The 72,089-nt window shown below is 45.5% G+C and overlaps 2 protein-coding genes across 2 annotated transcripts; both read right to left on the minus strand.

Annotated features, from left to right (window-relative positions):
• Positions 1 to 24,262: 24,262 nt before the first annotated feature.
• Positions 24,263 to 29,737, minus strand: LOC136536478 (uncharacterized). Its single transcript, XM_066528760.1, has 2 exons — positions 29,210 to 29,737; positions 24,263 to 24,331 (listed from the first exon to the last, which is right to left on the minus strand). The coding sequence occupies exons 1-2, from the start codon at positions 29,735 to 29,737 to the stop codon at positions 24,263 to 24,265; spliced, it is 597 nt and encodes a 198-aa protein (XP_066384857.1).
• Positions 29,738 to 34,022: 4,285 nt separating this feature from the next.
• On the minus strand, positions 34,023 to 38,856 carry LOC136523309 (probable beta-1,3-galactosyltransferase 2). The gene is made up of 11 exons (XM_066517032.1): positions 38,091 to 38,856; positions 36,890 to 36,986; positions 36,725 to 36,780; positions 36,396 to 36,589; positions 36,252 to 36,315; positions 35,982 to 36,054; positions 35,763 to 35,883; positions 35,564 to 35,651; positions 35,359 to 35,484; positions 35,143 to 35,252; positions 34,023 to 34,611 (listed from the first exon to the last, which is right to left on the minus strand). Exons 1-11 carry the CDS (start codon positions 38,225 to 38,227, stop codon positions 34,463 to 34,465), a joined length of 1,215 nt encoding a protein of 404 aa, XP_066373129.1. The 5' UTR covers positions 38,228 to 38,856; the 3' UTR covers positions 34,023 to 34,462.
• Between the last annotated feature and the right edge of the window lie 33,233 nt (positions 38,857 to 72,089).

Raw genomic sequence — 72,089 nt, forward strand, 5'->3', positions numbered from 1 at the left:
GGGCTCTAGCTACCACTGCAGCCCTGTCCATGCACGCCAACGAACCCACACCGCCGTTCACCGTGGCCGGAACCCTAGGAAGCCCTAGCCGCCACCTTGACCCCACCACTGCACTCGCCAAGGCTTGGCGACGCTTTTGCCTACCTTAATCGCGCACCAGTACCGCCCGAGAGGCTCACCGGTGAGCTCACCGCCGGTGGGAGCGTCGAGGACGATGGGGAATTCTCCCCGCCTAGTTCACGTATGCGTGCACCCGGTCTTGGTGAACTAAACGGAGGAGAAGGATCGGTGGACCCGGACTACGTAGACCGTGTTTGCGGTCCATGAACCAACACCGCGTAGTCCACCATGCACCGGATCGGTGGACCAGCGCCTAGTAGAGGCCCAGGGTCGTGACGTGGCCGCACCAACGCGTGCCACGTGGTGGGCCAAGCCTGGCCCAAATCTAGGCCCAACCAGCCCAGTCGAGGCCCAGTCTGTATTGACCATTGATCGGTCAACATTGACCGTTGACCAGGGCCACATGTCAGTGACACCACCATGCGGGACCCACTTGTCAGAGGATGAAACAGCTGAGATGACGTCATGCTGATCTCATGATGACGTCAGCGGGACCCCACCTATTAGTACCAGAACCGAGACAATGATGTCATGCTGACGTCAGCATGCCATGTGGACCAATAGGAGCATGACATGTGTCAGCACGATATTAATTCAGCCTTTTCCCATTTTCAGAAAATGATTTAAACTTTAGAAATTCATAACTAATTCATATGAACTCGGAAAAAATATGAAACCAGGACCAAAATTCATCTAAAATCGAGCTCTACGCAATGAACCCATGTTTGAGTGCATTTGGCTCCTTTGAATTTTCATTGCTTTTTGTGCTATTCTATAGACGTCGCTAACGCGACTATAATGCGATCGTTTGTAGACTCGGAGGAGAACCAGACGGACGAGGACCGAGAGTACCATGAGGAGTACGGAGACTGACTACACTGAAGGTGCCACATCCCACCCAATCTCGTAGCACCTATTACGCATGGCTAATATAGAACTGCTATTGCCTTACTTTATCGTTATTTTCACACTATGATAGGACTTGCATGGTAGTATGCTTTCTTGATGGCCTTTACCTTGACGCAACCTTACCCCTGCTCACCCTGCTGTTAGGCTAGTCACATGCTCACGCTGCTATATTTCACTGCTTATTATTTCTACTATGCTTATATATACTATATTGATGCGTGGTGGAAACTGGAGTTATCTGGACTTTGGGGAGAGTGCTGCGTGTGTGACTTGGGTGTGTGGAGGGTGAGGGTTGTGTCGACCAAGTTGGAGTATACGACAAGCCTAGGGCAAGTCTTGCCATGAGGTGCTACCTGGGCACCCCTGGAATGAATACCTATGGTGGGTAAATGGTGATATGAGGTGGCCCTAGGTGTGAACCTGTGATGGGAGGAGCCCAGGGTGGAGGTGCTGTGGTGGCACGGTAAATGGAAACTTGTTGAAGACATTCTGGCTTGGTCATCCCTAAGGACTTACTAGTACTCAGATTCACCGGGAAGCCTTACGTACCACTCGCCCTATATGGTGCGGGACGGCCGGACTACTTGGTAGGATATTGCCACTACTGCTAGGCTGATAGCGGACAGTGCAAGGAGGTATGGGGCATCGGAGGATTTCCCCCACACCCTTCCGAGACTTCATGGAGACCTTGTGGACCTGGCTCATGACTCACAGTTTTCAGCCACCCCAGACTAGACTTGGGGTGTACCAGGGCTGAATGGTAGAGTGGCATTATCCTAGGCTAGCAAGCGGCCGGAATCAGCCCAGTTGACGACGGTCAGCGAAGAAGGCAGATCTTGTGGTTATGTAAAACCTCTGCAGAGTGTATGGTTGATCGATCGATACATATGCCGACTTGTCGGCTATGGACCTTTCCTGGGTTTCGCTTAAACTAGATAGCGAGATGAGTCCTTCTCTTCTTCCCCCTGTGAGAGAGTGTCGGTCATAGCCAGGGGCTACGGGCCATGAGACAGTGCCGAGAGGGAGTTGGCCTGTCGACTGAGCGATGGTATGGTGATGATATGGAGATGGTGGTATATCGATCCCAGGATCGAAACCTGGCTCTGGACGGAAATGGGGTGGAATGTGTGTGGGAATGGTGTTAAAACTTGACCTACTACTATTATATACTTGATATGCTAATACATAGGAAACCCCAGCCTTATAGGTTCCTTTTGATTATATCCAACTTGCATCCAATTTCCACAAAGCATTGCTCATAGGGTGGGAGTGGCCAGTACAAATCGTACTGATAAACTTTGGCACACAGGTTCTGCTGAGGAGTATAGCTCTGAGGAGTTTGACTGGTTGAGGGGTTCGTTCCTACGCTCGAGTTTTGGTGATCTTATCTCCAAGCTGTTCTAGATGAATGCTACTTTTGATTCCGCCGATGCGGCGATGTAATAATTTATGTAATTCCGCACTTTATGTACTCTGATATTATCGTTGTATGGATGTGGTATTCGACTGGAATTTGGGTAATATGATCTACAACGGTCATAATACACTTCGACTCTGTGGATTTCCCTTCGCGGAAATCAGGTCATTTCAGTTGGTATCAGAGCCATACTTGACCCTAGGACGAAACCCTCAGAAATGGACGATAGAATAGGACGTGAACAACCCTTCTTTCGGTTATATACCGACCCTGCATTTACTTTTATGCAAGGCTTATCTATTTATTGACCTGCTAACACCTATTTCCTTAAAACATGTAGATGGCAACGAACGTCGAATGGCCGCCTCTAGGACCGCTACCTCTGGACCACGCCAAGCTTACCTTCGACCTATGTGAGCTCGGGGGTTTTGCACAGACCCTCTGCCGAGTTCTCATCACGTTAGGAGTCCCTGACGAGCTTGTCAAGGTCACCTGCACCAGGAAGTCAGCTCAAGGAAGGAGGAATCGAAGGACCGGTTGTCACCTCAGTCGAGTTCCCAGCTAGCACTACCTTACCTTCTGTCCCAGCTTTCACCGAGTTGACTATAGAGGACACAGTTGAGGAGGGACTGCGAGCTATCTCACACAAGGCACTTCGTAGAGTGATGAGGGACCACTATGAGCACCTGAAGACGACAGAGTTCCGTCTACTTCCCTAGGCCCTCGACCTCAGCCTTACCCCTAGTGAGCAGAGTTTCGCTAGCCGGCTAGAGTTATCTTTGCCGAGGAGGACAGATGCCTTCGCTGTCTCGGCTATCCACCTACTAGAGCAGGACAGGTACGTGACCCAGCTTGAGCAGAGGAGACGTCAGGACCAGGCCCTTCTGTGGGAGTACCAGGAGCGAGACTCGCAGGGAGCATAGGAGCGAGCTAGTCTGCTTGAGACAGTTGCCAAGCTACAGGACGAGCTCAACCGTCGTGAAGAAGTCCACAGAGCCGAGGTCGCTGACTTATAGGACAAAGCCGCCTGACCTAGGCAACAGGAACTGCTACCTCGATAGCAAGGTCTTGGAGTTGCAGAGAGAGTTGGACGACAAGAAGGCCGAGTTCAACCATAGAGGAGACAGAGAGAGGTCCAAGGGGATTGATATGCTGAAAATCCAATCTCAGAACAAGACCATGACTCAGGAGCTAGAGGAGTTCAGGAAGAAGGCCGTTCGCAACCTAGGGTCACCTGATCGAGGCACTCAGGCAGAACGAGTACCTACAGGACAAGTGTGAGAGGACTTGGCAGGCTTGGCAGAAGTCTGACAAGAAGCGCCTCAGGGAGATGAAGGGTATGTGGGATCAGCTACCCAAGGAGATTCGCAGCAAGACGAAGCCTAGGATAGAGGAGTTTGAGTTAGCCCCGACTCGCCTCAACCTAGACGCCTACCCTACCCTACCTAGAGCCAAGCCTACTGAGGAGCTCGCCGAGGCCTTGAAGTACGTGTCCCGACTTCACAAGTCTGACGAGGAGATCGAGATCGAGAACAGTCGTATCCCAGCTGCGGTGTACGAGTTAGAGTAGATGACCCTGCGTGGTCATGAGTCATGTCAGTGGCTTCCATAAGTTGTACCCCATGATGTACCCCTTATGAGATGTAATATGAGACACTATGCGTAGTACGATTCTCGCGAGTCTCCAAGTGTAGCTACTGGAGATGATGCTATGTAATAAAACCCATGTAATGAATGTTTTGGATCTTATTGCATCTTATGGATCTTATTGCTTCTTTGTAATGAGTGTTGGATAGTATAAATGTTTTTCTTTAAATCGTCAAAATCATGTAATCATACTGAATTATAAGCACTTATGGCACAAACACTAAAATTCCTATGATCCGTGTTGCAGATGCCGAACCGCCGATCTGCTCGCCTAATGAACCGTGGACGTGCGCCCACCCCCGAACCAGTCGAACCAAACGGGGGGCGTGGTGGCAACAACCGTGGCCGTGGCCGTGGACATGGAGGGATACCCTTCAACCTAGAGAATACCCCGCCGCTTGTTGAGGAGAACATTCCGCCACCACCACCACCGAACCTGGCAGAGGTGATGGCGCAATAGACCCAGCTTCTTGCTAGCTCTTGTAGACGGAGCAAACCATCGCCAGGGAGGTCAGCAGAATGACTTCCAAAGGAAGCTAGGAGGGATTTCTGAAGCTGAGGCCACCTACCTATGATGGCACCGACCCTGACCCGCTTGTAGCCGATGACTGGCTCAAGGAGGTGGAAAAGAAGCTCGACCTCACCACCTTCACCGACGATGAGTGTGTTGGAGCTGCCACACACTAGCTCACAGGTGCAGCACGCGCCTGGTGGGACAGTTTCAGTGATTCCCATGAGGACCCTAGCCAACATCTCATGGGATGAGTTCACCGAAGCATTCACTGAGTATCACATTCCCAAGGGTATCATGGAGGCCAAAGCCGAGGAGTTCCGCAACATCAAGATGGGAAAGGACAGGGTGACTGAGTACACCACTCGCTTCACCAACCTTCTACGCTATGCACCTTCCTATGTTGTGAACTCTGAGAAGGAGAAGCTGTACTATTACCGCAAGGGACTTAACCCGCACATCAAGCTGAAGTTTGGCGGTATTGAGAGTAGCACGCTGCGTGCTCTGGTGGATCGCTGCATCTAGATCAAGAAGGACCGTGCTGAAGCTAGAGAGGAGTACAGGGAGAGGAAGCGTAAGCCTGAGGAGTCCTTCCATGGCCGTGATCGCAAGAGGTTCCACAGAGATGCACCATCCAGGGAATGCTCTCGCCACAACAGGGATGACAACCCTAGATCGAGTTGGGGTGGTGGAGGCTACACCACCAAATACTCCCACCCTGCTCAGGATCGTTACACCCGGGACCGTTATGCTCAGGAACGCAACACTCAGGACCGTTCCAACCATCCCCGCTCAGCGAATGAATGCCCAGCACAGAACCGCTCTGCACCAAGCACTAGAAACTGGAAGGCACCCGCGCCAACCCCTACAGGCGGTGCGCCTTTCACCTGCTTCGCTTGTGGCCAACCAGGTCACAAAGCCGCTGAGTGCCCTCAGAACTCAGCCGCTCATAAGTCTTCAGTTCAAGGGATCTGCTACTCGTGGACATCTCAACCATCTGGACGCCGAGGAAGCACAGGCTGCCCCTGACGTTGTGTATGGTATGTTTTTAGTTAATGGCAATACTGCATCAGTTCTATTTGACTCTGGAGCAACTTGTTCTTACATATCATCCAAGTTTGCACGAGAGCATGACCTGCCTATAACCCCACGTGGAAAGCCTATCATCACCAGCTCACCTTTAGGAGACCTAAAGTGCACCCACATCTGTAAGGGAGTGAGTCTTACCATTGAGGGTCTTATCTTTGAAGCCGACCTAACCCTGTTACCTTCCACGAGCCTAGATGTCATCTTAGGTATGGATTGGCTAACCATTCACCGAGGTATCATATCATGTTCACCTAGATACGTCCAAGTGACCCACCCATCAGGCCAAGTTATTAGGTGTGAACCTCAGTCCGGAAAGTCCACTTCTATCCTATGTGCCCTTAAAGCCAGTTCAGAATCACAAAAAGAGGAGAAGACAGTTCATGATGTGCCTATGGTCAGAGACTATCCCGATGTATTCCCTGAAGAATTACCGGGTATGCCACCAGACCATGATGTAGAGTTCATCATTGATCTTTTGCCGGGAACAGGACCCATTGCCAAGAGACCCTATCGCATGTCAGTTGACGAACTAGCCGAGCTCAAGAAACTAGCTTGATGAGCTCATCTCGAAGGGGATATATCAGACCCAGTGCTTCACCCTGGGGATCCCCTGTTCTGTTTGTTAAGAAGAAGGATGGCTCAATGAGAATGTGCATTGATTACCAGAACTTGAACGCAGTCACCATCAAGAACAAGTACCCCCTACCAAGGATTGATGATTTGCTTGATCAGCTTCGAGGTGCCAAGTATTTCTCTAAGATTGATCTCAGATTGGCTATCATCAGATGAAGATTCGAGAGAGTGACATCCCGAAGACAGCTTTCGTGACTAGGTATGGGTAGTTTGAGTTCACTATGGTGTCCTTTGGACTCATGAATGCTCCCGCATACTTCATGAACATGATGAATAAGGTTTTCATGGATGAACTGGATAAGTTCATGGTAGTATTCATTGATGACATCCTTGTCTATTCACCCACCACTGAAGAACATGAACATCATCTGAGAACTATGCTTGAGAAACTAGCCCAACATCAGCTCTACGCAAAGTTCAGCAAATACGAATTTTGGCTACAGAAAGTTGCCTTCCTAGGCCATGTACTATCAGCTGAAGGTGTCACAGTTGACCCAGCCAAGATTGAAGCTGTGAAAGAGTGGGATCAACCCCAGTAATGTGACTAGAAGTCAGAAGTTTCTTAGGATTGGCTGGATATTATCGCCGATTCATTGAAAACTTCTCCAAGATAGCCCGTCGATGACCAACCTTCTGAAGAAGACTCAAGGAGTTTGAATGGACGCCCGAGTGCGAGCGAAAGCTTCCAGGAATTGAAATAGAAGCTTACCACAACTCCTGTGCTAGCATTGCCTGATATCAGCAAAGATTTCGTGGTCTATTGTGATGCATCCCGTCAAGGACTTGGCTGTGTATTGATGCAAGGTGGAAGAGTGATAGCTTATGCTTCTCGACAGTTGAAAGAACACGAGAACCGTTACCCTACTCATGATCTTGAGTTAGCAGCAGTTGTGCATGCTTTGAAGATCTAGAGGCACTACTTGATAGGCAACAAGTGTGATATCTATACCGATCACAAGAGCTTGAAGTACTTTTTCACTCAGGAAGATCTGAATATGAGGCAACGCCGATGGCTAGAGTTGATCAAGGACTATGACCTAGAAATTCACTATCATCCAGGAAAAGCTAATGTAGTCGTAGATGCTCTCAGTCGCAAGAGTTACTATCACACTTTGATCACTGAATCCGTACCACCTGAACTCAAGGAAGAGATTGATGATTTCCAACTTGAGATACTACCGCATGGCTTGTTGAATGAGCTCCGCATATAGTATGATCTCACAGATCGCATCCGTCAAGCTCAGAAAAATTGTGAAGAGATCGAATATCTCCAGTGGTCTGATGAAACTAGGCTACAAGACCAACCACCATGAAGATGAACAAGGAACCATCTGGTTCAAGGATAGAATCTGTGTACCTTCTGATCCAGCACTACGAGAGGAAATTCTGTCAGAAGCTCATGATTCTAAGTACTGTATTCACCCTGGAGGTTCAAAGATGTATCAAGACTTGAAGAAACACTTTTGGTGGAAAAGCATGAAGACAGACATTGCGGGACATGTGGCACGATGTGACACCTATAATAGAGTCAAGGCTGAACATCAAAGGCCTGCAGGATTGTTAAAGCCTCTTGACGTTCCCGAGTGGAAATGGGAGAGCATATCCATGGATTTCATAGTTGGATTGCCCCGTTCATAGAAAGGCAATGATTCCATTTGGGTGATTGTAGATCGTTTGACCAAGGTTGCTCACTTTGTACCCGTTAAGACCAAGACCGATGCCGAAAAGTTAGCAGATCTATATGTTGAGCATATCCTCAGACTGCATGGAGCTCCCTCTAATATTGTATCTGATCGTGGTCCTCAGTTTATGTCCTAATTCTAGGAAGCTCTGCACAAGTCCATTGGAACCAAACTTGATTTCAGTACCGCTTATCACCCACAGACAGATGGACAGACTGAACGAGTAAATCAGATCTTAGAAGACATGCTTCGCGCTAGTGTACTGAATTATGGCTCTGATTGGGAGAAATGCCTATCCCTATGCAGAGTTCTCTTACAACAACAGCTACCAAGCTCAGCATCAAGATGTCACCGTTCGAAGCTCTATATGGCAGACCTTGTAAGACACCTTTGATGTGGTCTCAACCTGGGGAAAGATCGTTCTTTGACTCCTGCTAAGATTCAAGATGCCTAAGAAGGAGTTGCTCAAGTAAAGGAGAATTTGAGAATTGCTCAAAGTCGATACAAGAGCTATGCTGACAAAAGAAGAAGAGAACTTGAGTTCAATGTGGGAGACTTTGTCTATCTCAAGGTATCCCCGCTACGTGGAACTATCAGATTCCATGTGAAAGGCAAGCTTGCCCCTAGATTTGTTGGGCCATACAAGATTAGCAAGAGGATTGGAAAACTCGCCTACAAACTTGAGCTACCTGAGGAATTGGCGGGTGTACATCCCGTATTCCATGTCTCACAGCTACGCAAGTGTTTGAGAGTGCCCGATGAAGTAGTTCCAACTGATACACTTGACATTCAAGATACTCTTGAGTATAAAGAACATCCTATCCGAATTCTGGGTAGAGATACCAAAGAGACCCGAAGCAAAACTATTCCTATGTGCAAGATCCAATGGAGCAATCACACTGAGAGGGAAGCAACATGGGAGAAAGAGTCTGACCTCCGGCTACAATATCCTTATCTCTTCGAAGGGTACGTTCCGCTTTAATCTCGGGGACGAGATTCTGATTAAGGGGGTAGGACTGTAACAACCCAAAAATCCACACACCAAAAATTCCAACTGAAAATTTTTTGTTTAAAAACCTATGTATTGTTAAGTGACATGTGTGGAACCCAAACCCTAGTTTTGCATTAGGTGCAACCCAACTAGGTTATATCATAAGCAGAGCATGATGCATTGTCACATGTGTATTTGAAACTCCCATGAAATAGAATCTTGCATGCATCTTAATTCAATATGTGATTTGGATTTTATTGATTTATGTGATGAGTAAATAAACCCTCATAACAATTGTTAAATTCCTTGAATTAAATCAATATCCAGATTTTGAAAAAAATGCCTTAATAAAAACCACAACTATTTTTGTATAACAAAAATAGTCAATAATATCCCTAATATATGGGAAAGGTAAAAACCACCATGTATGACCCTTGTAAACCACCATCAAGCTAATAAAACCTAAGACACTTTGACTAAACCTTGACTTAGTAACTAATTGCTGAAAATAGAAAATAGAAAAGCCTTCAAGAAATACCAGAAAATGGCAAAGGCCATTTCGGCCCAAACGGCCTGCCCAGCCCAGCCGAGGGCCCCTCCCTCTCACTCCCCCGCGCACCAGCCAGAGCGGGCCGGCCCAACACCGTGGCCCAGTAGCACAGCGCAGCAGCTGCAGCCTTCCCCGCTCCAGGACAAACTGATGGGTGGGCCCTCGTCGTCAGTCACACAGCAACAGGGTCTTCTTCCTCCCCATGCCGACCTCTCCCTCGACCGGGAACCGACCAGAGCAGCAAGCACAGGCCCAGGGTCACGCAAAGAGCATGACCCTGTCCCCTTGGCGTAGCGCTCATGTGACCCCCACAACAACTGCCCCGCGCCCATGAGCCGTCTGATGCGCATCGTGCATCACCACCGCCCGATCAACCGCCATTGGAGAAGCCTGGAGCTTCACCTATAAAAGGAGGAGCCCGGAACCCTAGCACCTCACCACACCTTGCCGCCGCCGTGCGGTTCGCACCAACACACTAAGGCGAGGGACGAGAGGAGAAGGAGAGGCGCGGAGAAGGACGCCGCTACTAGAGCAAGAAGGGAGGAGCCGCCTGGCGTGGAAGACAGCGAGTACCTCTGTCCCGGCTCGGCTCTGCTACACCATCGACACCGCACCACCACCATCGCCTTCAAGCTCCCCGCGGTGAGCCATCTTGCTGAGACCACCTCCCTAGCCAAATGGAACGTGCACCACCATGATCGAAACCTTGCTGAAGCTTCGAGCTCTGGCCTAGCCCAACTGATTAGCTAGGGAGACCACCATGGCCATGCTTGCCGAGACCCAGGACGCGCCGTGCGCACTGCCATCAGCCAAAAGGAGGACCCCAGCCATGACGTTGTACATCAGAGCAGGAGCGCACATACATGGGCATGCTCACCATGGCCGAGAGCACAACCATGGTGAGACCACCACGTCTTCTACGTCGTGGTAAAGGCGATGTTGACACCCCGACTGGCTCCGCCATGACGAGAGACACACCACGCTCACCTTAGCCAAGGAAGAAGCCCACCAGAGCCCTGCGTTGCCGCACCGCACCTCATCGGAGCGCCACCGCCTCCACTTTGCCCCCACCATCGTGGCCAAAGACACTGGGAGCACCAGGAGCTCCTTCAACATGCCCACCATGGCCGTAGAAGCACCGTGGAGCTCACACGCTCCTCCAACTAGGCTCTCGCTACCACTATAGCCCTATCCATGCACGCCGACGAACCCACGCCGCCGTTCACCGTGGCTAGAACCCTAGGAAGCCCCAGCCGCCACCTTGACCCCACCACTACACTCACTGAGGCTTGGCGATGCTTTTGCCTACCTTAATCGCACACCAGTACTGCCCGAGAGGCTCACCGGTGAGCTCACCGCCGGCAGGAGCGTCGGGGACGATGGGGAATTCTCCCCGCCTGGTTCACGTACGCGTGCACCCGGTCCTGGTGAACCAAATGGAGGAGAAGGATCGGTGGACCCAGACTACGTAGACCATGTCTGCGGTCCATGAACCACACCGCGCAGTCCACCATGCATCGGATTGGTGGACCAGAGCCCAGTAGAGGCCCAAGGTCGTGATGTGGCCTGCACCAACGCGTGCCACGTGGCAGGCCAAGCTTGGCCCAATCCAAGCCCAACCAGCCCAGTCGAGGCCCGGCTTGTATTGACCATTGGACCGTTCAATGTTGACCGTTGATCAGGCCCACAAGTCAGCGACACAGAGCCGCAGGACCCACTTGTCAGTGGGTGGATGTCATGCTGACATCAATGCGGGTCCCACCCGTCAGTGACAAACACAGCCGAGGTGATGTCATGATGATGTCACGATGACGTCAGCAGCTCTGGACCCCACCTGTCAGTATTAGAACTGAGACGATGATGTCATGCTGATGTCATACTAATGTCAGCATGCCACGTGGACCAACAGGAGCGTGACACATGTCAGCACGATATTAATTCAGCCTTTTCCCATTTTTAGAAATGATTCTAACTTCGGAAATTCATAACTAATTCATACGAACTCAGAAAAATACAAGACCAGGACCAAAATTCATCTAAAATCGAGCTCTACGCAATGAACCCATGTTTGAGTGCATTTGGCTCTTTTAAATTTTCATTGCTTTTTGTGCTATTCTATAGACATCGCTAACGCGACTATAATGCGATCGTTTGTAGACTCGGAGGAGAACCAAACGGACAAGGACCGAGAGTACCGTGAGGATTACGGAGATGACTACACTGAAGGTGCCACATCCCACCCAATCTCATAGCACCTATTACGCATGGCTAATATAGAACTGCTATTGCCTTACTTTATCGTTATTTTCACACTATGATAGGACTTGCATGGTAGTATGCTTTCTTGATGGCCTTTACCTTGACGCAACCTTACCCCTGCTCACCCTGCTGTTAGGCTAGTCACACGCACACTACTATATTTCACTGCTTATTATTTCTACTATGCTTATATATACTATATTGATGCATGGTGGAAACTGGAGTTATCTTGACTTTGGGGAGAGTGCTGCATGGGTGACTTGGGTGTGTGGAGGGTGAGGGTTGTGTCGACCAAGTTGGAGTATACAATAAGCCTGGGGCAAGTCTTGCCATGAGGTGCTACCTGGGCACCCCTGGAATGAATACCTATGGTGGGTAAATGGTGATATGAGGTGGCCCTAGGTGTGAACCTGTGATGGGAGGAGCCCAGGGTGGAGGTGCTGTGGTGGCACGGTAAAACCCTGATGAAGACATTCTGACTTGGTCATCTCTAAGGACTTACTAGTACTCAGACTCACCGGGAAGCCTTACATACCACTCGCCCTATATGGTGTGGGACGGCCGGACTACTTGGTAGGATATTGCCACTACTGCTAGGTTGATAGCGGACAGTGCAAGGAGGTACGGGGCACGGAGGATTTCCCCCACACCCTTCCGAGACTTCATGGATACCTTATGGACCTTGGCTCATGACTCACAGTTTCAGCCACCCCAGACTAGACTTGAGGTGTACCAGGGCTGAATGGTAGAGTGGTATTATCCTAGGCTAGCAAGCGGCCGGAATCAGCCCAGTTGACGACGGTCAGTGAAGAAGGCAGATCTTGTGGTTATGTAAAACCTCTGCAGAGTGTATGGTTGATCGATCGATACATATGCCGACTAGTCTTCTATGGACCTTTCCTGGGTTTCGCTTAAACTAGATAGCGAGATGAGTCCTTCTCTTCTTTCGTCATGAGAGAGTGTCGGTCATAGCCAGGGGCTACAGGCCATGAGACAGTGCTGAGAGGGAGTTGGCCTGTCGACTGAGTGATGGTATGGTGGTGGTATGGTGATGATATGGAGATGGTGGTATATCGATCCTAGGATCGAAACCTGGCTCTAGACGGAAAAAAGGGGGTGGAATGTGTGTGAGAATGGTGTTAAAAACTTGACCAACTACTATTATATACTTGATATGGTAATACATAGGAAACCCCAGCCTTATAGGTTCCTTTTGATTATATCCAACTTGCATCCAATTTCCACAAAGCATTGCTCATAGGGTGGGAGTGGCCAGTACAAATCGTACTGATAAACTTTGGCACACAGGTTCTGCTGAGGAGTATAGCTCTGAGGAGTTTGACGGTTGCAGGGTTCATTCCTACGCTCGAGTTTTGGCTATCTTATCTCCAAGCTGTTCTGGATGAATGCTACTTTTGATTCCACCGATGCGGCGATGTAATAATTTATGTAATTCCGCACTTTATGTACTCTGATATTATCGTTGTATGGATGTGGTATTCGACTGGAATTTGGGCAATATGATCTACAACGGTCATAATACACTTCGACGCTGTGGATTTCCCTTCACGAAAATTAGGTCGTTTCACATTGGTCCAAGGGAACATCGACAGTTTGCGTAGGTTCTACATTTAAAATTTAAAAAGTGGTCTCCATGGAACTATAAGCGAAGGTCACCGCACCTCTCCTAGTTTCTATATTTCCTTTACATTTCATGCAAAAGGGCATGTACTCTTTTCCTCACAAAGGGGCTCCTACCGGAGGTGAGGTTTTTAATGAGGCAGGACCCATGTAAAAACCTCTAAAAATATAAAGAGGATTTCCCCCAAGAATACCATGAAAAGCGAAGGTTGAAAGTGGCTAGCAACGGAGCCACAACATTCGACAACAACATCATGACAAAGAGGACCTTCCACTGCTTTAGTCGAAGGCTCTAAAAGCATGGAACGACCTCCATGGCTAAATTCACCAGTAACCTTGACAAAGCCCTATCCACATTCAGGCATCAAGGATTCATCAAAACGGCCAAAAGGCCAAAAAACCTGACAAAGACCTACCTTCGTCGTAGGCATCGAGCAAGAAAATGTGTGGCGAAGACCTATCCTTATCAGGCTCCACATGACTATTAGGGATTAATAACCCAAGTACAACAAAAATAAAGAACAAAGATACGCCAGGTACAAAGAAATCCACCGGTCTTATTGCAACCTCAAAACATATCTAAGCAATAAACATCAGCCAACCACCAAGATTTATTAAGTCACACAAGTAGTAGGCTATAAAATCCAATGCCTTACCCTAGCGCTAGCCCCAGTCAGTGCATTTTCATATCCCTTCCCCCAAAAGAGTGCTATGGAGGAAGCCAAACCAACCAAGAGCCAGTATACTATAGAGCAAAGCAAGAGAAACATGGAAGCCGGAGTTTCTTAGAAATGAGAGAGCAAAAGGTACCATGCGAAGACTCGTAAACCCAGCAGCTCGCGTAGCCCGGCGAAGGCCACGTTGAGGTTGTACGCGTCTTTCACTTGGTATCGTATAGCCTACGTAGGGCATCATATGACCATAGTTTGACAGCAAGAAGTCAGTGTCAGAGATTGTGGGAGGGTATCGCACGAAGGCTTGTAATGTCCCCCGCAACCAAAGACACCATCTGGTGCAACCTGGCATCAACCATGTTCGACGGGAGTGCAGCTACTCCAGCATAGCCGAAGGCAAAGACAAAACAATCTAGGCTCAAGAGGAGGCAATGTCTGAGAAATGCTCCTTCAACCTCTGTTGCTTGCTCAAATTGCTCTATGGCCTCTAGAGAAGCATCAAGATTAAAGACCAGCACCTCTGATGGATGCTCAAATTGTACCAAAGCCTTCGCAACAACTGCAAGATCGAACATGAGCACTCCAGTTTCTCTGCGGCGATGTACTAGAGAATTCATGTCAACCCCAAGCAAGCACAAAGACGGAGGCTAGAGTGATAAAACAGACACTAAAGCCTTCGCAAGGTATGCAAGGTCAAAGACCAATACCTCACCTATTTGGCGCGAGCACACAGACTCATACTCAATGTCGACCAGAGAAGAGAGAAGCGGAGGCAAGAGAGAGAAAGTAAGCCACAGAAAATGTAACCCTTCAGCCTAGCTAAAACTTATATTAAGAATCTTTTATAAAAACAAGACAAAAGCAGATATGATTACAACAACGGCGCATTAGAAGCACAATAGTACAAAAGCCCGAAGACAATAACAGAGCAAAGCACAAAAGGTGTTAAAGCCCTCCAAGCAATAGCTACAAGGGCGCAAAGGCTAGTCAAACAAATCAACATAAAACTAAGGGCAAGGCCCTCGCTAGGCTAGTGACCTAAGTAAACTCCGCACGTTGATCATCAATATCGTACTTCACGAAACCAAACATGTCACAAACAGAACGCTAGGGAAAAGCTTCCCGCCAATATTGTCAAAGCTCACCACTAACATAAATCCCATCTTGATACATAGTGATAGGGAGTACGTCCTACATAGGCCCTAGAGAAGGAGACCTACACAGGACAAATTCACAACTCATACCTAGATATACACAAAAGGGCGGGCGTTTGCAGCACATCACCTTCGACCAAGCCTAAAAAACTAGCTAAAACCTAGACATTACACCTCCGGGTCAGCAGGCGCAGGTGTAGGTTCCCTAGACTTCGGAACCTCAGTAGTAAGGGAAGGAGCCTTCAGAGCCGGTGTCTCCATAGCTCAAGAAGACTGCGCCCTAGCAGTAACACCTGCAACCTCCGTCCTCTGCGACTCCTGCAAAAACAGTACAAAGATGTAAAACAACAAACAAGCAATAGAAAGCTTAAGCAAAAAACTATAAACAACAAAGAAAAAACCAACCTTAGCTCATCATGCCTCCGCCATCGAGCGAGCCTCCGCCCAGCCAAACTTTACCTAGAATGATTTCATAAAGTGGCGGACCGATCTCCTGATATCGCGCGAAGTCACTCCAAGATCAGTCGGGCCCTCAAGGTATCTTTCCTACACATCTTTGGCGTGCGGGCAGCCATCCTGCGCTAGCATCTTGGAAAGGTTGGTGGCGGATGCCAGGGCTCCAAAATCGACAACACCACCAACAAACTCAAGGAGCTTCAGGAAGTTGGCCTTCATTCAGAAAAAGATATTGAATGACGAAGGCTCAGAAGGCAGCGACGATGTAGAGCCCCCAAATTGTTCGAGGGCACCCACATAGAGCTCAGTTATGGCCAATCCAATAGCCTTGGCATCCTCAAGGCGCTTAGTCAACATATCCACTTGCGCCTTTAAGGCAGCACTGGACTCTCTCTCGACGTCCACCTCCTTACAAAGGTTATCAGACATCTCAATAGCTTTTAGGGCGCGTTCAGCAGCCAATTGCTTGGCAGCCTTTGCGCCATCCACCTCCTTCTTTAGTGAATCAACATTCTTCTGTAGCTCCTCCAATTTAGCTTGGACAGTCTAGAGGCCACCAACCTCCCCTGCAAGCCAGGTCTTCTCGCCCTCAAGAGTGTCCACCTCTTTCTTCAGGGCCTTGATAGCCAGACTACGGTCCACCACCTCCTGCGTGCCACGTTCCTCAATAGCCTCTGAAAGATAATGGCTTTGTCAAGACAAAGGTCAGCCATGGCATAGCAGAACAATGGTAGGAAAAACAAACAAGAAACATACCACACATTGCTGCTCTAAATTCATCCGCAGCAACTTGAAGTAATCAACATTCTTCAAGTGGTGGCGAAGGCGGCCTAATAGAAAATCAAGCATAAGAGACGTAATACCAAAAGTAAGAAAACAAAAAATACAAATAACAACCTTCGATATCAATATAAACAGCTTGAAGGACATCCACCCACCCACTTATTGTGCTATTGGAGGCACCCTGAATCAGCAACTAAGCATTCAGCAAAACTCAAATAAAATGGAGATAGCGCAGAAACAAAAAACAAGCAAAACCAACCTTCGCCACCATCAAGGGCCAGAGCAGATGGACAAGGAGTCGCGCCCACAAGCGGAGGCCTCGAAGCTCCTCCCAAGCTAATCCAAGTGAGGTCCATGCCAATAGGATCATTAGGGTTTGCATCAGGGTTCCCAAGAGCCTTTGTCAAACCCTGCTGAAACAATCAAAATAAGTCAAGTGCTAGTAAAACTAAAAACACAAACAACAAGGAAAAACAAAGTTAAAAGGCAACTCACCCAAATGCAAAGGGTCTGGAATGGCATCCACGGCACTAGCGTCCCCACTACGTAACGCCGAGGCTCGATACACCACGCTATGGAACAGAGCAGCCAGAGGACGAGCCTCCACCTCACCCTCGGACACCTCCACGGTAGCACCAATAGCAGGGTGGCAGCGCTCCATACCACCGACCTCCGCATTCTTTGGTGTCGAGGCAGTCGCCTCCACCAATTTCCTCTTCAGAGCCAGAAGAATCATCATCCAAAACACCAGGCATAGGAACTATAGCGGAGGGTTCAATAGTAGCACCACCACCCATTCCTTGGAGGGCAGTCTCGACAAAGTCTTCGCCTCCAACATCCAAATCAGTGGCGGAGCCTTCGCCTTCCGTCCTAAAGTCCACGGAGGCTGAGCCTCTACCAACATTCTTCGCAACCTCCTCATCAGCATCAGCGGAGGCAGCGACGGAGGCGGGCACGGTCTTCCGCCTCTTGCTAACAACCTTAGAAGTGCCAGCCCCCTCCTCTTCTTCGTATCTGCCATAGCAGTTGTATTCTTTGCGGTGGCCTTCCTTGCCTTATCCTCTAGGGATTTCAACACCTTCGTAGGAACCTTGTGTTCCATGTGGTGTATCCCCCAACTCTTTGAACATGTGATTTAGCCAGGGCATAGTGCCTGCAATAGCCCTCCGCACAAGAAATTCCTTGTCGGTTATATCACCAACAATCTCTCATGCGTCTTGTTCCACTAGCAACAACAAAATCCTCAGAAGTCTCCTCCCCTAATAAAGCTATCTCGAAATAGGGAAAAGGAACCCTCTTTAGCTTCGCCATAAATAGGCAGATTCACCATCTCTATCTTAAATGAAGGCATATACTTCCTAAGGGACCTAGAACTTAGCAGCAACTATTTCTTCCATAAGGTCACAGCCTCTGGAATACTGGCAAGCCAAAGCGAAGGCCTTATTGCATGCCTCCCTATGAGGCTGTCATCTCTTCACTAGGAGTCACCTTAGCCAATGGTTTCATTTTGGTCATCACGGAGGCAAGGGGATAACGAGTAATCTTCTTCCCGTCTTCATGGGTAGAAGTAACATCGAAGGTTTGAACGTAAAACCAATAGCGCATCCAGTCCTTGTCCCACTTGTTCTTCTAACAATACGAGATCTCTAGCCAGGATTTTCCCTGCTGCCTCTTCGCCATAAATGCGCAACTGCCATACTGAGCTATGAGTTCGTCATCACCCACCTTTCTAGGCTGGTGCTGAATCTCATAATAAGTACAAAAGGTATCCAGATCCGGCTTAGCTACCAGAAGACTCGCAGGCCCAAGCAAAAACTTACTGAAAGTAAGAAATCCATTGGGGGTGAGGTGGTGAATTTGAACATCAAACTCCTCAAGTACTTCATGCAGGAACTTAACAGAGGGAAGGCTGAAGGCCACATGCAAAGAAGTCCTTGAAAACGACAGCATAATCCTTACCAGGCTCAGGTACCGTCTCGCCCTACAGAAGTTTAGTCCGGCCTTGGGGGATGCACTCATCCTTCTTGAGTTGAAGGATCATCCTCTTGGTCCATCAGTGAAGGCCCAAAGTCCTAGGTCTTTTCGGACCATGGCCTCCGCTTCCTCAAGCTCCAATCAAATTACCAACGGAAGCTTCAAACCTAGCAAGATCCTCAAGCTCCTAAGCCTCCAGCACTAGCAATCATGCACCTGCTCAAAATGGCGTAGACCACCCACTCGCTCTAACACCGAGAAGATGGCGATACGGATCGAAGAAAGCAGCCCGACGGGGAGAAGGGCTAACAGGCGTAAGCCACTTCCAAAATCAAGCAACAGCAATAGGAAGCGAAGGCAAGCGACAACTAAGCGAAGGTCAAGCAAAGAAGAAAGAACCTAGAAAGCTGACTGTGACTGAAAGCGATGGCTCAGATGGGGATGGGGAGGCCTTCACCTACCACCCCCCTTATATAGCCCCCGCCTCAGTCGCTTCAACTTTCAGATCCAACAGCCACGTCCGCTCGGCAGTGCATCGGTTGCAGAGCCACCATAGCCAATCAAATAGTGACTTGTCAACAACACAACGATCTGATGCGGGCGACCCAGGGGGAAGGAGGGGAAGCCTCCGCATACACAAAAGTATCCGTGCCTCTGAACTTGAAGACCTAACTTTGAGGACAAGGCCCGCCAGCATCAGACCATGCCCTCATAGGGGGGAAATGTTGGGACACGGTTACGAGCAGTGGAGGCTAGAGTTCATAACGACGGCAAAGAACTAATAGCTTTCCAAGTATCATGGGCAACTTGTGGGGAAAGGAGACGGAGACATCCGCTCGGCTAGTAGCTCCAGGTGAAGGCATCAAAGGAGACCTCCGCTCGGCCAGTCGCTCCAGGCGAAGGCCTGGAGGTTGCAGCTAAGGCTCCACCAACATGAGCGGAGACCACAGTCCAGGCGACTGACAGCAGAGGTCCTGGCGAAGGCACCCCGGGCGGAGGACCCAGAACTTGCTCGGCAGTAGCAGTGGCCCATGGGCCGATGGTGGGCCATCGGCAGTGGCCCAACGCATAAGGGCAGTTGAAGAAGAAGGCACCCATCGTACCCCTAGTGGCTTGTATTGGCATAAGAATATTCTGAGAATTTACCGTCGGCCGACAATGGGTAGAATGACCGACAATGGGTAGAATTGTAAAGAGTAGCCTTAGTAAAACAGGGCCCTATAAAAGGGGACTCAAACTCTGTACAAAAAGAGGTGGTTGAATACATCTATGAAACCCTCATCAGGCTTAGGCCCACTTTCCACCTTTCATGCCTTCGCCCAGGGCACTCAGGCCGGGCGAAGGCCTCTGTTAGTCCTTCCTTGTCCCACCTGTTGGAAATTCCTTTTTCCACCAAAATATGTTTGAGTTAAGACAAAGTGAAAACAAGTTAGTACACAATTTACGTAATCAAGCATACTATATACACCACTATAAAATTTGAATAAGGACATCAAGATATTGCGCATGATGAGAATGTGGACACATAGTAGAGTCGAATATTACACGGGAATATATATGTGTGTACGGTTTGCTGGCTGCTTGAACATACATATAACCTATGGCCTATGAGCCAATCGGCACGGCACGCCACGCCACGCACGATTTTTGTTAGACTTGGTGTCGGTTATTAGTTTAACATATCTTGACCGCATGAGATATATATGTCCAACATATGACGAATCCAGAGAGGCCGTCGATACATGCTGAACATGCATGCATATAGCGAAGCGAAGTCCATGTAAAATGATGCACGGTCGAGGAAAGCACTGCAGGGGAGTGATCAGCGCTAGCGGATAATTAACACGACGACGCCGGCAACTGTGCATGCAAGCAGGCATCCACCGATCTCCAACTTGCATTTACAGTCCGGGCGGACCACAATGCAAGTATGGTCCAGTCCGGCCTGTAAATGCACGATGTATCATGCAAAACTGATGAACTTTGCTCATGCAGTGACTGTGTATGCTGAAAAGCCAGGACCGCCGAGATAATTTTTCTTCTATGACTTGTCTTCTACTTCCTTTGTTTCTAAGTTATTATTATTTTTCTTGAGTCAAACCGCTCTAATTTTAATCAAATTAAAAATAATAATCCAATAGCATTTACAAAACTAAATAAATGTATTATCAATGCATATTTCAGTATGATTTAAGATGTTGATCTATTCTCCTATAAACTTGATAAAAATTAGACTATTTTGACTTAGGATTAAACTAAATAACATATAATATGAAACAGAGGAAATACTTTCTTATGACTAGGTTGCAGAAGAATAAGAATACCAAATAGGATGGAACCTCACTACTACTAAAAAGATTTTGGCAGACTGGACCCCAACATTAGCCGAGGTGGGCGCAACGGGGCCCGCCTCCGTTAATACAGGAGGCACCTGGGGGAGAAGCATATGCCTCTGTTAACAGTATAACGGAGGCAGTCGCCTTAAGCAGACCCTCTCTATTAATCCTCCATCAATGTAGGCGGACTGTTTGAGGCGGATGCCTCTATTAAACGATTAACTGGAAGTGGGGCCGCTTTAGAAGATCACCTGCATTAATAATGCTCCATTAACGGTGACGATCGGCTTTAGAAGGCCGCCGCTGTTAAAGAATTAGTGGAGGCGGACTTCCTAGGCTGCCCACCTCCATTAATGGATCTGCCACATCTTAACCGCGGGAAAGGCTATGTACCGGAAGAGAAAACAATGATAAAGAGGAGGAACCAAACGAAGAAGATGGCAATACCAACACCAAGTTCAAGGGAACACTACTAGAGGCGCCCTCTTTGCCGAGGGCCCAGGGCACTCGGCAAAGGCCCAAAAGCCCTCGGCAAAGGCTTTGCCGAGCGCCGCCCTCGGCAAAGAGCCCTCGGAAAAAAATTTAACGGCAAAGAGGCTCTTTGCCGAGGGCCATTTGTCGGGCACTCGGCAAAGCCTTTTCCGAGGGCCAACGGCGACACTCGGCAAAGAAAAGCAGCCGTCAACGGCGCTGCTCCGTTGACGGCGCCTTTGCCGAGTGCCGACAGTTAAGGCACTCGGCAAAGACATTTTTTATTTTTTTTTCAAAAACTCGATTTTTTGCTTTTTAAAAAAAATATTTGCCGAGTGCAATGTCCTGGCACTCGGCAAAGTTTCCCAGCTTTGCCGAGTGCCATGACCATTGCACTCGGCAAATCAACCGAAATTGCAATTTTTTTTGTTTTTTGCATTCCACTGACACAAACAGTTCAAATATATAGCACATGTCACATATATATCACAAACATCACAATAATCACATATATATTACAATGAAACCATTTTCACACATTATATCACAACCACAACTCAAATAACAACATATCGCAACCACAAGTCAAATATCACAACCACAAGTCACAAATTCACAACCACAGTCCATCAAGTCCAAGCACAAGTCACAACCACAAGTGAAGCTCAAGTCCAAGCACATGACGAAGCACAACTCCTCAAAAAAGCGGCATATGACACGATGGTGAAGCAAAGGCTCCATCATTCGGTGACGCATGAGCGGGGTTATTCGAGCCCGCCGACGGAAGATGCAAAAAGGATAAGAGGTTGCATGTGTGAGATTCATCTAGTAAGTTTCTATGTGAAGCATTGGTGTATGTCATAGCTAGTGCAAGCATCTAGTAAGTTTCTATGTCAAGCATCTAGTAAATTGAGAATGTCAAGCATGGTTGTATGTCATAGCTAGTGCAAGCATGTAGTAAGTTTCTATGTCAAGCATCTAGTAAGTTTCTATGTCAAGCATCTAGTAAGTTTGTATGTCAACCATGGTTGTATGTCAAGGAAGCATCTAGTAAGAGTGAACTTTCATACTTACAGGAGTGGCTGTAGGAGTAGGCGGTGGAGGAGCTGCCAACGGCAAAGGTACACCCCCTTGCTGGACACTCCGCATGAAGGCCTCCATTTCTTGCATCCTCCTCTCCTGGGCCGCGAACGCTTCCCTCTGGGCCTGCAGCTACGCGCTCTGAGCCTCGACCATGAGCTTCTAGGCCTACAGCTCGGCCTGCAATACAAACTTTAATGTTTCTGTAATGCAAATGTAACTTAGGTGTGCAAAGATGAACGTACGACGAGTAAAACAGGACATACCTCGAGAGCGTCGACCTGCTGCAGTGACGGAGTAGGCCGTGGGCATATGGGCTGGCTGGAGCTCGTGCTCCGTGATCGAAGCACGTCGAGAGAGGGAACAGTGGTGGAGTTGATGGTGCCGTCTACAATCCACAGCCGCCCATGCTTCTTGCCTCCTCCTAGCCTCATGATGGTCTCTGCATCAATGGGCTCAGTGCGCACATCATAATCTTCCCCATGGACCTCCCTCATCTTTGAGGTGTACTCTTGGACCTTAGTGTGCACGGTCGGGTCGGAGTACACCTCACACGGGGCAGACGGGTCGAAGGAGACAGAGGAAGACGCCCTGCCCATGTGGGACATAGCCCACACAAAGAACTCTAAGACCTCCACGCCCGGGTGTGCAGCCTCCTACGAGTAAGATGGCAAGATGGTGAGAAATAAGGCAGAACTCAGCGTCAAATAAGATAAAAGAAATCACTTACATATGCTTGTTTGTAGGCGGGGAGGCTGTGGCTGCCTTGATGGTGAGTAGCACCTCGCCTCAGCAGACGCTGGTCCCGCTGCCTCGCGTGGTTCTCAGCGAAGTCGTTGGACAACCACCTGTCCACGATCATCTCCCAGCACACGGAGTGGGATCGGCACCACCAGGGAATCACCTACAAGTCATCGATTATTTGACATAGAAAAAGATAAAATTAAACCGACTTAATCTCAAAACGAATCATTATTAATGTTTTTCGTCTACCTCAAGGTACTGGGCCCGGGACAGCTCCACCTGTCTTGCATCAGGCTTGCTGATGGACTGCTTCAACACCACGGCGTAGTAGTCTCTGTGGGCCTGCACGTGCGCCTCGTGGTGCATGTCAGTGACAGTACTTCCTATAGGCGGCGGCAGCCGCCTGATCCGCCCGGGCCTCAAGTCCTTCTTCCAGGCTTGAAATACCTCTGCATACAAAACTGATGTATCCATTCATTATTTCAATAAAAGACTTGCCCAATGAAAATGTTGTGCGAGAGAGACTTACCCAAAACTCCGCCAGTACCCGCTCCTGCTTGTTGCGGTACCTGTCGTCAGGGGCCAACTGGTACCTGTCCCACATGTAGGCCGGCTCCCGCACGTCCTTGGACACGTTCACAAGGCTGGGGTACCATTTCCTACACAAAACACCAAGGATGCTCGCGGGGGAGCGTGTAGGAGTACCCGACAAAACCAACCAGGCCCTGCACAAGTGATTAAGAAAATTTATCAGTTCCACTTTTGATTTCCAACATTATCATATGAAGTAGTTGTGATAACATCTATAGTTACTTACCTCTTTGCCATAGGGTGAATCAATGACCGGTTGCGAGGAAGCGGAGGCTGAGGGAGGCTCGCGGGACCTCGCTGATAGACAGTCGGGGTAGCGGAACTGTCGCCCTTGGCGGCCTCGCCCTCGGCCGCCTCATCCTCGGCCGCCTTGTCCTCGGTCTATCGGACGTCCTCGTCCTCGACCTCGTCCTCGAGCAGTGGCCTATCATGTGCTCCTCCTCCATCACCTCGTCTGAAGGTGGCGGGGAAGGAGTCCGCTGCCTCCTACTGACCCTGGTCCTCCTCCTCTGACCTCCTGTGGACGCTACCCCTAACCCCGACCCCTCGTCTAAATGGGAGGGCGTGGTCTCCCGTAAAGGGAGGCCGTCTCACATCGTGGACGGCTGCTCGCCATCACCTGCAATCACAAAGAATGAACAGACTTATTAGTATATATATTAGAAATAGATTCAAAATAAATAAAGAAAACACAAACTAAAACAAACATAGTATTACATGTATTAGGAATAATCTTCATGATTAGGATCATAGGTGTCGTCATCACTGTCAAAATTGTCCAAATGGGCAACACTATCTGAAGGTTCTATGTTGTCTTCGTCGTCATTGCCTAGCCTTAATCGGTCAAGCATTTCTATGTCCTTGGCATTTTGCACCACATCTCCATCAACCTCATCATCCTTCGTTTCATTGTCTACTTCCATTTCGATCGCTTCGGGTAAGACTATCTCAAACGTGCCTGGTAGCCCATCTTCTTGATAGAACTGTCCATCATATGTGTTTGCGTTGAAGTTGTAATCGTCATCGTTTGGGGCAGGTAGTTTACCGTGTGGAGACACCTAGTGCACAATAGCCCAACCCTTAAGATCCGCTTTGTCTTGGTTGGCATATCACGTATAGTACACCTGCACAGCCTGTTGAGCCACAATGTAGACATCTTTTCCTAGATAGACGGAATCTTCTCGAATCTCGACTAGCCCAAGATGAGGGGTTCGTCTTGTTTCTCGAGGATTAAACCAGTGGCATTTGAACACGATAGGTTTATGTTTGTGACCATGAAATGAGAGTTCATAGATTTCCTCAACTCTACCATGATAGTCGAGGCCATCAGTGCTGGGCGTGCAAACTCCGCTATTTGTGGTTTTCCGTTTGGGCCGAGTCTGCTCATATCTTGTTGTGTGGAAGCGATATCCAGTTCACAGTCATAACCGGTAAATGACTGCACCCTAACGTCATAGCCGCCTGCAACCTTGTCTCAACTCCTCACTCATGGATGAGTCAGTCTGGGCCTGTAAGCTCAAGCATGATAGGTCGTTATATTAATCGAACTGAACGAGAAACTTGGAATATGGAATGTGGGAGCTAAATTGGACATTACCTTTTGTTTGAACCAAGAAATGAAATCAGGCCTCCCCGCACCCGCACCCCGAGAAAGAAGGGTGTCATGTTCCTACGAGGTAGGATCCCTTGATTGATGTCCAGGACTCACGAACAAATTCCCTATCCGAACGAGAATCAGTGGGGTTGCATGAAGAATATTCAGGGCGTATTGAAACAAGTTCGTTGAGAACTTACTCGACGAACGGCTGCACCTCGGGAAGGTTGGTCAACACATATAGCATGACACTTTGCCACTCTTCATTTCCCAATATCTTATTGGTCGATCCACTTGCGCTGCCGAGTTGGCCTTGGAACAGGCTGTGGGTCCATTCATTTTCGCCAACATTGTAACGAGGGAGTGGATTATGATTGCTAGGAAGTTTTCGGCTTGTAGTATAGTGTTGTGAAGTTTGCCACCTCCTCCCTTAGACTTGCCTCTGCAATGGAAGCCTCAATTCTAGCTTTATTTGTACATTTCTTGCGAAGAGTCTTTAGACATCTCTTGATTGGATAGCACCACCTGGGCTTGCATGGGCCCCCCCAAACATGCCTCGGATGGGAGGTGCACAATCAGATGCTACATGGGCAAGAAGAAGCTGGGTGGAAAGATCTTCTCTAGCTTACAGAGCAACATAGGTGCCGCTTTTTCCAAGTCCTGAGCGACGGTCCGAGATATCTCCTTGGCACAAAGCTGACGTAAGAAAAAAGCTCAACTCTACCAGCACTTGCCAGACATGGTTAGGGACATAGCCTCGGACCATCGCCGGAAGAAGCCGCTCAATCCATATGTGGTAGTCATGACTCTTCATCCCGTTGACTCGTAAAGTGCCTAAGTTCACTCCCCTGCTCAGATTCACTGCATATCCATCTAGGAACATTAACGTCTTGATCCATTTTAGTACTTCCCTCCTTTGATCGGGTTCCAAGATGAAATCGACCTTAGGTCTTTTCCATTGTTTGTTTCGGCCACTAGGAGGCCGCATCTCTTGCTTCGGTCTATCACACAACGTCGCTAGGTCCACTCTAGCCTTAATGTTGTCCTTAGACTTGTTAGTGTTTATGAGAGTTCCCCAAAGTGCCTCAGCGATATTCTTTTCGGTGTACATTACATCAATGTTATGTGGCAGAAGAAGGTCATCGAAATAGGGGAGCCTCATCAAGCTGGACTTATGAGTCCACATATGTTCCTCACCATATCCCACAAAACCACCTCCTTCATTGGGCATGAGAGCATCTATCTAAGCACGCACCTCAGCACCACTCTTCATGCACGGTTTAGGGTCTATCACTACAACACCTTTCGTAAAGTTCTTGATGTCTTGTCTGAATGGATGGTTAGAAGGGAGGAATTGACGATGCCTATCGAACAACGAATACTTGCCACCCTTCTTCAACCAAATGAACCTCACAGCTTCCTTACATATTGGGCATGGGAACTTCCCGTGGACACACCAGGCGGCGAATAACCCATACGCTAGGAAGTCATGCAGGGAGTAGTGGTACCAAACATGCATCTTGAAGGATGATTTTGTAGCTCTGTCGTATGTCCATACCCCCTTCTCCCAAGCGTCGATCAATTCATCAATCATAGGCTCCATGTACACACCCATATTACTCCCCGGGTGTCCAGGAATTATCAACGACAAGAAGACGTTATGCCGTTGAAAGGAGATGCCGAGGGGGAGATTCAGGGGGATAACAAACACGGGCCAACATGTGTATGGGGCAGACAACTGTCCATAAGGATTGAACCCATCTGTTGCCAGCGCGACACATACATTACGAGCCTCAGCTGCTTTGTCAGGATGTTTGTCATTAAAGTACGTCCATGCTTTGGCATCGGACGGATGCACCATCGTCCATGGCTTGTACCGTACACCTTTATGCCATGTCATCTATTTCGTGGATTCCTCGGTCATGAAAAGCCATTGGATCCTCGGCACAAATGGAAGGTTCCATAGGACTTTCACGGGGATCGTAAGCTGCCTCTTCTAGCCATCTCCAGAGTCTACCTCTAGATACCTTGAGGATTTACACTTCGGACAGTACTTTGCATCCTTGTGATCTTTCCTAAATAAGACGCACCCTTTCGGACAAACATGTATCTTGTCATATGGCATCTTAAGCATATGAAGTAGTTTCTGTGACTCATGCAAGTTCTTCGGCAGAATGTGCTTCTCCGGTAGCATGCTGCCAAACACGGCCAACATCTTATCAAAGCCTTCGCGACTCAGATTTAACTTGGCCTTCAACCCCATAACACATCCAATGGCATCCAGCTGAGAAACCGTTGTACTCTCATGAAGGGGTTTCTGTGCTGAGTCCAACATTTCATAGAAGGCCTTAGCGGCTTCCTCCATCTCCTCCTTCTCACGTCCTTCTACGAAGTGAGCTTGGTGAGTGTCATCTAGTATGTCTGCTACTCCGGCATCATCATCAAAAGCCTCGAGGCGTGGTCTCACCACCTCCGCTCTTATACAATCTGCTTCACCATGGTGGATCCACCGGTGGTAGCCAGCCGTATAACCATTGTACACAAGATGTTTACCCATGGTCACCTTGTCTACCCTTCTATTGTTGTCACATTTGCTATAGGGACACCAAAGTTTAGAATGTCCTTTAGCTACACCCGAGCTCCATGCATGTTCCAAGAAAGCATCTGTCCCATTCACCCACTCAATGTCAAAGTCACTCCTGCTTCTCTAGCCCGTGTACATCCACTGACGGTCTTCCATCCTTCCACATATACAGCACATAGTAATGTAACCATCAATTGCATCTACGCGGTGTTCCTACTCTCTAATAGGTGAGGATAGGTCCTAATCCCACCCACGGATACGTAGATGAGGTTAGTTTCCATGCTCCGCTCCCTATCCGAGATAGAATTTCGGTAGCACCTCCCCGCTGTTCTTCCGATGCACGTCCTGCAAGGGAGAGTGTGTATCCAGAGAACAACAGGGGGTGATGCCAAAACACCATCTCGGCCCGGAGCGGACCATGGAAACTAACCCATCTATGCATCTGCGGGCTGTCCAAAAAACGTGGACAATCCGAAACAGATACGGTCGCATATATACAAAGATCTGTATACCTCCAACCGTATCTCTTTCGGATGGGAGACACCTAACTAGGTTACGTGACCAAAGACCACATACGGATAGAGGGGTTATACCTAGGGTGCCGATGAGGTTAGGGTAGCAGGGCGGTGGAGAGTTGGTGCAGTGGCGAGTCGACGCGGTGCAGGAAGACCCGCAGCGCCGACGAAGACGATCGGGGTCGCCGAGTCCCTCCCACAGGTCCTCCTGCAAAAAGGGCAAAAATGGTTAGTGTTGACTCAAAATTTCGGCAGCACCTCCTCTGCATGGGGAGGTTCCCAAAACCTGCAAAAAACATGCCACAAAGGCCAACAACCACATATATACCAAACATGGGCACGAAGGCCAACAACCACCAATATATCAAGAGGAGCCATGTACTTTAGTTCTCTTTCCACGCAGATGAAAGTATTGAAGTAGTACAACAACAATTACTACTAACCCTACAACTACTACTAACAACTACTTAACTACTAACAGTACTAATACTAAGAACTACTTAACTATTAACAACTACTACTACTAACCACTACTACTTACTAACTACTACTATTTACTAACTACTACTACTACTAAGCCTACAACTAACACTACTAACTACTACTAACAACCACTACTACTTACTAACTACTACTATTTACTAACTACTACTACTACTAACCCTACAACTAACACTACTACTACTACTACAACACACTTAACACTACAACTAACACTACTAACTACTACTACTAACACTACAACTAACTACTACTAACACTACTAACTACTACTACTACTAACACTACAAGGGTAGGGCTTACCTTGGCGGCAAGAACGGCAAGAGCGAGGGCTGGTGATGACGGCGGGGATGACTGCAGCAGCGTGAGGATCAACGGGCGGTCGGAACGGCGCGAGGATCGATGGGCGGTCGGGTCGGCACCTTCCTCTTCTTCCTCCTCCCTCTTCTCTTTCTTCCTCTTGCTCCTCTCCTTCTCCCTTTGCTGGCCGACCGCAGGGCACGGCGGGACCGGTGGAGCTCGGGGCCGGTGGGGGAGCTCGGGGCCAGCCGGGTCGCTGTCCCCTGGGAGCTCGGAGCCCGGGGCGCCGGCGAGCTCGGGGCGGCGGCCAGGGACCCGGGGCGCGGGCGCGGGGCCGTCGGGGCGTGGGCGCGGGAGCGCCGGGGCTGGGCGGGAGCGCCGGCCGGGACGGGGGCGGGGGGCGCGGGACGGGGGCGTCGGGGCGGGCCCGGCAGGACCTCGCTGGAGGGGGACGACGGCGGGGTCGGCGGCACGGCGATGCGGGGGCGGGTGGGGGACAAGTGAGGAGGGGGTGGGGTTGGGCCGGCCCATTCTGCGCCTTTAGGCTAAAAGATTTGCCGAGTGCCAGGCCCAGCGGCACTTGGCAAAGGTTTTTTTTTATTTTTTTTAAAAAAATTCTTTGCCGAGCGCCCTGTGACCTAGCGCTCGGCAAAGGCTTCTTTGCCGAGTGCCAAGGTTGGCACTCGGCAAATTAATTTTTTTTTCGCCCCATTTTTTTCTGGGGCCTTGCTACAGTAATTAAAAACTCCATTTCAAAATTTGGGACAATTTTTAGTTTTTTTTACTTTATTTCCTTAATTAGTTTTGTTTCGTTGAATTTTTCCGACTATTTCAAATTTGAACTGCATGTACATGAAATAATGGAATTTGGTCATTCAAAAAATGGTATTCATGATGTTTGGCGTATGTTGAGGCCGTATCCAGGAACTCGCATGAAATTACGAGCATCTTGTTGTCGTAACATGACGATGTACTTGCGAGAAAAGTGTATTTAAATTATATAAAATCCAAACGAAGTCCGAAAATCACGAAACTTGTCGAGGTATCTTGTTATCGCATGTGGAGGCCGTGGTAAAAACTTGAGAAAGCTTGGAGCAAGTTGTGACGTCGGATGCCTAAAAACCACACATCTGACGTCGGATTCCTAAAAGCCACATGTGGAGATGTCTAGGTTTTATGCATCTGACATCGTAACTTGCTCGAAACATTCTCAAATTTTTACCACAGCCTACACATGCGATAACATGACACCTCGATAAGTTTCATGATTTTCGAACTTCGTATGGACTTTATATAATTTTAAAACACTTTTCCGGCAAGTGGCTCGTCATGTTACGTGAAGAAGATGCGCGAAATTTGATGCGAGTTCATGGATAGAGACTCAACATACACCAAATACCATGAATAACATTTTTCGAAGCACTAGATTATAATATTCCATACACTTCCCGTTCAAATTTGAATTATATATAAAAATTCAACATAATCAAATTAATCAACCAAATATAACAAAAAAAACTAGAAAACGCACCAAATTTGAACATGAAGTTGTAAACAATGTAGGCGGGCCCAACAAAAAAATTGGAGTCAAAAAAACAAAAAAAAATTGAAAATTTGCCAAGTGCCAGCTTGGCACTCGGCAAAGACTGTCTTTGCCGAGTGCTGGTCCAGGGACACTCGGCAAAGAATTTTTTAAAAGAAAAAAATTCAAAAACAGTTAAAGAGTCTTTGCCGAGGGCCTAACGGTGATGCCCTCGGTAAAGATTGACGGCAGGGGATGGATGTCGTGTCAGGCGGTGTTGCCGAGGGCCGGCCCTTTATCGAAGGCTTAGCCCTCGGCAAATAATTATTGTTGCTGTGTGCTTGTCTTTGTCGAGGGTCTGGCCCTCGGCAAAGAGTCTTTACCGAGTGCCCGAGCATTTTCTCTCGGCAAATCATCATGCTCTCGACAAAGATGCTCTGTCCGGTAGTGGAAGTAGACATGACGTACCATGTGACGACGACGCTGGTGTTCCCAAAAGCGACTGACAGAAAACAACGACGAAGATGGCACTACCAACGCCAAGTTCAAGGGAAGTAGACATGACGTAGCATGTGACAACGGCGCTGGTGTTCCCAGAAGCGACGCACAGGGCCTCGATACTTGAGTTCCACAAGGTCCAAATAGGGCATTCCAAATGGTCTTCAGTCTGTTCGGTTGGCTGGTCTGTATCATTGCTGGATCATGAAGAAGTACTGCTGGCTGATTTATGTGAGAGAAAAATACTGTTTCGGCTGAAAATTTACGATCGTTTACGACAAGCCATAGCCAAATGAACATGCTGCTTATCTTTCACCTTGTGTATGCGGATTCGCCCCTATAGGGGCTGAAAATGAGTTTGTTTTTCGACCGCCGAATGACTGTTTTGGCTTCCTAATAAATGACCTTTATTAGCATTTTTTTACTGCACCATGCATAGCCATTTGGTTCAGCGAGACAAGGTGAGTCGATTACGCTTTGCTCAGTAAGTTTGAGCATCATGATCGGCGAAATTGGTTGTGGTTCAGTCCAGTGGTGCCCAAGTATTTGTCTGATTTACTCCCTCCGTCCCAATTTAACTGCACCTTTGCAGTTCAAAAAAAATCCCAAAATAAAGGGATTCGATGAGGAGCAGTGCTGGTCTCCGTACGTACAATCTGTGCTAGCGTAAATGCCACTCTGGAACCATTGATGGAGAAAATAAAAAAAAAATCGTGAATGCTCAATTACGTGGAATGCTCTCCACCACTTGTTTGCTGGCTCCAGGCGGTAGCCGCACCAACTGCACTACCAATCTTCATACGGCAAGAAATGACAGCTACACTTTCCAGGAGCAGAAATATAATTTCACATCTACAGTATTTTTTCATTTGAATCCTAAACGTGCTTTTATCGTTGGATGGAGGGAGTAGTATAAAAGATGTTACAGCAAATGTTACATTCACTAAGGTTAAAAGACCAAGCTACCCCTATAAACTTATCATTATGTTACTGTGCATTTGAGTTGACATGCTCATTTAATGGGGCACTTGCTCTCACGCCACACACAAACAGCAAATCATAGACCAACTTTTCACATTTCGCGATGCATCTCAGAGGACAACGATTTGACAGATGACTGATGGAGTAGGCTGTGTGGCCTATGAGCAGAGCTATAACGTCAAATATTTCGAGGCATCATTTGATTGCTAGAACGTCATGTTCTATGGGATGGAGGGAGTAATGGTTATAAGGTCCAGTTTAGTTACAAAAAATTTTATAAATTTTTTTAAGATTTCTCGTCACATCGAATCTTTGGACGTATGCATGAAGCATTAAATATAAATAAAAAATAAAACTAATTACACAGTTTAGACGAAATCAACGAGACGAATCTTTTAAGCCTAATTAGACTATGATGGGACACTAATTGCCAAATAACAACGAAAACCGCTACAGTAGCAGTTTGCTAAATTTTTTGGCATCTAAACAAGGCCTAAGTAACACCATGATTTATCATATTTGTTTTTTGCAAAAAAAAAATCAAATTTGCTTGAATCTCTCTAGAAAGCTTTAATTTTAGTTGAGGAAAAAATATTTTCTAAAGCAACATCAATGAATCATAGGTGCACAACATGTTTGATGCATTCATGCCTATGCATTTAATTATTTTCTTGGAATGTTTAGTTTGAGGGGTTTTAGTGAAAAGGAAAAGGTTTTATAAAATTTTATCAGGTTTTCTAAATAGAAAAGGGTGTTTTTTTTTTCTTTTCCGCAGCCTAACCTCTTTTTTTGGCCCGCTCTTGCAACCGGAGTGCGTGCTAAGGCTCGAATTCGCGCCTCACCTTCCCGGCCCGCACCCGCAGCCCAGATCGCTTGCAGCCGCCGTGCCTCCCTCAACCGCCCGCGGCCCAGCTTCCCGCAGTCCACCCCGCTCCCTTTTCCACTCGTGGGCCGGCCGGTTTATTCTGGCCCATCAGGGCAGACCAGCGCCAGCCCAACAGCGAAGCTGCCGCCGGCCCTTATCTCTAAGGCGCACGGCAAAGAGCAGGGCCGGAGCGTCCTCCGCGCGCTTCCAGGACTAGGAGCGCCGCATGCACGCACGCCGAGGAGAAGCTGGACCTGAAGCCTTCACCTGTGCGCCGCCCAGATCAGGGCTGCAGGCTCTCCTTCGCGTTCGCTGGGCTCGGCCAAAGAAGCGCCTCCGCCCTTCGATCTCCGACACCACCGCGAATGAATCAACCAATCTGCCGCCTCTCGTTGTTGCTTCTTTTGATTAGGGAAAATAGCAGACGCACAACGAAGCACAAGTTCTATTAGCTAGCTATGCATGGCGCCGGATGGTAGCTGGGGCAACGGGCAAGTGCCCCACCCTGCCGTATGGGGTGGGGTGGTCCGCCTGTGTAACCGAGCTCTGTCTTTGGAGTCTACCAAATTGATAGCCAATTTTCTCCTTTCTTTTATAAATTTTATGATTCATATTTTTTCTACGTGTCTCATGAGTAATATTTAAGTAAAGACAAGCTGCGTTAGACTTAGACCATTCTTCGTGAAAGTTTCATGTCTCAGTTTTCAAGCCATCGTGTGTTAGAAACAGTATAGACAAATTTCATTCCCATGAAAATTTTATTATCTCTGTCTTCATCTATTATATTGTCAACTTATTTAATGCACATACCCGCTCCACTGAGACTGGCTTTAGAGATCTCTAGTTAGCAGTTATGAAGATGACAGGATGTGCCATACAAAGTAACCGAGAATTCAATTTGAAAAAAAAACTGAGAATTCAGCGCATAAAGTGAAATGGACTACTAACTTGGAGAAGAAACTTATTGTGTTATTTGAAATCAACCAGTAACATCGATGAGGATCTTTCCAAGAGTGGTGGGGGGAGATGCCCTGTCTCCCTCTCCTTTCACTCTCTTCCTCATCACGATCCTCTCCTATCTTCTCTTTATGAGTAAAAACCTGGGATCTTTTCGAGCACCAAAAAAGAAAAGTCCCCTTACAATAATCCAATTCCTAAGCCAAAAACACCCAAAAAAAAAGCAATCCCTCCTGTTTACCATAATGCATGTACACTTGAGTGTACATTGCGCTCTCAATCTCATGCTCTTCAGTCTGGTTCTGCACTTGCAGAGCAGAGTGAACCACCATATGCCTTCGGTGCCACACACTGTTGAGCCATGTTTTTTTTTTTTGTATACGTACGTATGTATGTGCTTTCCTTGTATTATCTGGGCTTGGCGATCTTGGGTTTAAAACTTTGCATTCCAAATTGCATTCTCACTCTCACCGCAGCGCTGATGGACTTCCTTGATCCGATCAGCAGATTTGCAGATGCCACTGCAGCTCCAGTCGAACGACGCAGCGCACACGTTCCCCGCCTGCGCCTTCCATTCGCAATCTGCACAAGTTTGCCAAGCATAATTAGCTCAAACGCACCACAAAATCTGACTGGGGTTACTCTGTTCCATCAAATTCAAGTCAGTGCAAGTTCGGTGTGCATGTTAGGCAGAAAACCATTTCAGCTGACAGCTCTGCTCTTACGCTTGAACAGACATGACATGATGCGTCTTTGCCACTACGGTTCTAAGGTAAAACGTTTCTTCATTTTGCAGCTTCAGATTCAATCATACCAGAAGTGTAACCCTCAAAAGGAAAGTTCAGACGTCTCATGTCATGACAGACTACTAAGATGGTTAACACAAACAATGTTGGCAAAGCACATGCTTGTGACAGCTGATGGCGCACCTACTCTCTGAAGTTGACCATCAACTACCCCAAACGGCCTGTTTCCCCCAAATAATCCATACATAGATCACGCATTCTGTGTATGCAAAAGACCAACCACCGATACGGTTGGAAGTCCACTTACATCACATGTTGACACCAACTGGTTATGCTAAACAAACCGATGGGAAAGCATCAGGTATACCTGGTGGCGTGCCGCAGCAAAGACGACGGTCATCGACGTGTTCGACGTCCAATCCGATGAACCAGGATCCCAGGGATACATCCTCATTAGCATATTTGTGCAGAACATGCCTGAAATGTCACCATCCAATCATCATGGTCAATGGCTTGCATCTCTTGTATTCGTAAAAGAAAACAGAAAGGAAGAACAGGGGAATATTAGAGTGGAACTGCTTACTGGTTGAGTGCTATGTAGGAGGCCAGATCTTTGGAGATGGCGTACAGCTGACCGGTCGCGTGTCGGAAGTATTTGTTTCCCCATTCGCCGAATTTCCAGTATTCAGGCTCGTGGTACCTTACGCCCCTAAAACAAGAACAAGAACATTTTATACTGCTGCTGCAACAACAGGCAGAGCTAATGGCAGCACTGAGACGAGACTTACTTCTGAGCTAGCACTGGGCCAGATTTCATGCAGCCAACGTAAGCTCTAGGCTTGGAGCGATGCCTTGCTAGCGTGTTTCCAAGAGTTGCTGTAGTGCAGCAAAATCTTGTTAGTTTACTAGAGTATTTGCCGAGACCTGAATATGGAACGACACTACTGCACTGAAGAGTGAGATCAGAGGGTAATATTTTGCACACACCTATATTTACATGTACATCGTCGTCGACCTTGATGTAGTACTCTGCATCCCACATGGACACAGCTGCGACGAAGTACGCTTTGGTCTTTGCTGCCAGTTCCAGGTACCCTTCAACATGGTCCTGAATGATTGGGAACCATGGCATTCCAAGGATACTTCAGTTGAGCACGTGGGTATACACAGACAGCTAACATCCTACTGAATCCAACGGAAATTTACCAGCCTCATTAAGTCCTCATGTTTCCTGTCCTCTGCATCAATTGCTCGATCAAGTATGCCGCCAGGAGTCGCACTAAGTGTATGACAAAACAGAAGTTTCTGAATTAGTAATAGTAAGTCATTGTCCGACAACGTATAGTTACTACCTACTCTACTAGCAGTACATTTCAAGAAAATGTCACTGTGCTCATAACTGCATGAAGAAGAAGAAAAATGCCCTTCTCTTCCTCATTTCAAGAAAAAAAGATGTCCCACATGAATTGAACTCACCTATGACCGATGACGAAGCGAATGATAATGCCCTTCTCTTCCTCCATCTTTCTCCTCTTCTCACCTGTTGTGGAAACCAAAAGTCAGAAAAATTACACTACAAGGAAGTGGATTTATTGGACGCACAAGATCCTGCAAATTAACCTTGAGGCATCCATGTAGCACGGACTGAGTCTCTTCTTTTCCGGCTGCTGAAGGCAGTGTTTATGCCAATGACCATGAAGTATTTCCGTTTCCTTGTGGATTCGGACATCGGGGCACCATTGAGCATGGATTCCTGTGACGCCTTTGCAGACGCTAGCTCCATTTCGAGGTTTGATATTGTTTTGTCCAGTGTCCTGGTTGATCACAGAAAAGAGTTTACTAAGCCTCAAGCTAAACAAATATGGCATGCTGTCAAGAGTGAACTGTTTTTTTTTTCTTTTCTGAAGAAACCGAGTAAACTGAATTTTGCACCGTGGCTAGCTACTTACTGTATAACATCTTGCGTTCTTGGAACCTCTCCAGGAACGTATTTTGCGTCACCGATCTGTACAACGAGGAGAAAGTTTACAAACCTGTTCATGGTTCAGAGCAGAAGTCCAGTTCTACTTCTACCAAGAACACTGAAAAGCAAAACTGCAGTATACAATACATACGCTTTTCGGAGCACAGTCGCCATCGACAAGGTTCATCTTTTCCACCTCGAGTGTCGACCTCCTGATGATCTCTTTCGGCTCCGGCAACGTCCACATCCTGCATCAATCAGTCGTTCAGCACTTGCGTACTCAGTCGTTTAGCAGTTCTTTTTCAAAGTGCTGAAGAGTGGCACACTTTCAGGAGCCTGAACTTCTGGTGCCTGATAATAAAGATTCGAGTACTCGGACAGTTTTCTTATGGGGTAATGCAATCCGTCCAAGTACATTATAAACCTCTGACGGACAAACCAAAAATACTGCTGCATTCAACAGCAAGCTCCTCAAGAAACGGAAGCGCGAAAACCAATTGCAGGATCAACTTAAAGATGATCGATCAGCAGGAATGGTCAACAAGATTAGACCTTCCGGTCTGTGGCGTCTGTTCCTTTTTACCATCATCAACAGGCAAAAAAAAAAAGATTTACCGCCCTCTGCTGGTGGGCCCGGGGCCGGAGCAACCTCGGTGAAAGCAGAGGCCGCTGTGACTGTGCTGTCGGCGGGCCGGCGTCGACAGGTAGCGCTCGCCTTTCACGGAGGCGGACCGCAGTCCGCAGTGCGCACGGGATACATGGTCCGTCCGCCTTACCTTACCTGCCGGCGATGCAAGTGCAACCGCAGCACGGCCGCAACCCCGAATCTTTGGCCAGGAAATAAAGGCGCTCGAAATTTCCACGTCCACCACGGGCGCCAGCCATCATTCGGGGCCCTCATGGTTTGGTTCCCCTGGTTTACTGTTGCTTTGGTTGAGTGGAGAGAGTACTAGAATACGGGAGACGGAAGTACAGCAGCCGCAAATAGTTGCAGGGAGGTACCCCCATTGAGCAGGGAAGAAGAGCGGACATGGACACTCTGGAGTCTGGACAGGCTGCAAGAGAAGTTGGAATTGTGGGACGACGGCGAGGCAGGATCGGGAATTCGTGCTGTGACTTTGTGCCAGCTAATTAAATGATGAGGCCTACTAGTACTAGGCGAAGAGCCACGGGGGAGGTCGTGTGCTAGTTTGGGAAACAAGAAAAGAGGAAACAACAACGAATTTGTGGTGTCAACGAATTTGCGCGTAGGATCATGGTTCATGGGTTATGAGATTCTTGTAAGAATGAACAAAACGCGGAGACGAATTGAAAACACCAACTCAAGAGCACAGGGAGGAGGAGGAGCGTACCTGTTGGTGAAGAGCAGGCCGATGCAGAAGCTGCCGAGGCAGAGGAGGAAGGTCCATTTCTTGGAGGTGGAGCCTCGCAGCACCAGCTCGTCTCCTCCTGCTCCCAATCCCCCACCCCTGCTCTTGTTGAAGCTCATCTTCCTCAATCTCGTTCCCAATCACTCTCTGCTCCTCTCTCTTTCTCTCTCGACGACCCCAGGGCCAGGGCTCTCCCTCTCTCTCAGTCTCAGCTCTGTAGGAGGCTCGTCAGGGCCCAACTGCTCCTCCCTCTCCGAGACCTCATGATCGCAGCCCAGGAACCGGAGGCACCAAGAAATGGTCCCTCTCCTCCTCCTCCTGCTCCTGCTGCTGCGGCAGTCGCTCTAGCTTTTGTCAAGAGCAAGTCTCTCTAGCTACTACCTTTCTTTCCTCGCCCACAGTCTCTCTAGATTCCCCGGCTCCAGATGCCCAGGTCCTCCTCGCCTCCTGCGGGCTGCGGCTGCCACCACCAGCACCACTGGTTGGTGCCTTTGGGGTGAAGGGGAAGCTAGCTATCAGGCCAGCAGGCCAAGGAAGAAGAAAGGCAGGCAGAGGCAGCCACGGACACGACGCACCAACTGCGCGTGCGCGGGAAGAGGGAGGAGTGGAGTCCGGAGGCGAGGGAAGGGATCTCGATCGGCTTTGCTACGGAGTAGTCTCTTCTGAGCATCCTCCCTTGCCTTGTGGAGCCGAGCGCGCGGGCGGCCTCACTCTCGCTCGGAGATTTATTCGGCACAGTGCCCGGCAACTTGATCCGGTCTGGTCTCGCAGTCGCAGCCTCGCACTGGGTGGTTAAGTGGGCACCATTAATAGTATAAACTTATTAATTTTTTCATGTTGAGGGGTTTATGTGCTGTATATATGCACCCTGTTCATCGATGCTGAAATTTAACTTATGTTGATACTTATGTTGAAATATTGTGAGAGAAAAATATTGTTCCATAACTGAAAAGTAGTTCTGAATAAGCTCAAACTAACCGGGCCACAGTGTGTATAATAAGGGTCAAGTGGCACCATTAATGGGGTTTGTGCTGTGGCCTGCACCAGAGTGTAGTTAGGGGAGTTTGAACTGCCGCGAGGAAATGTCGGTTTTGCCCCCTCTGCCCTCCCCGGTGGTCAAGTCAATGGCGCCATCCTCCCTGCCCCTGTTTGCAAGTAGGCCCTCCCATGCCGGCCATGATCCTATCCCGTGTGTCCCGGGGGGTCGGGAACTGTGCGAGCGCTTAGTCTCTGACGAGATTCAGAATGTAGTTACGGTGTGTGTGCAAGTCAATTCTGTTGCGGTTTCTTTGAAAGAGCCCAAGAGTGGAATTCTCGCTTCAGTTAGCTTGTGGTGAGTTTTAACTGCATCGACACACACAGCAGAATAAAATTCCCGTATATGGTGCACTTGTAGTCTTGTACAATTCAAATGGGGCAGGCGCTGTTGCCATGTGGCGGTAGTACTACGAGGAAGTTTAGTGTTTTCTTTTTCCAAAGACAAAGATACTTCAAGGTTTCCCTCGTGATTTTGTGCTTGTGCTAGCTCCACTCCAACTTGATGATCATTTTACTTTTGTTTTAAGTCAAGCTTCTTAGCATTAAATAAGTCGTAATTATTTTTATTGAACTCTCCATCAAGTATATCTTGAGATAGTGCATTTGCTATAGAGTTTTCTTTAGTCAAATTTCCTTAGATTTGACCTCATTTTTATAGAAATGAGAACATAAATTTATGATACTAAATTAGTATCTAGTAATACGACTTGAAATATATTTTTATAACGTATGTATTTGGTGTCACAGATGTTGTACTATTCAATATTTGATTCAAATTTAAATAGGCTTAACATAGGGTACAAATAGACATTAATTTATTTTCAAGCGTTGGGGGTATTTTTTTGTAAAAATAGTTAAAGTCAAAAAAGTTTGACTTCGGATAAAACCCTATATATAGTTTGGACCAGATCAAGTATGCTTCAAAACAAGTACGATTATATTGAATAATAATAACCCTGCAACCAAAGGTAATAAAATATAAAAGGAACTGATCCCAGGTACCAAGAGCTGAGTATGCTCCTGACCTTCTTTACCACCCTTTGTGAAGAGGCAAAGGATCTAGTTCCCTTCTCCACTACTACACTACTGAATACCGACGAATAGTGCCGTGCGCTTTACATTGTTCTCGATCGATCACTTTTGTCTCTAGACATATATAATCAAAGCTTTAAGCTTATTATATTGATTGATTCCGATCCCCAGCCCCAAGCAAGCACACAATCTGACGAATTGAATCTCGCGCGCGTAGTGATAGATTTCCCCCAATCTTCGACGACACTGGAAACTCACCTCATGCATGGAGCATGGTCCAAAGCTTTGGATCTGCTGCATCCTCCAGCTCCAGCAGGCACGTTATGATGGCCTACGTACGTACGTATGGCCACAGTCGTATACAGCCACCAGGTGGCTAACGTGCACAAGAATATACGTACTTGTTTAGCTCCAAAATCACCGGGCGACACGTACGTACAACGTACGCAGACGGACGAGGGACTGAACTGAATGCATGCTGGATCGGAACGGAAGGGTGGCCGGCCGGCCGGCCAGCATGCATGCAATGAGTTGCGGCGGCAGGCAGGGGAGGGGTGGGCATGCGTGGCGCATGTGAGCAAAGGGCAGGTACAGGGTGGGCTGAGCCCAAAATCATGTGCAATCATTGTGTGGATCATTGTCTACCCCTAGATCCAGTTTTGCTACTAGCACTAGCAGGGCGGGATCGGAGCAGGAGCTGGCTGGCCTTTTCTGTAGCATCCATGCATGAATATGTCTTCTTTATAATTTGGTCAGATTTCAAATGTTTGCCTTAGAAGAAACCTATAACGCATTAATTTTTGTAACAAATGGAATATATATCTCGATCTAGACGTGTCCTTGCTCAAGCATTTTGTTTGCTAATACATAGACTTTTCTTTTTGTTCTCGGTATTCAGATTATTTGGCCAATAAAAAAAATCTTTTCTTGCTACATTGAGATTGTTTCGTCAGTTTCTCTTTGTTCTTGGTGATAACTGAGACATGTAGGCTCCTTTTTCACATGTAACAATCGGTCGTTACATGTAACAGTGTGTGTTGCAACCACGTGCAGGCTCACATGCATGGAGCATGGAGACGATGCTCCCAACCGAAGTGCATTGAATCGTACGTAAGCAGTGGGCAGATTCCTTTTCGTACCATGCCTACACATCAACAATCTCCTGGCCTACAGGGCTGAGCTCACAAGATGCTATGGGACGTCGCGCTGTTCTTGAAAAACTGTACAACGGATAAGATATGGAGATGCTTCTAGTTTACCAAAAATTAATGTATACTGGAGCTGCTCAAAAAACTAAAGTGAAATGATCTCGAAAGAGGTGCTAGTTGTCACATGGTTCAATTTCATTGACGCGCCAAAACTGAACATGGACTGTGGATGCAAGGATCTTCGGGCCCGTTTGGTTGAGTTGTGGCTTTTGAAAAAGCTATTGTAGCTTTGGCTTTTGAAAAAACTACTGTGGGCTGTGGCTTTTGGAAAAGCCCGTTTGGTTAAGCAGCGGTAGCTTTTGGAAAAGTTGTCTCACTTACAAGTGGGCCCCACCTGTCATGCGCACATTGGATCTTCTTCTTCCCCTGATGTAGCCATCAGGGGATGCCCGAGGTCGCTGCAGCTAGCCGCGCCCGCCGGGGCAGGTTGCGCCCACCGGCCAGGGATGGCCGCGCCGCGCCCGCCGGCTGGGGTTGGCTGCGGCGGAGCTGCTCCCTTTCACGACTTGCGAGGCCGCGCGGCGGAGTTGCTCGCGCGAAGGGGCTCGCCCCTAGGAGCCGCGCTCGCAGGAGCCGTACCCCAGGGCCACGAGCTCGAGCTCGCCGGAGAGGGAGGGGGTCACCGGCGAGGGAGTGGTCCGCGTCCGTCGCTCCTCTGCTAGCTGCTGCTCACGTTCGGAGGATGTGCCGCCGCCGGAGTGGAGAGGGGCGATGGGACTTGCCGGAGTGGGGAGTGGGGACGGGAGCTCGCCGGAGTGGGCAGTAGGGAGGTGGACTCGCCGGAGTCGGAAGGATGCTGTCCGCTCGCGAGATGCGGAAGCGGAAGGGGGCGACGGGAGGAGCACGATGCGGAATAGAAATAGAGCGAATTATTATTTTCTTCTCCATAACCAGTGGCAGGTGGATAATTTTTGGGCTCAAAAGCCAGTGAAAGCAGGGGGAGATGTGCTTTTGGATTTGTACTAAGATGAAAGATGCTTTTGAGCAAAAGTTGATGTGGCTTTTGGGCCCTTTGGTTGAGCTTTTGGCTTTTGGGGGCAAAAGCCACAGCCAAAAACCCAACCAAACAAGACCTAAATGTGCCTAATAAGAACATCTCCAATTGTTGTTCAATTAATAATCCACTTCATCCTCACAAAACTGTTGCATTAGGAAAGGTGGAGTAATTTTCTTACTCCAGCAGTCTCCCAATACCTTTCTTTTTTTGTTTGTCGCTGCTACTATATATCCCTTCTCTACTCAAATAAAGGGGGAGTTACACCTCCCTGAATTCCTCTTTACCTTTGGCACAAACCCCCCAACTGCATCTTCCTCCCCCTAATTGTGCCATGCCCCTGGGCTCTAGCTACACTACTTCACTAGCTCAGAACGCCACCCCAGCCAATGCACCCCTTTGCGAACCCCCTCTTTCTTCCCCTCAAATTAGGTGCTACCCATGGAGACACCCTCAGCTGCTCATTGACAATGACCGATGCTTCACTCATGCAAGCTCGGATAGGACCATCTCGTACGTGTTGCCGGGTTCGGAACTGGGCACGCTACTGGAAGTTGAAGGGGGCAACGCTAGGTCTAGAGTAGGCCACGTAGTGTTGAGGGTTGAAGGGGTGCCTTTGAATCATTGTATGCCTCTATCTCCGCCGACCAAATAGACAGTGGCTCCTCTACAGGCCAAATGAACAAGTCATGTTGACTCGAAAGGCCAAATCCACTTGATAGAATTCGACAGGAAACCCACAGTGCTCGTCTCCGCTGGCTCACCGCGCGTGTTAGCTTATCCATAGATGGTAGCTAAGGTTTGTCCATGGGTCTTGTTACTTGGTGGAGTTGTCGAGGATGGGCCCGATGTTGTCTATTGCTTCTTAAGATCTTGTTTGGTGAGTCCAGTCTCTACTCTGGCAAAATATTGGGAGACGAGCTTCGGCTCGACTGGCCAGGAGGTGAGGCTTAAGGCCTCTGCCTGCCGACCGGAGTTCGAGCCCCGCTGGGGGCAGAATTTCCGGTACCCACCAAAAAAAATCCCCTCGTCTGTCTCGACTTTCCCAAAGCACAGGCAACGGACCGGCCCACTCACAGGGTAACGGGCCCCTGTGTAAGGGCGGGACACGGTGTTCGGGGGTTTTCTCGGCCTGCGTGAGAAGGTCTTCTTCCTTAAGCACAAAGTTGCGGGGGCTGTCTGCCCACCGTAGGCCGAGTTTTTTTTTTTACTCTGGCAAAATATTTGAGAAGTATGTGTATGTATGTGTTTCGATCTAAATTCCAATGAGGTGGAATAATTAATCATCTATTCTCCCCTTCTGTCTTGTGTTAATAGACTACTCAAAAAACATTTTGTAGGTGGATAAATATGATTTGTACATGCGGATAGATTAACATCTTTGTCTTTGGCCAAGAACCTATGGAAATGACCCGGTTTTATAGGCAGATAAAAATCCACCTCTGGAAATCAACGTCTAGATGAGGTTGCTTAACATGGCCAAATCTAAAACTAGATCTTTAAAGATGTTGGACTAAGATGACTGCCTCTGGAAATTAGTTAAAATCCAAAGAAGGAAAAAGGAAATAAGTTTTTGATAGGGGATCACAAGCCATACAATTTTTCACATGAATTTTGTGTGGATGCATCTTCTAGGATTTGAACGTAGGACCTTTCTACGTGCATGCAGCATCTTTACCATTTCATCTACAAAAGCACTCCTTGATTAGACAAGGGATATTCTTTTGAGTTGACCTATCTAAACTTGTATTGAGTAATTGGCACTATACGTGAAAAGGTTGTGCACTACAAAGTTGTATATCTCGAGCATTGCAACTTCAGTATAAAGTGTGTTCTATTAGAGACCATTTAAAAAATTCAAATTTTCATTATTAAATAGATATGATAACTTCTAATAAATGCCCAAAATGATCTCACATGAGATAATTCTCAATTATAAAGTTTAGATTGTTTAGCCCTACATTTTTTTTTTTGCAAAGTTCATCTTCATCGGTCTTTATATCCAACGTTATTAATTTATATGTGTGTTCTCTATTTTTAGAGGCTGTCGTTTAAGACTATTGCCTCTAAAATTGGATTGGTAAATACGATTTCTTAAACCATTTGGCTTTGTAAATAGCAATCACAAGAATGACATTTCTAGAGGTGATCGCATGCATAACCCTATTTCCACAAGTGTCTGTATTAAAACGACTACATCTATACATCTATTTACAGATGATGTGGCACTAGCCATAGATCCCCTTGCATATTGCATAAGTAGATAACGAGCTTGTGGATGAAGTCACTAGGATTGTTGTTTCTCGGCGATCTCATTCACTTCTCCAATGAGTCAATGCCAGATCACATTCCCACATCTTTAGCCAGGTGTGGTCATTGAGAAAAAAGAATTTGTATGCCTTGCTTGCAAACTTTACTTAGCTACACTCTCCATTTTAAATTGTAATACATTTTGGCTTTTCTACATACATCGCTTTTATTTTTTAATGGAAGATACATTGTTTTTACGACATATATATGTATCTAGACATAGTGTATATCTAAATGCATAACAAAAGCTATGTATCTAGAAAAGCTGAAACTTTTTATAATTTGAAATGGAGGTAGTATTATTTTTCCGAAATACAAAGTACTTCATATCCAAACAGGGCGCCAACTTCTCTGTAGAAGCTCGGAGTCGAAGCTTGCTGAATTGGCACCCAAAACATCATTATTGGCAGATTGTGGCACTAGTTGTTGTTTACAATTAAGCAGTGGTAATCTGTCCATCCATTGTGTGTGTGTGTATATATATATATATATATATATATATATATATATATATATATATATATATATGCAACTTGGAGGAATTCTCCATTTGACTAAAACAAAATTCCAGGCGGAAAAGTCATCAATGTTGCAAAAACATAAACAAGAGTACGTGGTACGCAGGTTCTTGATTATTATTATATATTTGCAGGCCATGTGTATACTCTTCGTCCATTGATCGATGGATCAAGTATTGACCGGCCGGCCGCCTTGTCGGGATATAAATCCAGAATTCGTGTACGTAATAATAACTAAACAAGCACATGACGTTTCAGTTAGTTAACTAACTGGCCGACAATACGTACTGTTTCTCAATGTGACCTAACCATTTTGTATTGTAGTGAAACACAGAACCGAAACATCAGCATTCAACTGTACAATGTACATGTTGAAATGTCAAGAAACTAAAATATAAAACCCCACAAGGCTATAGATTATAGAAGAGACCAGAAGAGAGAATTATTGACACGTAATGTAAACAAGTATGATCATGCATGTAGAGCTCACATGCATTTGTTGCACCAACCAAACGTGAGAAGGTAATAGTGGGCCATATCCAAACTGAGTGGGGCCAGTCTTGTATTACAAGGCAATTAGCACAGGCCTTAGTACACATGCATGCTTGTTGCCGTTTGGACAAACATATTTGCGAGATTGTTATGCATAGCCAGGGTGGTTTTTCTGGTAGAAAGATATATTGTAAGACAGTTTCATACATTACTAGGACAGTATGTAGGACTGTACGTACCCCGCCCCATTTCTCAAGTTGATGTACGAACCATGCTGGGGTTGAAGACAACGACCTTCTCTTGTGTGCTCCACGTGGTGAGGCCCCAGGAAAGCAACCAAGCGTATCCTGCCACTACATGAAGCAGCAGCTCTTTTATTTCGTTTTGAAAGAATATTTTGCATCTGCTAGATATATATGTATGCATAGATCCATCAACAATACATGTAAGAGCATCTCTATATTAGCTTCTTAAGAAACACTAGCTTATTAAATCATGGATTGTACCAAGTACCAAAAATGAGTATATATAGGAATTGCAATATTTTGTTGCTAATAAAAGATTAAAAGAAAAGACCCACCACGAGTTTTTCCTTGCGCAGTCTCTCTGATATGATGTTCACACGCTACCCTGGAATTAGATATATCAAAATACATAGCATTTGGCCTTGTGTATCGTGTATGTCACTAGAAATATATGAGCATTTTGTACTATGTATAGCACACATGTCGAGGTTCATGAAATTTTAAGTCTGATTATGAATTTATTCAGAGGGGGAAATGCATTTGAGAAGGGTGGAATGCGACAACCTACCGTGTCAAGCCATATGAATTGTACAATTCAAAATTGAATACGTTTAAACATGTGACAACTAATGATGTTATTGTTGTTAACACGGAACATCTACGTAAAAGACAAGGGTCAGATAGTCCCAGTGCATTTCTGCTTAAGATAGAAGGTAACCTTCTCACACAGGTCGATAAAACCCTTCGAACTCATGTCTCACTCATACACAACGACATTGTTGCCCCTATCTCACTCATATACAGCGTGTTCCACATATGAGAACCTGAAGCTGTCCTTAGACCTGTGTTCGTGGGATAGACGAGAGGATTTTTTTAACCTCAATCCTAGCCTTCGCTCACGGAACATCTACATATCATGTGGTGTGCTGATGTGTTCTGTCAAATTTTGGAAACATTTGAGGCTCATTAACTAATTAATTTGTGCGAAGAAAGAGAACAAGTGAAATTATTTCTTCGAACACTTGGAAATTGTAACCCAGTAATATATAGGAGATGGCATGTAACACCCTAAAAATGATCTCTTTTGAAATAGATGTAAAATGATTTAATTATGTATTTTTGTGCTGATGAAAACATAGGAAAATATTTTTTTTGTTAAATTAAAATTCATCATAGGGTGTAGCAACATTTTTGTACATATGCTGGTGCATTTATGTTTTTGTAATGTTTGGTTTTGACCAAAGTTCAAAATGAATTCAAACCGTTTTTAAAATGGATTTGAAAAGGCTTTGAAATAAAAGAAAAACAAAATAAAAAACTGTCACCATTTCAGTTTTGGCCGGAAGGCCCAAACCCTCTCTCCCTTGGCCTGCTCCTCTTTCTCCCCTCTCCTAACAAGTAGGCCCAGCTCGGCATCTAATCCCGTAGGCCCAACGCGCCCTTTCACGCGGCCCACACCCCAACCGAAGCCTAGGTCCCTCTTCCTCTCCACGAGCCAACCAGGGCGGCCCAGCAACCATGCTGCGTAGGCGCGCTCCCCTCCTCTCTCCCTTAGGTTGACCGCTGGGACCCGCGCCTCCTTCCGTCGATAGGTGGGCCCGCCCTATCAGCGTCGTCCGTCACCTCTCGCTCGTCCCCAACCCGGACTCTGTTCCGATTTGGATACCGCCACCGCCCCGATTTCCGTGGGATTTGGCGTGCGTGCCACGTGAGGCCCCTATAAAAGGTAGGCCCAGGTGCGCCGCCCCGTTCCCAACTTTAATCGCAAGCCGCCGCCCTCGTCTCGAGCCACAAGAGCAGCCGCAAACCCTAAGCGTCGCCGCCGCGCTTCGGTCCGCCGCTTCCCTGTTTTGTCGCCGACGCGAGCCTCTCCCGAGCTTCGCCTGAGGGTAAGGAACCCGTAGGTACCTCTCTTGCTCTCCCTCTCGCTGTCCGTCTCTTGCTTCGCATCGCCGAAGTTGCGCCGGTCAACCCGAGCCGTCGGGTCGAGCCTCGCGCTACCCCCGCGCGCCTATGCTTCTAGCTGACCCCACCGGCGAGTTCGTTGTGCACTGTTCTCCCTCCCCGTGCTCTCCTCGTGGCCGATGATGCCCAAAACGTCGAAATTGATGAACTCCGGCGAGGTCTCTCGCCGCCAACCATGGCCAGACACCGCACCGACCACTGTTCTGGCCAGCAGCTTTACTCTCCCTCTCTCTGATCTAATCTAGATCATCCAATCTCGACCAATGGCCTAGATTCACCCATACCCCTTCGTCAGTCACTTTTGCTAAAGAGTCCCTACACTTTCTAGTAATTCCACCCGCCATCCTTAGTTTTGATTTAATTCTGAATTTATTTATTTTAATTCAAAAAACAGTTCAATTATTTACAAATCTGTCATTGACTTTGTTTTAGCCATAAAATCTCCATTCTAACTCTGATTTGATCCGTTCAAGTTGCGTTAGTTTCGTAATGACGTAATATACGTGATAGTAACCTTGTTTAACATGTTTTATGGTTTTAAATAAAATATTAACTTATCAATCTATATGCAATTAGTTTTTCAATTAAAAGTAACGGGCTTTCCACCTCGGTCTTTTATAAATAAAATAAGATAGGATCTATCTTGATTTTCCAAATCAAGTATAAATTGGCTTAAGTCAACTTAGATGTTTCTCTGAAATATCTTATATATGCTTTTATACATTTAAAATAAATGAAGCATATAGTTTTCTTCTTCTTATATAAAGTAAATTCTTCGATAGTCGTTTCTTATTCACTGTAGCTCTGATTAGAGTACTTTTTCACGTCTGTGTGTTCGTAGCAATGCGTAGATTAATTTTCAATTATTGATTGGTGTATTGTTCTAATATAGTCATATTTGAATGTTATGCATGTCTGTTCGGATGCTTGTGTGGTGCTTTATGATCTTGTCCAATTAGTGAGCTTTACGTGGTGAACAAGAAGGAGATCCTTTGAAGCTTTGGACTAGAAGAAGGATCTAAGACAAGTATAGCATGGGATCATCCTTGTTGTTCCATTCACTTTAATCACTTAAATTCATACTACATGCGTTTCCTTGTTACCGTTAGGGATTACCTAGCTTTGAACTTATACCTTGTCACCTTTGGGTTAATGCATTGGGTAGTATGAAGCTAGTGCTCCACTTAAACGATGATCTTGTAACTTGACTAATGATATATGCAATAAACATTAAAATATGCTTTTTAGCAACTTGACTTAAGAGGGCTGGAGCATTGGGTTTTATGGTGCTCTAGATTCCTCTCTCTAAGGACTTATATGTAAGTGGTCACCGGGACTTACAGTACAACTGCGAGGGCCACATGACTCTGGCTTTAGTCCAGTATGAGGACATTTTCTAGCTTATTAGTGGTTACCTTTATGGTGCAAGAGGGGCTTGATGAGTCAGGTATAGGATAGCCTTTGTTCCTATGTGTATAGCCATGAATGAATTATGCCATTCGAAAGGAGGTTCCTACATCTGCTTGCCAATTAAAATCCTAGCGGCCCTAATTTGTTAGACAAACCTTTGAAAGACTTCATAGTGACCCCTGTCTTCTTACCTTGAAAATGTTTTGGGAGTTATAAACCAGACATATGGGTACCATGACTCACACTGAAAAGTGTGCAACCTCAATAGAGTGTAAAACTGGTATATCAGCTATAACGAGCGGCCTTAGAACTCTTACGGAATAGATGATCATTAATGGTTAATTGTTTATGCTATTTATTATTCATGTTTATCTGATCATGTGTTTACATGGGCTTGTGATAAACTTGTTGCTACTCAATTGCTAAAAATCGTAGTTAAACCAGTGTCAATCTTTTGAGCCTCATGAACCCCACCCATGTTATATTTGTTGAGTACGACATGTACTTACGCTTGCCCTTACATTTTACTTGGATAAAAAATCTGGATGAGTACCAGATTGTTAGAGTTTGAAGAAGTTAGACTTGTGATCAACCAGTCAGTTGTCCTTGTGGATTTGGAGTCTTAACCGAAAGATCGGAGTTGTATATCCGCTGTTTGTGTCCAAGGTTATCTTCTTTGAACTAAGTACGTTATATATTAAGCATTATGTTTTGATATTACCCGTATTTATAACTATACATGAGATTTGACTTCCTGGACTTACATATGGTGTGTATCTGGTTTTGTTCTTAAAACCAGGTGCTACGTGGCCTAATTTAAAATTACATGTTTTAGAATGTATGGTACTTATCTTTAGCTTGTGCAGGTTAATAATATAAAATGGGTTGTTTATAACAAAACAATATATATGTTGAATTTTGTGAGATAAAACCTAATAAATTATTTGTTATGATGAATAGAAAAGTTAATTGATTGGGAACGGGTTTTGACCAGCCACCCTAAACCGAATGGCAGCACAAGAAAACTTATTACATCGACGCGACAAACATGATTTGGTTGCGTCCTGCGAGCTGGAGCGGCAAAAAATGTTACACGTCTAAAAATATAGTTTTTGGTAGATAATTTGTAAATATTATTTAAAAATTGGTTACATAAAAATAAAAAATATCAAAGGCAAGATGATGCTCCCTCCATTTTAAATTATAAGTCATTTTGACTTTTTCGTTCATCTATTTTGTTATGTATTTAGATATATTATTATATATCTAGACACATATATAGTAAAATAGATGTACCAAAAAAAGATTCAAAGTGACTTATAATTTAGAATAGAGAGAGTGTCATTTACTGCTACAGCAGGGATTTTTATGGGCGGCTGGTGACCCTCTGTAGGGACGGCTCTGCCAGCCGCCCGTAACGAAGGGTGGCAACAAATGCCAGAATTGTAGGGGCGATTGGCCAGCCGCCCCTACAAATCGATTTTTAGGGGCGGTGGAATATTTGTAGGGGCGGCTGGTTATTGAGCCGCCCCTACAAATTATTTTCCAGAAATTCACGAATCCGGGCCAAAAAATACGAAAAAATATTTTTTAATCCGAGGAGGCCCCCACCGGTCAGCCGCGCGCTCGAAAGTCAAAAGTCTCACATTTTTTGCGGCTACCGGGTTCGAACCCATGACCTCAGGCTCCCACGTTCCCTCCTCTAAACACTCCATCCAATACTCACTTGTGTCCGCATTGTATTTTGGTTTCCCACATATTTTCCTAAAATGAGCATAAATTGATTGTTTGAGGCACTAAACGAATTCGAATAAAAAAGTTGCCAACTACAAAGTTTTCTAACTTTTCGAGATCTACAACTTTTATTTTGATAGTTTCTCTATTCGAGGTTGTTTATAAAATTTGAATTTTAAATTAGAGAAATTCAAACATAGTTTTTCATGAAAAGATGATTTCAAATAGAAAAGTTATCAACTACAAAGTTTCATAACTTTTTGAAATCTACAACTTTCGTTTTTGCTATTTGTCCATCCGAGGTCGTTTAAAAAATTCAAATTTTAAATTTTTGAAAATTCAAACGTTGTTTTCCTTAACAAGATGATTTAAAATCAAAAAATTGTCAACTATAAAGTTTCATAATTTTTTGGGATCTACAACTTTTATTTTGGTAGTTTCTCCATCTAAGGTTGTTTACAAAATTTGAATTTCAAATTTGAGAAATTCAAATGAAGTTTTCCTTGACAAGATGCTTTCAAATCGAAAAGTTATGAACTATAAAGTTTCATAACTTTCTGAGATCTACAACTTTTATTTTGATCATTTGATCATTTATTCATCTGATATAGTGGTAGTAACATTGTTCACAAATGTTATATATCCCTCTTATAGTTTATGAAAATATAACAACGATATGTAAATTTTATGAACAATGTTACTACCACTTTATCGGAAGAAGAAATGACCAAAATAAAAGTTGTAGATCTTAATGAGTTGTACAACTTTTATGTTCATGATGTTTTCAGCTAAAATTGTTTAGTGTTCCAAAATGACGTTTGAAGTTACCATTTTTTGAAATTCAAAATTCAAATAGATAAAACTCAGTCACATGAAAAGATGGATAATATAATCGCTGTAAGGACACAATAAATTGATAGAGCATGATTTTAGAAATTTTTAGAAAAAAAATCATCAAATTTGAAGTTAGTACGAGTGAGAAAGACTAGTTACAAGTTTTAGCTAGAGATTAAAAAGAGAAATCAGAGTTCTTCAATAATTTGAAAATTAAATTTCAAATAATATTTTGAAGCAATAAATGATTTCAAATGAAAAGTTGTAAACAACAAAGTTTCATAACTTTTTGAGATCTACAACTTTTATTTATGTCATTTCTCCATCCAAGGTCGTTTGAAAATTTTAAATTTTAGTACATAATTTTTATTATTCGACGTGTATTTATAGATGTGGCTACAAATCCGATTTATAGGAGCGGCGAGATATAGAGCTGCCCCTATAAATCAGACCATTTATAGGAGCGGCTCATAACACCAGCAGCCCTTACAAATTAATTTATAGAGACGACTCATTTTACCACCATTTACAGGAGCGGCTCAATATAGAGCCGCTCCTAGCTGCGAATCGATTTTGTTGTAGTGATTTTTCGATTCGCTTTAACTAAGCCCTTGCACCAGGTGACCAGGGGCAGCTATGATTGGCATGTGGATTCGGCAGGCCAGGAAAATTGCCCCTAGGCGAAGATTGAGAGATTGCTAGTCACATAGAAATCTGAGGAGTTCGGGAGTGTTTCTCCGTAAGGAGGAAAGATGTCGACCCCTTTTTCCGTACTTCTTGGTGTACCAGTTTTTGTGATCTTTGTCCAAACTGATATATGGGAGTAGATTTAGCAACCTTTTGGACATGCTCAGTGCACGCTCCTGCTCGTTATTAGGGCACCTGTAGTGTGAAAATCGATTTTGCTATGTGAAAACAGTAATGCATCAAACGTTTTAGCTTCACTATGTGAACATCGATTTACATGCATGGGTCCTCTCTTTTCCTGCGTCAGCTCTTGACTGCTCTGTGAATTTGTGTTGCTGCTGTGCTACTGCTTGCTATTGAGAGTTACCCCTTCTTATCCAACTCAGGTTCGATTTCAACCTGTTCGCTTCGACTGGATTGGCTTATAAACCATGACTGAAAGTACCGCTGACTAGTTTGGTGTGAAAGAAAAATACTGTTCGTGGACTGATAAGCCAAGGTTTATAAGCCGAATACAAGCCGCCGAACAGGCTGTTTATATCTGACATGCACGGTTCGATAGCCACAATATATTCGGTTCGATTTTCCACCACCATAGTTCGATGTTCTCACCTATACTGGAGCTGCTCCTCGTCAGTGCACATTGGTTGTCCAGAGCCGCCAACACCCGGCCCGCACGGTATGACACCCATGCCGTGAGCTGATCCATATGATTCCTGCGTGCCGGCCAGGGTTGCCACATGCTGTACTGCACACACGCACATGTATATGTGATGTGGCCAATCACACAACTACCACCGTCCTCTTTCATATCGCCAAAGCCCACAAGGCCACAACTCTTGGGTCCGGCCGGTCACTGTGTCCCCTTTTCTGTACTTGCATACAAGTATTTTCTTTATTTACTTATCGTTTTTTAAGGCAGCATGCTCTTATCGTAAATTCTCCACCGTAGCTAGGAGGGCAGTGTCTGGGCATCTAGCCATCTAGGTGTCAAGATTCCCAAGAGCATCATCAAGATAACCCTATGAAACACCGTCTCATGCAATTCAGCGTTAATCATGGCTCTATCATCACTCGTTACATGAGTGGGCCTCTGGAACATGCCTGGAATTATGCCGTCAAGTTTCATTTTTTTTCCACTCCACCCTGCAGTTAGGTTTGAAGAGGCAATAATAACAAACCTGAAGCAAAATGAAAAAATGCCGCAGAATATTTGGTTAAAAAATACTTTGCAATGAAAAGCCAAAAAAATCCATTTAAAGTGATGACCATCTTATCTCACATTTAGTAGTCGGAAGTTCCATGACAATCTTCATAGGTTGCGCGAAATAAAATAAAATAAATCCTAAAAATTCTTAAAAAAACAGAAAGATCAAATCAAAAAAATTAGCCACCTCAGCCACGATGGAAAACAAAGTAACCCCTAAATCTAGATCTAAATTACCCACCTGCATATGCCTCCATAAACATAATCTGAATTAGCCTATCAAATTTACATCTAAATGACCTCCTTATGTGCACTACTATAAAAAACAATGAACGGGAATGTTTATTTATTTTTTTTAGAAAAAATTGTTTTCTCGTGTTGTTGCACGTGTGCCTCGACTGACCGACATGTACTATTATATATGTTGGGAGATGATGTATAGCATATATATATAGCAGTAATCAAACAAATAATACAGCAGTTAGTCTTGATTAATCCTGGATTTGAACGTCCAATGGTCTTAAACCATTTCATTAGTACATCTCTTCCCTGTCTTCAAGGGGAATTTCTCATCACTGGGCTTTACCATATCCAAAATTATGTATCATTATTATACAGATAGATCCCCACATCCCTCTGAGAATCCCATCAACCAATAACATATCCTGCATGTACTACTAGCTAGCAGCATCTCGTCGCCAAGAACGATAACTTTGTCTGTCAACTCATCCACAGAGATTCCCCTTTCTATCAAATCAAATCAAAGAAAGAAACATTAACCAATCACCAACCTCGTTAGAATCAGCCACAGTAATTTAATGACCCCCCGTATTTTTTTTTTTCTCACCGTGCAACGTCACAGAAACCCTTACACAAGAACGGATAGCGACGGATCGTATCTGCAAAATTTTAATGCTTCCGATGGCATGGCAATGGCGTCCCTGCAGCTGCAGCTGCAGCTGCAGCTTGGCGCTCACTCAGAGAAGATCAGACGAAGAGCTCGAGAACGGCGGCTGCATCGCATGTGCGTCTCCGCATGGGGAGCCGGGTCGGCGGCACGTGGCCACGCCGAGGCGAGACGCTTGCCGACTTGGCTGGCGTCCCCCGGCACTTTCGGTACGGTGGCTCTCGTCGTGCGCTGCGCGGGCAAAGCGCGACCGCCCCTTGTGCTCTCTGTCTCTGCTGCTCTGTTGCCTGCCGCTCCAAAAGCTCCGGCCGGCTGGCTGGCAGCCTCGTGTTGCCGTCGTGCAGGCCAGAGTTGCACGCCGTGTGCCGTGATGTTGTTTTGGCGATCGGCACACCAGGGTGCTTGGTTTGTTTTTTCGTGTGTTTTTGGCGTGGGGCAAATTGACGTATTTGGGATCTCATCTGCACCTTTTGGGATCTCATCTCAATGACGTAATTGGGCAGATTGAAAAATGTTTGTGCTCTGTTACGTTGGCAGATCGCGACAGGACGGACTTTGTACCAGACCTGTAACTGTAATGGTTCAGGAAAGATGGAGTGACGTATATGTGTATATGCTCCTGCTTGTTTCTTTACACACCTTCGTTGTCTTTCGATCTGTCGGCGGCACTAGCTGGAGTAGTATAGATCGAGTACTCTATTATTTCTGTGCCTTGTGCTCGGTACGTATTTGTATTGCCTTTCGCTTTCAAGTTTCAACGCTATATATATGTTTCGGCACTTGTATGTGTGGTGTGCACTTCTTCGTATTATAAAGCCACTTTTGTCAGGATTTAATACTACTTTTCTCAGTCCATGCTCAGATAGGTTAGAGACCGAGCATAAGTTCACAAGCAGCTGCTAGTGTCACACCCAATTTTAAGGATAAAATTGAATGCACTAAACTCGTGTGTGCCCAGGAATCAATCACACACACAAGCTGACAAATTACAATAGTATCATCACAGTGTCTCATACATCAGAGATATAATAGAACTTAGTCTCATACATCACAGCGGAATAATAAAAATAGAATGAACTCTCGTGGCCGTCATCACAGGGAAGGTCAACTGGTTGACCACAAGCCTAATAATCCTCCGGGAAATCCTCATACCCGTTGTCATCTGTTACCCATCCGGGATTTTTATCCAAGTAAAGAAAATAAACAAGTGTAAGTACATTCCGTACTTAGCAAGCTAACATGGGGTTATGAAGCTCAAAAGGATAGACTCTGGTTTACTGCAGTTAGCATTTTTAATAGGTCAAACTTTTATTATCAAATATTATCAGGTTATGCTTAAGCTCCCATTCAAACCCATAAGAACATATAACAAGGTCAGGTTTACCATATTACATCATAGAACAACTTAATTGATCATCCTCGAGTATCCAGTTATTCTGTGAGTTTTCCGGGCCGCTCGTAACCGTGAGCACGGCTGTTATAACAGTTTGTTACCCTCTGCAGAGGTGGTGCACATTCACCGCGAGTCGTGATCCCCATATGCCCGGGTTAATTACTCCCATGTCACTACCAAGGTGAGCGGGCAGGGTACACTATGAAGCCATTTCATAGGTTTCCCTAACAAGTTAGGGCCGCTAGGTTTCCTTGGCAGGCAGATGTAGGGACCCCCCTTTCCTATGGCACAAATCCATCGCGGCTATACTCATAGGAACAGAGGCAGCCCTATACCCAAAGTGGCAAGCCCCATTTGCGCCAAAAAGGTAACCTCTAACCAGCTAGGAAAGGTCCTATTACTGAGCTAAAGTCAGAGCCATATGACTCTCCCGGTTGCACTGTCAGTCCCAGCTTTTGCCGACAGATAAGTCCTTATGGAGGGCCGGGAGCAACATGAACAAAGGTCATTTGCACTTTCGCCCTATGGAACAGCTGTTATAATTCATGTTACTCACTTTGTTCCATAGTATCATTCATCTATAAGTATATCAATGTTCAGTTAGAGCACTAGCAATCTACCCATATGCATTTAACCCATAGGAGACAAGGAACAGGATAACAATCACTAGGATGTCCTTACGGGTATCAAAATTAGACACATGCAAATGAGTAATTGCTTAAAGTGAAATAGGACATCAAGGAAGGCCCATGTTATACTTGCCTTGGTTCACAAACTCGTGCTGGTCCTGCTGGTCGTCGAAGAGTTCTTGGTCTCCAACGTTTTCCTCACCGTCTGAACGCGACCAACACGGCAACATACAACATTCCAAAAGCATTCATGCAAAGCAAACACTCCTATCATTAGAACAGTACACCAACAGTATTGAAATCAAAATAAAATGTTTGTAAAACTAATCTACGTTTCGCTACGATCACGTCAACGCGAAGTTCACGAAAAACGGAGCTAAAATGCGATAGTTATGATTAAAACGGGTTTTTCCTATAGCCCTATATTTAATTAATTCTAATCATGAAATTAAAAAGTTCCAAACTTGTCTAACAGTAGCTCCAACATGTAGCTTATGTAATTACGAAGCTAACGCGATTTGAATGGATCAATTCGGAGTTAAAACGACAATTCTATAAGCGAAACAGTTCGAATGGCATTTCTGTAAATACTGAAAACGTATTTTGACGTAAAACAGTGAACTTTACGTTTTCAAAACGAGAAAGCGTAATTCAGGGAAATGCGCTAGGGACTGCGGTTTTATTACATGAAAACAGAGGGGCTCTTTAGCAAAATTTTGCGCGAAAGGGTAACTTCTAATCTTGACCGCAGATCTGGAGATGGACGGTTGTGGTGGCTTGGGGAAGAGAGAGAAGAAAGACCGGCGGGGAACAGTGATGGCCGCGGCGGGTTAGCCATGAACGGCGGTGAGAAGGTCACCGGTGAGCGGGAAAACAAGGCCTACGGCCACGGTGTGCCCAACCGAAGGCACCGGGGAAGAGAGGGGAGTGCGGCGAACTCGCCCAGGCCGAGAAGACGGCCGGAGGACGCGGACAGGGCGGCGGTCGCCATGGCCGGCGGCGTGGAGTTCTTCGGCACACGTGAATAGAGCACAAACGGCCATGAAACATGAAATTGAGAGCATGGGGGAAAGGAGAGGAGCACGGCGAAGCTCACCGCGGTGGCCAACAGGGTCGGAGGCGACTCAGGGACGGCGGTCGCGCGGCGGTTCCGAGCTCGGCGGATCCGGTGCTGCTGCGGTGGTGGCTTCCGTGCACAGCAAGCGCGAGAGGGAGCGGGGAATCAGCAGGGGAAACAGCTCGGGCGGGGCTTCCTTTTTGTAGGGGCAGGGGCGCGGGGGGACGCTCCCACGACGCGGACGTGGGCGCTGAACGGCGGTTCCGCAGCGGCTGCGCGGGCGCGGGATGCGGGAGGTTGGGGGCGGCGCCGACAGGCGGGCCCGGCCTGTCAGTGAGGAGGAAAGGGCGGCGGACGGTTGCTGGTGTGCGGCTGGGCCGCGCGGACTGGGCCGGCAGGCTGGCAAGGAGGAGAAGGCTAGCAGGGGTGGGAGCTGGGCTGCGCGGAAAGAAAGGCCTACGGGCCGAATGAGAGGAAGGGGAGGAATGGAAGGAATTTTCCTTTTTCTTTTTATAAATAAAATTTTCAAACTCATTTTCAAAAGGTTTTTAAAATCTTTTAGCATTTGAACAAAACCACCCGTCACAGAAATAAATACGCAATAGCATGAATGCATCAACATGTTTCTATTCTTGTATTTTCTTTTAATTTGATAAAAGAAATATTATTTCCTAAATTTGAAATGCACATATAATTGCATTTTTAAATCAAATTTACTACTTTTAAAAGAATTCAAATTTTAGGGTGTTACAATTCTACCCCCCTTAAGATGAATCTCGTCCTCGAGATTCGGGTGATTGCTTACTCAAACAGCTGGGGGTAAGTCTTTCTCAGATCTTCTTCTCTTTCCCAAGTAGCCTCATCCTCTGTATAACGATTCCACTGTACCTTGCACATCTTTATTGTTCGGCTTCTCGTAACTCTTTCAGCAGTTTCCAAGATCTTTATCGGATACTCTTCATAAGTAAGATCTTCCTTGACAACAAGTTCTTCTAAAGGAATTTGTTCTTCAGGTACCCTCAGACACTTTTTCAACTGGGAAACATGGAACACGTCGTGCACACCGGACAAGCTCTCAGGCAATTCCAACTGATAAGCTACTTCTCCACATCTCTCTAGGATCTTAAAAGGTCCTATATACCTTGGTGCTAACTTTCCCTTCATATTAAATCTTCTCACACTTCTCATTGGTGACACTTTCAGGTACACATAATCATCAATCTCGAAAGTCAGCTCTCTTCTGCGAGTATCAGCGTAACTCTTCTGTCGAGACTGAGCTACTCTCAAATTGTCTCTAATCATTCTCACTTGTTCTTCCGCGTCTCTAAGGACATCGGGACCAAACACTTGGGTTTCTCCAGTCTGATTCCAGAACAAAGGCGTTCTACACTTACGTCCATACAACGCCTCGAAAGGTGCCATCTTGAGGCTCTTTTGATAACTGTTGTTGTATGAGAACTCTGCGTAAGGCAGACTCTTATCCCAACTATCACCATACTGAAGTGCACAGGCTCTCAACATATCTTCCAAAATCTGGTTGATCCTTTCAGTCTGTCCATCGGTTTGCGGGTGGTAAGCAGAACTGAAATTCAACTTGGTTCCCAAAGATCTATGTACTTTATGCCAGAATTGCGATGTAAATTGGGTGCCTCTATCCGACACAATTTTCTTGGGAACACCATGCAAGCACACTATTCGTTCCATGTATAACTCTGCTAACCTTGCACCATTATAAGTAGTCTTGACTGGTAAAAAGTGAGCGACCTTAGTGAGTCGATCCACTATTACCCATATTGAATCATAACCTCTTTGAGTGCGAGGTAATCCTACAATAAAATCCATGCCAACTTCTTCCCATTTCCATTCAGGGATCTTCATTGGTTGTAATAACCCTGCAGGTCTTTGATGCTCAGCTTTCACTCTTTGACAAGTGTCACACAAAGCCACATATTCTGCCACATCTCTCTTCAAACCATACCACCAATACTTTTCTTTGAGATCCAAGTACATCTTGGTACTTCCGGGATGTATAGAATAAGCAGACTCATGGGCCTCTTGCAGAATTGCATCACGAATAGCTTTCACTTCCGGTACACATATCCGTTTCCCGAACCAAAGAGTTCCATTCTCATCCATTCTGAATCCGGGTGCCTTTCCAAGCACTACATTCTCTGCTATCTCTTTAAGTTTTTCATCCTCCAATTGACCCTTGCGTATCTCCTGTTCCAGTGTAGGCTCTATTACCAATTCCATTGCATTAGTGACCAGGCTCAAGTTGAGATACTCCATTTCAGCACACAACTCTGCTGACATAGATGTTGTCTGAATTCCATTGGCATAGCTCTTTCTGCTAAGTGCATCAGCTACGACGTTTGCCTTTCCCGGGTGATAATGCACTTCCAAATCATAGTCTTTGATCAATTCCAACCAACGACGTTGTCTTAAGTTCAGATCTGATTGGGTGAAGATATACTTCAAACTCTTATGATCAGTATAGATATCACTCTTATGTCCAATCAGATAATGTCTCCAGATCTTTAAGGCATGAACCACAGCTGCCAATTCCAAGTCATGAGTAGGATAATTCAACTCATGCTTCCTCAATTGTCTAGATGCATATGCCACCACTCTTCCTTCTTGCATAAGCACACATCCGAGACCCAAACGGGATGCATCACAATATATAGAGAAGTTCTTGTTTAAGTCGGGCAAAATTAATACTGGAGCTGTAGTCAATCTCTTCTTTAGCTCTTCAAAGTTTGCCTGGCATTTATCCGACCATACATACTTAGCATTCTTTTCCAACAAAGCTGTCATAGGCTTGGCTAGCTTGGAAAAGCCTTCAATGAACCTTCGGTAATAACCAGCCAATCCCAAAAAGCTACGAATCTCACTTACGGTAGTTGGTGGTTTCCAATTTAGTACGTCTTGCACTTTGCCTGGATCCACTGCTATCCCACCATTAGAGACAACATGACCCAGAAAAGAGACTTCCTTTAACCAAAACTCACACTTGCTCCGCTTAGCGTACAACTTATGCTCTCTAAGCTTTTGCAAGACCATCCTTATGTGTTCCGCATGTTCTTCTTCAGTCTTGGAGAATATTAGTATGTCATCTATGAATACTACCACAAATTTATCCAGAAACTCCATGAACACCTTATTCATCAAATACATGAAGTATGCAGGTGCATTGGTCAATCCAAAAGACATAACGGTGTACTCATATAATCCATACCGTGTAGTGAATGCTGTCTTAGGTATATCTGAGTTCCGAATCTTAAGCTGATGATAACCAGACCGGAGATCAATCTTGGAGAACACATGAGCTCCTCTCAACTGATCAAACAAATCATCTATCCTAGGCAAAGGGTATTTATTCTTGATGGTAACCTCATTAAGTGAGCGGTAATCCACACACATCCGTTGACTACCATCCTTTTTATCCACAAAGATCACAGGTGCCCCCCATGGGGAAGAACTGGGGCGTATGAAACCTTTTTCTTGCAACTCTTTTAGTTGTTTCTTAAGCTCTTCTAATTCATTAACTCCCATTCTATATGGACGTTTAGCTATTGGTGCAGTTCCAGGTAATAATTCAATAATGAATTCAATGTCTCGGTCAGGTGGTATACCTGGCAAGTCATCGGGGAAGACATCCGGAAATTCCTCCACGACACGATCTTGTTCATTGATTTCACCATCTAGCTGATTCACTGTGGCTGTAGGCTGAGCTTGCACTACTACTTCTACACAGATTCTATCCCCATTGAGTGATGTCACAACCACAGATTTCTCCTGACACTGTATCACTGCCCGGTGTTGTTTCATCCAATCCATTCCCAGGATAAGGTCAATTCCCGCTGTTCTCAACACAATAGGCTTCACCTTGAAGTCTACCCCCCTTAAGGAAATGCTAGTTGAGGGGCTCCAATAAGAAGCGGGCATACTACCTCCCGGGGAATTCACTAGTATTGGGTTTTTCATGGCACACAAAGGTATGCTATGCATTCTAACAAAAGCTTGAGAGATAAAAGAATGCGAAGCACCAGAATCAAAAAGTACGGTAGCAGAAATAGAGTTGACACTGAACGTACCCAACATGACCTCAGGCGTCTCCTGAGCTGCATCAGATGACACATAGTTCACCTTCGCGGTGAGAGGTGGTCGGGCGTTGATCTTCTGATTGTTGGCCTGATTCTGAGGTACTTGCTGGTTCTGCTTCTTAGGACACTAATGAGCATAGTGACCTACTTCTCCACATCGGTAACAGGCATTGGGATTGTTGGATGCGCCACTCTTCACAGGAGCATTGTTAGGCACTCCCTGGCGTGTTGCAGGATTGCTAGTCTGTTGCGGGGGACGCTGACTTCCAAACTGTTGCTGATACTGAGGACGTTGCTGGAACTGGTTCCGCTGAGGATACTGACCACGGTTTCCCTGATGAGTTGGTCCTTGATTCCTCTGCTGGAAACCTTGCTGGGGAAAAGCACGTGGGCGTGTGTTGCTTCCAGAAGCTTGCCCTTGGAGCCTTCTCTTCTTAGCTTCCATCTCCTTGCGCTTATCATCAATCACGATTGCGCGATTCACCAAAGACTGGAAATTAGGATAAGTATTAGACATCAGCTGGAGCTGCAGTCCATCATAGAGTCCCTTGAGGAAACGGCGTTGCTTATCCTTGTCATCTGCCACATCATTAGGAGCGTAGCGAGATAGTTGTGCGAACTTGTCCCGATATTCCGCCACAGTCATTGATCCTTGCTTGAGAGATCTGAATTCTTCCTGCTTTAGTTCCACTAGTCCATCAGGAATATGGTATGATCGGAAACTGTCCTTAAATTCCTGCCAAGTGATATCAGGAGCATTGTTGGGACGTCCAAACTGGAATGATTCCCACCAATCCTGAGCAGCTCCCTGGAGTTGCCCGGAAGCATACAACACTTTCTCCAGGTCGTTGCATTGTGCTATGTTCAGTTGTTTCTCCACAGCACGCAACCAATCATCGGCCTCCATAGGGTCTGTGGCATGTGTGAACACCGGTGGACGACCTTTCATAAACTCTCCACGCTTATCTCTAACCTGGACAGGCGGTGGACCTCTTGCAGGTTCATTGTCCAAACGCTGCATCATAGCTTGCATCAGCTGCGCTTGCATACCCAAGATCTGCTCCATGGTCACAGGTGGCGGTGGCGGATTCATAAGAGCATTACGCCCACGACCACGGCCTCTGCCTCTTCCTCCTCTTGCGGCCATCTGTTTTCCAACAAACGTGCAAAATTTAGGGATTTTTCCAATTATAGAGAGCTTACAAAAGATAAGAAACAATGCTGAAAATTTTCTGGGCAAGATTCAAATTCAGCAGTTCAGTAAAACTGTTATAACTCGAGTTCCAGAGATCCAACAGAGGTGCACCAAGATTCGTTAGAAAGCTTAGGACATCAGCTACAACTTTCATTTAGACCACTTTTACAGATTCGAACTCGCACATAGTCAAAAATAGAGCTAAACCGAAACTATTCTGAGTTCCAGACAGCGCAGGAACATCAACTTGTGACAGCTAGATCTCCCAAATATGAACAGCTATTGACACGATTCCAAAGACACTTGAAAGATACAGAGGTCTAGTTATCTCCACAAAAATTTCAGAATTTTTATCATCCCAGATTTCGAGTTACCAGATAAAGAACACAGGCTGCTCCAGAAATCAGCACAGCAGAGATAAGATAAAATGATACTTCTGCATTAAGATTTCATCCTAAATTTAAAGTTCCAATCTAAGGAAGTTGTGGACATGCCCACAAACTTCCAGCAATCAAGCAAAATACCAACTCAACCAAGTTCACAAATCAAACACCTAATCAACCAAGTTCACAAGACCAACAAGACTAAATAAGGACACAACTAACGACGTGACAATCTAGATCAAGGCACCTAACACCTATGGAGCGGTGTCAATCATGGTGAAGGAACGGCGCTTCTTCTTGTAGATGGAAGGCTGTCCCAGCTGTGCACGAAGTTCATCCACTTGTTTCTGAAGACGTCTCTGCGCTCTCTGAGATGCACGCAGTTCTCCTTTGACCTCATCATCCACTCCCTGCATAGCGTGGACATGCTGCACCGTTGCCTCCAGAGTTGGGTCATTCTCCGGTGGAGCCAAAACCTGCCAAACACCCTCATGATCATTTCGAGGAAGGAACCTGAAACGATCCCCCCTCATGGCCTCGAAGCGACGACCATGGTAGTGGATGTAGGCATTCTGTGCTGCATCTTCCATGCCATCCAAAGCATGGGCTCTCCTGGCAGGGGCACTGTGGACAGTCTCCACCTCATGTCCATTGATGATATCATTCCATGCGGTGACCACCAGCTCTACCTTCCAGAAGGTAGCCTCCAGTGGGTGCTTGTACTCGGCGCAGTGGTAGCTGATGGAGGCGTGCAAGTCGGGGAAGTAGTCGTCCAGCACGCGGGTGAGGAGAGTGTGGTAGTAGGCTGTCTCTGGAGCTGGCTTGAAGTAGTACTTGCACTTCCAGCCAATCTCCTCGTCCTCCACGGGGGCAGCTGGGGAGGGTGCAGGGGTAGGGGAAGTAGCCGTCGACTCCTCAGGTGTAGCCACCACAGGGTAGACGGGCACGGCGACTGGTGTAGGAGTAGGCGTCGGTGTAGCCATCTCCTCGTCGTCGGAGATGATCACAATCCCCCTCTCCGCCGGTGGGGCACGCGGGGTGAACATGGCACGATAACCGGCGGTGCTGAGTCGAGCAGTCTTCGGATTATGAGACATCTATAGATTTAAAGTGAGATAGAAATTAGAATCAACAATTTTAGATAATAGATTAAGGTATGAAAAGCATAAATGTTTTAATAAAATAACAAGAATAAGTCAGTAAGCAAGAAACCAGAGGAGCAAAGCAGCTAAAACGACCATTTTCTAACTAGGCTTGCGTCCTACAGTCAACACGGCTCTGATACCAATTTGTCACACCCAATTTTAAGGATAAAATTGAATGCACTAAACTCGTGTGTGCCCAGGAATCAATCACACACACAAGCTGACAAATTACAATAGTATCATCACAGTGTCTCATACATCAGAGATATAATAGAACTTAGTCTCATACATCACAGCGGAATAATAAAAATAGAATGAACTCTCGTGGCCGTCATCACAGGGAAGGTCAACTGGTTGACCACAAGCCTAATAATCCTCCGGGAAATCCTCATACCCGTTGTCATCTGTTACCCATCCGGGATTTTTATCCAAGTAAAGAAAATAAACAAGTGTAAGTACATTCCGTACTTAGCAAGCTAACATGGGGTTATGAAGCTCAAAAGGATAGACTCTGGTTTACTGCAGTTAGCATTTTTAATAGGTCAAACTTTTATTATCAAATATTATCAGGTTATGCTTAAGCTCCCATTTAAACCCATAAGAACATATAACAAGGTCAGATTTACCATATTACATCATAGAACAACTTAATTGATCATCCTCGAGTATCCAGTTATTCTGTGAGTTTTCCGGGCCGCTCGTAACCGTGAGCACGGCTGTTATAACAGTTTGTTACCCTCTGCAGAGGTGGTGCACATTCACCGCGAGTCGTGATCCCCATATGCCCGGGTTAATTACTCCCATGTCACTACCAAGGTGAGCGGGCACGGTACACTATGAAGCCATTTCATAGGTTTCCCTAACAAGTTAGGGCCGCTAGGTTTCCTTGGCAGGCAGATGTAGGGACCCCCCTTTCCTATGGCACAAATCCATCGCGGCTATACTCATAGGAACAGAGGTAGCCCTATACCCAAAGTGGCAAGCCCCATTTGCGCCAAAAAGGTAACCTCTAACCAGCTAGGAAAGGTCCTATTACTGAGCTAAAGTCAGAGCCATATGACTCTCCCGGTTGCACTGTCAGTCCCAGCTTTTGCCGACAGATAAGTCCTTATGGAGGGCCGGGAGCAACATGAACAAAGGTCATTTGCACTTTCGCCCTATGGAACAGCTGTTATAATTCATGTTACTCACTTTGTTCCATAGTATCATTCATCTATAAGTATATCAATGTTCAGTTAGAGCACTAGCAATCTACCCATATGCATTTAACCCATAGGAGACAAGGAACAGGATAACAATCACTAGGATGTCCTTACGGGTATCAAAATTAGACACATGCAAATGAGTAATTGCTTAAAGTGAAATAGGACATCAAGGAAGGCCCATGTTATATTTGCCTTGGTTCACAAACTCGTGCTGGTCCTGCTGGTCGTCGAAGAGTTCTTGGTCTCCAACGTTTTCCTCACCGTCTGAACGCGACCAACACGGCAACATACAACATTCCAAAAGCATTCATGCAAAGCAAACACTCCTATCATTAGAACAGTACACCAACAGTATTGAAATCAAAATAAAATGTTTGTAAAACTAATCTACGTTTCGCTACGATCACGTCAACGCGAAGTTCACGAAAAACGGAGCTAAAATGCGATAGTTATGATTAAAACGGGTTTTTCCTATAGCCCTATATTTAATTAATTCTAATCATGAAATTAAAAAGTTCCAAACTTGTCTAACAGTAGCTCCAACATGTAGCTTATGTAATTACGAAGCTAACGCGATTTGAATGGATCAATTCGGAGTTAAAACGACAATTCTATAAGCGAAACAGTTCGAATGGCATTTCTGTAAATACTGAAAACGTATTTTGACGTAAAACAGTGAACTTTACGTTTTCAAAACGAGAAAGCGTAATTCAGGGAAATGCGCTAGGGACTGCGGTTTTATTACATGAAAACAGAGGGGCTCTTTAGCAAAATTTTGCGCGAAAGGGTAACTTCTAATCTTGACCGCAGATCTGGAGATGGACGGTTGTGGTGGCTTGGGGAAGAGAGAGAAGAAAGACCGGCGGGGAACAGTGATGGCCGCGGCGGGTTAGCCATGAACGGCGGTGAGAAGGTCACCGGTGAGCGGGAAAACAAGGCCTACGGCCACGGTGTGCCCAACCGAAGGCACCGGGGAAGAGAGGGGAGTGCGGCGAACTCGCCCAGGCCGAGAAGACGGCCGGAGGACGCGGACAGGGCGGCGGTCGCCATGGCCAGCGGCGTGGAGTTCTTCGGCACACGTGAATAGAGCACAAACGGCCATGAAACATGAAATTGAGAGCATGGGGGAAAGGAGAGGAGCACGGCGAAGCTCACCGCGGTGGCCAACAGGGTCGGAGGCGACTCAGGGACGGCGGTCGCGCGACGGTTCCGAGCTCGGCGGATCCGGTGCTGCTGCGGTGGTGGCTTCCGTGCACAGCGAGCGCGAGAGGGAGCGGGGAATCAGCAGGGCAAACGGCTCGGGCGGGGCTTCCTTTTTGTAGGGGCAGGGGCGCGGGGGGACGCTCCCACGACGCGGACGTGGGCGCTGAACGGCGGTTCCGCAGCGGCTGCGCGGGCGCGGGATGCGGGAGGTTGGGGGCGGCGCCGACAGGCGGGCCCGGCCTGTCAGTGAGGAGGAAAGGGCGGCGGACGGTTGCTGGTGTGCGGCTGGGCCGCGCGGACTGGGCCGGCAGGCTGGCAAGGAGGAGAAGGCTAGCAGGGGTGGGAGCTGGGCTGCGCGGAAAGAAAGGCCTGCGGGCCGAATGAGAGGAAGGGGAGGAATGGAAGGAATTTTCCTTTTTCTTTTTATAAATAAAATTTTCAAACTCATTTTCAAAAGGTTTTTAAAATCTTTTAGCATTTGAACAAAACCACCCGTCACAGAAATAAATACGCAATAGCATGAATGCATCAACATGTTTCTATTCTTGTATTTTCTTTTAATTTGATAAAAGAAATATTATTTCCTAAATTTGAAATGCACATATAATTGCATTTTTAAATCAAATTTACTACTTTTAAAAGAATTCAAATTTTAGGGTGTTACAGCTAGTGTTTTTTTTTTTTTCATTTTAACCGATACCGGATCAATTATATTATGTGTAGAGCTTAGGAGCATATGCTTTTGCCTTTCTGGAACTCCAGAAGAAAAAAAAAACTCATTTTTGTTGGGCTTAGACAGGGACAGGGACGCTAACGAGTTGTCAGTTTGGGTTGGGCTGCATAGCTAATTTTGCTGGGCTTCAGAAGTCATAGGCGGATATCGCAGGCCCAGTCCAGTTTGATTTTTCTGGGCTTAGCCACTTCCAATCCCCCGAAGCTGGACATTATTCCTCTAGAAACGCAGCACTCTAAAATAATTTCTGAACTGATCCGTCTCTACAAAGTACAAATCAACTTTTAGAGGTGATTGGACTTTCCAGCTACCTCTAAAAATATCCTTTATTTTTAGAGGTGCCCGGAATGACGAACCACATCTAAACATACCATTTTTAGAGATGGCTAAGTCTTTTAGCTGCCTCTAGAAATGAAGGCATTCCTAGAGCTGGTTAAGAATTATGGCTGTCTTTAGACATGGATTTCTAGAGGTGGTTGACAACTTGGTCTGTCTTTAAAAATGGGTGCATCATAATAAAATTCATAAATTTTCTAAATTAAGTTGGACGAAGACAAACTTTATATAAAAGTGTAGTACTCAAAGAGATCTACAATTTTAACAATATTTTAATGTACTATACTACCTTACATGCATTCAACATTTCACATAAAAACGTAACTACTATATTCAAATGGTGATATTAAATTTGAAAAATGTAACTAGTATATTTGAATAGTGTATTTCCAATACTAGATTCAAAAATTCTCAAAATTTGTTGAACATTTTTTATAAAAAAACATGTAGCATTTTCTGTGAAAATGATGAAATTAATAGTATACCAAAATTGTTGAATAATTAGAATATTAAAAATGTTGAACTTTGTGTGTTCCAAATGCTGTTCTCGAAAAGGTAATTGTATTTGTGTTGGTTCTCATCTTTTTTATTAATTCTAAACAACATGGTGATTCAGATCGAACCAAAAATATGCTCTCAATCTTAGAGAAATATGCACTTCAGGTTTGAGATTTAAATATAGTTAGGACAGGTACATTAGTATGTATTTAAAGGATCGAGTAGAATAGGAGCCAAATCAAATTTCTCGCCAAGAATCTGACCTATATCCCGATTCATCCCAAAGCGCTGACAAGCTCCAAAACTTCAAGATGAAGCTACACAGGCTAACTGGTGACCAGATAACATCCAAACAACTTAGAGAACACAACGGAAAAAGATCAGAAATGGAAACAGCGAAGAATGCACTGGAAGCGGAAACAATGAAGAACGCAACAAGAGAGATGAAAACACGACACGTGGCGAAAACCTCCCAGCAAAACCGGCCTAGCCGGTTAGTTCTACTGTTGTGCTGGTGGGTGCCAAGCTGGCTGACTGCCTAGGGAGCCAGATGTTAACGTTTGAGAGTGCAAATATAATATTAAGGATTCCGCAAGGGCACAGAACATCAGTATAGCATTTCACCGGGAGTATTCTAGGTATCGTTATTTATATTTTACCACAGGAAAACAATGGAATAAAGATTTGTTAAAAGTAATAAAGGAATATCTATCAGTTAACATACCAGCATGGCTAGAACATGGGTGAATATAATGATAGGAATTATGTAAAATGACTCACAAGGAATAGATATATAAGATAACGAAAACTAGTTAACTCAGGAGAACAATGAGTGAGGTAGATTCCAATGATATTCTTATTACAGGATCAAATTATATATATACCCGACTATAGCTAAGACTCACTCTACTTCTGCAAACACAGATTCACCAAACTTGTGGAATTCATTAGTTTAAACCCCTAGACCTGTGTTGGTGATCATATTTATGCATTTATATAAGTTATAATGATGGTTTATGATGAACGTTAACTACCGTTAATAAACTTCCCCAAGCTTAACCTTTGTCCGTCCCTGAGCAAACCTAAACTCAGCAATGGATTAGGAGTTGCTATGATGTTTTCACTCCTCAAAAGTACACATGCGTTCAAACAAAAATTCTCCTCCGGATTAGAATAAATTGATCTCATTTTCAAACTTACCCATACTAACTTCAACCATGGGGCTTCTTAGTCTTCACTTGGGTTTTGAGTAATTGAAAGACAGAATGATCAAGTCAAGTACTATGTCTCAAGTTCTTTGTTCCACCATTGTTTCGGAGTTTTTATAAGTTTTCAAAATAAAACTCAGAGATTTCATTGTATGACACTCTCAAGTCTCTTAATATATGTGGTATTTGTGATCCTCACCAAAGGCAGTAATGATGTTATGCCTTTCTCTTCCTACAACTAAGGCTTATGTGAAGCTCATATGAGTGGAAATAGCATGAAAGAGCATACTAGCAATATATATATTATAAAGTCAAACCTCGGATCCAAAGAGAGTTGAGTCATACAATCAAATCAAAATGTGCATGTGAGTGGATATATATGGTGGCTAACCTACTTCTACTATGCTCCTTGAAAACAAATCTCTCTTTTAAAACTTAAAAATACTTTTGCAAGAAAACATGGGCTATCTTATTTATCTCTTCTCTTTTTTTAGGTGGACATCTAAGTACCCATTGTTATAGATATCTCAGGCACTTATCTATTTTTTTCTCAATTCTTTCTATCTTTTATTTTTCTTCCTTATTTTTTATGAATAACTTTTGCATAACACATGCCTCTTCTCTACAACAAAACTTTTGAGAGATGGCAACAAGAACTTGGAGTATTTATTTGGTGGATAAAAAACCTATCAAGCATATTTTTTGTGTTTACTCCCAGTGAAGGAGTAAAATATTTTTTCGGTGAATCTAAATGGAACGACTTGTTTTGCGCCTACCCCCAAAATAGAAGTAGTGCATATTTAGGTGGTGTGTACGTGATCTTGATTTTAAGAGCATGACAAATCTCTCATAAGGGTCAACAAAGCGTGACAAAACTCAATGCAAAACAAGCAGCAGATAAGTGGAAGTTTTCCTAGCAAATAACATGTATGACTCTGGTAGGAATTCAAGCTTTGTCATACAGGAACTCAACATATAGCATTTGAGTTTTTCAAAAGATAAATCTCCAAAATGTTAGTGTCACTTAGAATAAAATAAACAACAGCTCAGACCTTCTCATATCATATCCCTCAATTACCTAAACTTAGATCAAGTATATGCTACCCACGAGTTTCAAGTTCAGAGTAAATCCTTATATCAAAACAATCTTATCCAAAACTTGAAAGAATTTAAGGCTGAAAACTAGGTACTTGAAAAGAATTACAACAAAGCAACTATTCATCATTTCTATTTTAAGAGATTATCTCCAGAGTCCTTTATATTTTATTCAGCACTTAAAAACAAATTAAAGCAAACTAGACACACTCTTTATTTTGTTTTCATTTTTAGATCACACATTATAACTGTATATATTTCTACAAAGATAACTTTTTATTTTGTTTTTAGTTATTCATTTTTTAATATATAAAGCAAACTAAGAATAATAAAAGAAAAAATACTTATCTAGATGCATGGGGGATGCCTTCTCCCCCAAGCTGTATGTTGTTGTGGTTGCTCAACGAGGTGGTCGGATGTGGAGGTGCTAGAATAGAGCCTCCCAATTTTGAATTTGCTGTTGCTGGAGGCTAGTCATCTTGTGTCCCATGCTTACCTTTGGCCAGAAAAGACATGCGTCATCCCTTGGTTCGCTCTTGAAGATGAGGATTCTTGTGGTGGCGCTTCCAAGGGTGGTGCCACCTTCTGCTGCCAAACCCATCTTGGTTTTGAGTTTGATTTTGGTTTGACAGGTTCATTCTTCTTGACTTGTTCTTCCTCCTTGTTCAGCATTTCGATATCAAGCCTTAGTGGTAGAAGCTGGTGACATCTTGTGTGCATCATTATTGTCGATTCAGAACTTTTACTTGTAGAATTTGGAGGACCAACTCCCCCACACTTTACTTGAAGTGTGTTCTGCTCATAAAGATAAGGTAGAGATCAAGTGCATGGGCTCTATTGGTGGGAAAACACCAACATAACCAAAACTTTATTTATTCTTCTCTAGCCTTAGACATATTGAATCATAATAAGATTGATGTTATGTGCATTGTTCATTCTTACAACATGGGTGATAAAATCAAAAGTATGAGGATGAATGTGGCATTTGAATACATTTGACAAAAAGGATTGAGTTGCTTAACCTATGGAAGCATTGTCCATCTTTACAAAATGTATCAAACTTTACATGATTATGACTGTCTTCTTCCAAAGATAAGATATGTAACATTTTAGCTCATTTGGTTAAGACTATGAGATCAAGAAAAGTAGTGCTATGATCAAACATAAGGAACAAGACATGTTGAGTAAATCAGGTTGGATCAAGGATAGTTGTA

The sequence above is a fragment of the Miscanthus floridulus genome, chromosome 2 (genome assembly GCF_019320115.1).
Source record: "Miscanthus floridulus cultivar M001 chromosome 2, ASM1932011v1, whole genome shotgun sequence".
In the NCBI taxonomy this organism is placed as follows: Eukaryota; Viridiplantae; Streptophyta; class Magnoliopsida; order Poales; family Poaceae; genus Miscanthus; species Miscanthus floridulus.

Coding starts and splice junctions, on each gene's coding strand:
- LOC136536478 (XM_066528760.1), bottom strand. CDS start 29,737: ATGGGCCGGCCCAACCCCACCCCCTCCTCACTTGTCCCCCACCCGCCC. Junction 24,332..29,209: donor TTGCCGTTCTTGCCGCCAAG/GTAAGCCCTACC, acceptor TTGTGATTGCAG/GTGATGGCGAGCAGCCGTCC.
- LOC136523309 (XM_066517032.1), bottom strand. CDS start 38,227: ATGAGCTTCAACAAGAGCAGGGGTGGGGGATTGGGAGCAGGAGGAGAC. Junction 36,055..36,251: donor CGCTTCGTCATCGGTCATAG/GTGAGTTCAATT, acceptor TCATACACTTAG/TGCGACTCCTGGCGGCATAC. Junction 35,253..35,358: donor TCCTACATAGCACTCAACCA/GTAAGCAGTTCC, acceptor GTGACATTTCAG/GCATGTTCTGCACAAATATG.